Raw genomic sequence first — 71141 nt, forward strand, 5'->3', positions numbered from 1 at the left:
ATCTGACATCAGGGATCATAACATTCAAAAACCAGTAGGAGAACACTTCAACCTCTCTGGCCACTCAGTAAAAGACTTAAGGGTGGCAATTCTGCAACGGAAAAGCTTCAAAAATAGGCTCCAGTGAGAAACTGCTGAGCTTGAATTAATATGCAAACTAGATACCATTAACTTGGGTTTGAATAGAGACTGGGAGTGGCTGGGTCATTACACATATTGAATCTATTTCCTTAAGTTAAGTATTCTCACACCTTCTTGTCAACTGTCTAAATGGGCCATCTTGATTATCACTACAAATGTTTTTTTCTCCTGCTGATAATAGCGCATCTTAATTAATTAGCCTCTTACAGTTTGTATGGCAACTTCCACCTTCTGTGTGTGTGTGTGTATAGTTTCTTACTATATGTTCCCTTCTATTTATCTGATGAAGTGGGCTGTAGCCCATGAAAGCTTACGCTCAAATAAATTTGTTAGTCTCTAAGATGTCACAAGTACTCCTGTTCTTTTTGTGGATACAGACTAACATGGCTACTACTCTGAAGTCTGAAGAATCTTTCTTTTGAGGGAACCCTTTCTATTGCTCCTATATCCAGGAGATATGAGATTTTGTTTAACACCAGCTCACATTCAATGTGGTTGTTCAAGATGGGGGATTGGATAAAGAAGTGATGTGGTGAGGTCGTTAGTTCGAGGGAGTATCTGCGACTCACTCCCTCTCTCACCCACTTGCCTGGAGTGCTTAATTTGTAATGAAAGAGGTTCCAGGGCTCAAGTAATTAGGTACTGGAGCTCAAGCAATTTTTTTTACATTCATAACCGATGCAGCAAGCTCAGAGGTGCCTGGGCTATGAACTGTTAAGCCTCAAGGTGCTGGGGTTTAGCCCTGGTAATACCTAACACAAATTGAGCACTGACTGTCTGTGGTCAATCAAGACCATTTTTTTGAGAAGTGGGAATTTCTGCCTCCTAGATTCAGGTCCTGGTGGACACACATTCACTGTAGGCTCTCAGAGACTTTTGCAACCCTTCCCCAGTTCCAGGGTTTTCCCTAATATACCTGTAATCTTTCCTCTAGTACCTTTCTGAGGAGGACGGATGAAAGGAACATTTTTGGCTGTGGCAAAATTTGTAGTTCCTCCTCAAAGCACTGAGTGGAGTGCGGATGGACTGTTTCGGTTTGGCACCAATTTCTGCCACTTTTTTGCCTAGATTTTTCCCAAAGAGATGAGAGCCTGTTCATTTAGAAGAGAACAAAATTAATTTGGAGTGAGCATCTACCTGCCAGCGGTGAAGCCAGACGTGGTGCCACATGGTGACAATATGTTGGCCCATTGATAAGTGTTGCTGCCCAGCTGTGGCCCGGGTATGGTTCTTTGTGTCTCACTTTATGCAACACCAAGAAGACTGTTATCTACAGCCAGGCATTCAGATATCACAGAATATGCACTGAGGAGAAAGTCCATGATACACGCATTAACACATTGAAAACTGCCTTTATCAAACAAGGACACTCCATCAAAGAAGCAGATCACATCATGGAATGGGCTATCCAAATATCCCAAGAGAACCTGTTTCAATACAGCGGAGGAAAAAGAGCCCTCCGACTGTACACCCTAAACCAGTGGTAGGCAACCTGCGGCCCGCAGGTGGCCCATCAAGGTAATCTGCTGGCGGGCCACGAGACAGCGTTCACAGGCACAGCTGCCCGCAGCTCCAGTGGCTGCGGTTTGCCATTCCCAGCCACTGGGAGCTGCGGAGGCTGCAGGGATGTGCTAAGCCACTTCCCACAGCTCCCATCGGCCAGGAATGGTGAACCACGGCCACTGGGAGCTGCAGGCGGCTGTGCCTGCGAACCGTCAATGTAAACACAGTCTTGCGGCCCGCCAGCAGATTACCCTGATGGGCCACAGGTTGTCCACCAATGCCCTATCCTGACACACCTCGGTGCAGCCCATATGAAGTATCATTAACCAATTACAACCCATACTCAGCGAGGACCAATCTTGGGGAAAAAAAAAAAAACCTTTCCCAACCCCTGTTTTCTTCTGGCCTTCAAACAGCTTCCTACATCACCAAGCTCATCATAATAAGGAAGCTCCTCACAGACACCCAACTCAAAGCAGCACCAGACCCTGCCATAACAAGATGCAAAAGCTGCAGACATATCCCCACTGCTATGATGATCAATACCCCTCACAACACACCTTTCAAGATCCATTGGTCCTACACATGCTGATCAGAACATGTGGTATACCTCATCCAGTGCACTAAATGTCCCAACAACAACTATGTGGCTGAAATGAGACTATCATTACTCTCTCAAATGAACTCCCACAGAAAAATAATAAAAAAAGACAAAAACAACATATCACCCATGGGCGAACACTATTCACAAGTGATCATGCCATATCTGCTCTCTGTCCTCATCCTCAAAGGCAACCTACACAATACCTTCAAAAGACAAGACCGAGAACTTAAATTCTTAACTTTGTTAGAAACTAAAAATCATGGATTCAATGAAGGCGCTGGTTTTATGGATCATTACAACAATTTATAACTGACTAAACCTTTGTTCTATGACTGCAGAAATGTTAACTCCCACTTCATCTTGAATAGTCTCCTACAATGTTATCTCCCATCTGTTCCACCTTGTATTGAACTGTGATACCATAAGTAGCTTTCCCAGATCTGAAGAAAAGCTCTGTGTACATTCAAAAGCTTGTCTCTCACTGACAGAATTTGGTCCAATAAAAGACATTACCTCACCCACCTTGTCTCCTTGAAATAAATACCATTTATGCACCCAGAAACTTTTGAAAATACCACTAGGCACCCTATCCGCATCTTTAAATGCCTAAACGCCTTTAAAAATCTGCCTGTGTGTGCCAACTACCACCCCCTTGCGCATGGGGGTGAGGAGTGGACTGAAGAATGGCAGCTTTGGCTTCACCCTGCACTCCTCCCAGGTCAGTGCTGCTGAGCTGGAGAAGGTGTATTGGAATTTGTTGCTGGTATAGGCAGCAGCGAATTACTACCATCTCCATGCAAGCTGGGGAAGACACGAAACTCAGAGGTTCATGTCTCAGTCACACTGCATTCCAGGAATCCTCCTAGGGTGGGGCACATTACTCACCACTTCTTTCTCAGGACTGTGTTGAAAGAAACAAGCTAGTTCTTAATGATTAAAAGATGTTCCAATACATTTTTAAAAGAACAAATACTTTATCATGTTTCACTTCATCTGTATTTCTCTATTTGTGCATATTTTGAAGGGGAAAAAAATGAGGTGCTGAATTATCCATTCCTAGGAACTACCCCTTAGAAGGGGAAAACTAAGCAACATTTAAACCTCCATAAGTTTCACCTCAAAGAATGAGAGTCACATGATCCTCTCAAAGGGTGAGATATTTAAAGTCTTATGGAAAGGACAGGCCTGTGAGCCACAATCCCCCACTAATCATCAGAATCTGTGTGAAAAGTACAGTGGAAATGTGAAAAACCCTGGTCCATTTCCAGGCAAGCTTTTCCCTTCTTCAATAATTCCTGGCATTCCTCTACCTCCTGACAGCACAGCCACCCAATAAGCTACAATGTCATTTTCTCACTCATTTACGCCTATGCCCTGTCCACCTGTGCCTCATCCACCAAAGGGATTAGAAGTGTGGAGCAAGATTTAATGCTACCTGTTGCAGAATTAACTACAATGCAGTTCTCTATTGGAAATCCACCAGATTTAGACGAAGAGATCATGAACAGCAACTGATCTTTTGATTCGACCCTTTACCACCTTGACTTGTTTCACCCAAACTTATCTTTTGAATCCCCAACTATGGTGTGTGAGCACTTTGACTCCCCATTTCTATGCTCTCCCACTCTACTTCCACCTTGTTTTTCTCCCCTCCATCAGTGTAAAAAGAGAAGAATCTTAGACCTCAACTAAGTAATTGTGATGGTAAATGAGGGGAGGAAGCATGTACCATTGAAACAAGGCTAGCAGGAAATGTATGTTAGGGTTAACGAAAACTGAAATGTGGAGAATGTAAATGCTGCTTTGATAAACTTATCATTGCAAAAACAAGAGGTGGGCAAAAAAGATTTCCACTATGGAAAGAAAACATTTGGCTAGGCAAAATAATAATGAGTACAGAGTGCAAATGCATAAAGGTGATCCAAAAGCACTAAAAGACTAAGCAGTACACCTTAGAGTGGATAAGGTATAGAAAATGGCTTAATCTAAATAGCCAAAATAAATACTGGGTGGATGTTAATGGATATCAGAATCCAAGATAAATTAATACTTAAATATAAGAGAAACATTTCAGTGTTATATATTATATTTGTTCACCATCTAAAAAGGATAGCACCTATTACACGTTAAATAGTGTGATTTACAAGAAAACTACACGTTCAGTTGAAATGACTGGATTCAAAGGCCTCCTAATTATTGTCCTCCCTAGTGTAGCAAGAACCTTGGGGTAATGAACAGATTTTAAAAAGCATTTATTATTCTAGTACCAAGGAATTCCAGTTTCTAGTTCTCTTTAAACTGACAGTTTAATTTCTTATGTTTGCTGATGGTTGTATATACAGTTTATCTGTTGTATTAATTTTTTCACAGCAAGTTAGGCACTTTGCAGCATGGATAGAAAGTCCTTGCTCTGAAGAATTTACAATTTAATTTTAGAACTAACAAGGAATAGGTATTATAAGAAAATGGGGAATTACGCATAAGTGGATCAACTGCACACACTACCGGTCTAGGTTTTTATACGACTCATCACTATTGTAACCGTGTCTAACTAGTCATTTGCTCCTGTAGTTACCACAGTTGTGAATGCAATTGTGCTAATTGTGAGAGCAAATTAGACATGCACCTCACTGAAAGTCTGCATGCAGTTCTGAAAAATATGGCATCAAAATCCTTAAAGATAAACTTCAGGTCTTTCCAGATAGCCTAGACATTAGCCAGAAACATCATAGTAAATTCTATGTCAATAAAATCCATTTTTAAGGATATACAGTTAGCATGAGCTATATCTGGAAAGATGTGAACATTCTGATCATGAAATAAACCACATGTATATCATGTTCTTTGTCTCAGAGAGATACAGCAGTCATAACTACAGCAATAAGACTTTATGCGGGAGGTGAGCTTGTAATACTTGAGAGATGAGGTATATGTGGAAAGTTTTAGTAAAATGCAAGGTATAGTTTCTCAAGTAACTTTCAGAAATGGGAGTTTTTCAATACTATGTTCTTTCTCTTCCACTGTTATGTCCAACATTTCCACTTACAATTCTTTGACAGATTTCAGGCTTTCAGTGTAGAACTGTATAATATTTAATTAGGAGAACACTTAGATACTGTAACAGGTATACCTAAATTTAAAATAAAAATGAAGCGCTTCTTATTTGCAAACGCTGGAATTTCTGATTTTGAAGAGATATCTGGCAAAAATGGGATTTTGCAACTTCTGGAGACATATCATAGCACAGTACTTTAAGAGAAATAGAAAGTTCTTCAAACAAAGTTCATTCACATTTAAAACAAAGCAAATAAAGAATCAAAAACTGTCCCCCATGTGGGTTATCCCTTTGTAGAAAACGGAAAAAACGCAGTGAGTCTGATATCACAGAGATTCCACCTTATTGTTCTATCCAATGTTGTTGTGGGAATTGCCTTCAATCCCACAGAACTGGCACAGAGATTCCACCCAAAATACAGTGTCCTGACATTGCAGGGATCTGGTCTATCCACACAACTTCCAGCCTCCTCACTGAACTCTGCTTACCCCTTGGGTAAGAAAGAAGGCTGCTGTACCATAGGGAAACCCTCATAAGTCAAGGTTGGCATAGTAAGCATTAACTTACAAGGGGATTCCTCGCCCATTTTAAAGGCTGGGGAATGATTTGCAAAAGCATTTAGAGTATGACTTCACTGCATCTGGGAGTAAGTCTACTAGCCCCAGGTCCACAGACTTATGGTAGCAGGGCTCATGCTAGCGCACTAAAAATGGCTATAGACATGATGCTGCTGCTTAGCTTCAGAGCCCATGCTCCAGCCGAAGACATAACATCAAAGCACCATCTACACAGCTATTTTTAGCACGCGAGCAGGACCACTACACCACCAGAAATCTGTGTGCCCAAGCTGGGAGGTTCACTCCCAGATGAAGTATAGACATACCCTATGTGATTTGCAGGGATTTGTAATTATACAGAAACTAGAATAGCTTTCATAATCTATTATACTGTGGGTTTCCTTTAAGGGGAAAATTCAAGCCATTTTTCAGTCCACATAATAGTGGAGTCTAATTGTATAAAGTAGTTAATTGGCATCTTTGTCAAAATAAAGAGCTAGTATAAAGGGTTCTCATTTCCTTTTATCAGAGAATGAAATAAGAAATTGCACTGATGTAAAATCCAAACTCTTAAATGGATAGTTGGTATTACAGAATAACTGGAAATGACTTTCATTGTAAGTACATACTGAAACCATTCTGTTATACACAGTAATCTTCAGCTAAATGGTCTAATGCACATTTCAAACAGCAGGAAAATTTGCTTACCATCTACCTAAGTAGAAGTGCCATTTTTCTCCTCTCGGTTGTCTAACTAAACAATTTCAGAGTGGAGGAAACTACAATCTTTTGGTGATCTTCCAGAGAACACCATCCTAGCCACTATGGATGTTGAAGCTCTCTACACAAACATTCCACACAAAGATGGACTACAAGCCATCAGGAATAGCATCCCCGATACCATTACGGCAAACCTGGCGGCTGAACTTTGTGACTTTGTCTCCAGTCTGAAATAGTTGTGGGTGAGGAAATATTATAATTATATATATACACACATACACACACATATACATATGCATACACACACACACACACGCCAGATCCTACTCCCATTCAAGTCAAGAGACTGCAAAAGGAATTAAAATTTTCAGAAAATAATCCATATAAAACTATGCTACAAAATGATCTACTTCGTTCCAGAGGAAAATCTCATTACTGTACAACTCTTATACAAAATGAATCAATCATGGAGTAATTGTGATGACAGTCTATGTGGGAGCTGTGCCTCTTTGCCGCACTTAACATCCAAGAATGAAATGCACTAGGTGAGAAAAAAAGACAATGAAAAGGATAACTGTGCTTTTCTAAAAGAATCAGAGAAGAAAGATGGACAAAAGTGATGATCAGATTATATAGTCATGCGGTCGCTTGCCTCCTCAGTGCATGATTGTTCTAACATTCAAATCAAGAAATACAGATTTTTCTTTTACATAAGTAACTACATTTATTGTTAGACAGCTACACACAAGTTTTAAAATTTAAGAAAAAAATGTCCTCCATGCCACCAAATAATTGGGTTTAGTGTTATTAATTAAAGAATAAGTTAATTGCTTTTGCCAAATATAAGATGTTTCCTTTTATCAAATGATTTTTTTTAAGTTACACTCCTGTAAAATTCATTATATTTTAAATACAGGATAAAAGGAATGCTCTTTATGGAATTACAGTAAATGACTAGTATAAGTACACATTGCAACCATTTGGTTACACAAAGGAATCTCCAGCTCTTTAATGGACTAATGCATGCCAAAATGTAATGGGGTAATTTGCTCAACACCTACTTAAGAAGATGACTCTAGGGTGCCCGAATCTTCCCTTCTCAGGAGTCTGACAAAGCAATATATTGCAAAACATGAAAGCATCTGAGACACTTTGATAGATACTGTTAAGATGAAGCCAGTGCATAATTGGACTCTGCTAAAAGAAATGCCTCCAACTGCCTCTTGGAAAACATTCCTAAAAATTATTATCAAAACCAACAAACAAAATGGAAGATATCTAGGATTTGTTTTAGCATTCATATTACCCTCTTTTCTGATGATATCCAGAACTTTACTATTTTTAACCTATGGAACCAGAAGAATGTGACCTGTTGAGCTATAAGGCCTGTTCTTGTTTCTGAAATTTGTTATGTTCTTAACATTAAAAATATCTGTACTTGGTCAGCTACAATCATTTTCCAACAAAGCTGTGTGAAGTCCTGAGCTACTAGTATTTAAAACTAATGTTTTTAGCCTCACCAATGTTGAGTCCATTTGAATTTCTGGTGAGTTGAAGGCTCCATTACATTTCAACAGGAGACCATTCATGGGAACTATTTACTGGAGTTTGAATCTATGGCAAATTTCTCTCTCTCTCTGTGTATACATGTATGTGTATATACATACATACACACACAGATAGATACACATTATGCACATGTGCATGCATACACATATACAGGTACCTTTACCCTTGTTTTTCTAATTAAATAGCTTACTAACTGGACTATACTTGATGATGGGGAAACTTCCAAAGATTTAGAGTTCAGGCACAGATAAGCATCTAAGAATTGAATGCTTATCTGAATGATCCTTTAAAAAAAAAAAAACAGCCCCACCACCATAAGTCATGTGACTTTTCCTCACTAGTATCCACGCATTATGATCCCCTTCTATCTAATATCAGGTCTTCTTGAAATGATTGGGTGGCCCTGTGATTTTCTATTCCCCTTTAACATCTGGTCTCAAAAAGCAAGGTCCTCCAAACGTTTTCAGGGTCCACTCATCAATACTGGGCTGCAGCACGCAACTGGTAGGAGTGCTGTCCTGCCATCAGAGAAATGACTGGTAGGTCTGTAAGTCTCCTTGTAGGATTTTTGAGGCCTCTCCCCCTTTTCTCAGTGTTTGGGGACAGTGAGATGCCATCCTTCCTCCTCTCAGGTGATCAAGGACTTTAGAATTAATCACTGCATTTCATGGAACACTTTAAGATGCAAGAGGCCAGGAACAGTAAAACGCTTCTATGATCTCTAGCTCCAGAAAGTGGAGTAAGCAAACTGCCTTCTCTGCAAATATCATGACATGGGGATTTGGCCTTATTCTATGGCCTCAAGAAAACCAAGCTCAATGTGAGGGACAGGTACTTAGCACATGAAAACATTCACAATGCCCTTCTCTCTTCTCATGTTTATCAGCTAAATTTTAATAGTACTGTATTCATCTGAATATCAAATAACTAAGAATATTAAATAGCACTGAGCTGAAGAGGAACTAAAAACTGAACAGTGGAAAATAATAAATAATAAAATCACAGCTATTATTTTACCTTTACTGCATGATGTTAATTATTCTTCACTTAACTTTTCTGGACCTGGAAGAAAATAAAGATCACATCAGTGGTACTCTGAAACCACTCAGAGACAGAGAATCCAAGCATTTATAAAGCACTTATCACCAAGGTATTCAAGGGCCTCTTACAAAGAAATCTGACACAGTGTTGTAGAAGCTGATTGAGGACTCTTGCCAAGGCTTTACCTGGATTAGACAGACAGGAGATCCCTTGGTAATTTGCACACTCTAATCTGTCACCCTTTGTATGATATAGAGGGAAGAGAATTGCATCTTTGGTCTCAGATTCCTAAATGGATGCAAACAACTATTGAAGACTGTGCATAAGTGCTGTTTAGCCACAATTATTATTATTAAATAATGTATTATGTGCTTATTGTTATGCTTTAGGTGATTATGGTGAGCTGAAGCAATGAGCTGAGGATTGATTGAGATTAAATCTGCCCTCTTGATGGAAGATGATGTTCTGCCATGGATGAGGTGGACTACCGCTCTAAGCCAGTACTGAGAATCCTCTTTCTAAGGTACTTGTCTGATGTGTCTTGCTCACATGTTTAGGGTCAAACTAATCACCAGATTAAGGATAGGAAAGGAATTTTACCCCAGATGGGATTGGCAGGAACCCTGGGGGTTTTCTCATTCCTCTGCAGCACGGACTGCCTGCTAGGATAATCTGGGTATATTTCATCTAATCCATTCCCTTCCATTTCAGGAGCCTCAGGCATTGGTGTCAACTCAGCAAATAGTTTAGACTCCTGAGAATTGAAATGCTTTAGTCTAAACCACATTACTGGGCTCAATAGGATAACTGGGTGAAAGTTAATGGCCTGTTATATACTAGAAGTCAGACTAGATGATAGAATGGTTTCTTCTGGCCCTAAATTCTATTAAACTAAATTATTTATCATCAAACTTTGCAACCTTGAGGTTTGATAGATACCCAGTTGTTTCTAGTTGACCAAATAGCAGCAGTGACAAAGCCTGTGTTTTCCACCTCATTTAAGGTAGGGATGTTGATTGCTACTGTTATTCATGCCCTTGTTACTTCGAGTTAATACAGAATTTAACACCCTGTTGGATGAGTGGAGTATCTCGTCTTGAGTCCATGATGCCAGCGCTCTGTTATATTCAATACACTGGGCAAGAACTGAGCAAAAGACTAAGGGACTGATCCAGCAATGAAGGCAACAGCAGAAAACAAAACTGACAATATCCTCCTTCTCTTTACTGTTTCCAAGTCTGAGCTCTCCCTCCTGCTAGTTGCCTCCAACCACCACCATAACCTCTTGACCCTATGCTTTTCCTAACTCCTATTACCTCATTTAAAATATTTCCTTTTTTTCCTAGGAATTCATGAAACCTCTGAATGAATATAGGGACAGATGAGTCACACTGCTACCCCTAAGATCATCAGAGTCACATGGATACACATGACCCCTTCCTGAAGGGTTCACATTATAGCAGAACCAGCAACTCAAATCTAAAAAATAAATAAATAAATAAAAGCAAGGGATCATAAATTTTACCTCAAATTAGAATGTAACAGGTAAAGTTTTTTAAAAAAGCAGCAAGCAACTTGTGCTATAATAGAAAGAAACTCAAGAAATTTCAAAAGTTGCATTAATGGGTGAGACTAATTCCTTTAACTACAGCATTTCATTCCCTTCCAGCTTCTCTTCAAGTACTTTGTGGTTTCTTCTCTATGCTTTTAATTTAGTTTTTACTAACAATCTACTGAACAGTCTCATTCCTGTAGAACTTCTCTTCAACAGCATCATATCCAAATGTGTCACTGCTAACACTAGTCCCTTCTGATCCTGACTGGACCATCAACTTGTCAGTTGGTCAACCTAAGTACTTGGGGTCCCAGTTTCTCTTCTGTCCCTTCAAGAGTTTTTTACAGCAAAACAGATAAAGCTGCTGGTGAATTGAATGCAATTAATTTGCTTTGCAAAAGAATTGCTCTGATTCTTTTTGTAGACCTGATGGCCACATTCTTTAGTCTGGTTAAAATGTGCTTTGCATACTACCACAAGGTTCAGGGTGACAATTTGAGTTTATGTCACTGTTGCAACCCTGGGGCTGGCCAGAGACCACTTCAGCCACTGGTGAAACTTAGAGCAGCCTAAGGCAAGCTACCAGTTGTATCTGGCTGCCTACGGCCCAAAAAGGCTGCTATGGGCAGCTGGGGATCCATGAAGTGCAGAGAAGTTGTATCCATGCTCTCTCTTCCCTGGTTATATGAAACAAACAAACAAAAAACCCACTAAGGGACTAAATTTACAGTCTAAACAAACCTAGACAACTCTTGAAAAAACAAGAGCTAAGAACTGTGACTCAAAGAGAAATAGGAAGTTCTAACTCTTGCCAGACAGTGAGAAGAAAGAGAGAGAGGGGGAGAGAGCTGAGAGCATGATGATGTAGCATGCGCACCACTCCAACAGCACCACTAGCAAAAGTTTCCGACGTGAGTGTACCGAGTACACATACACCTATCGCGGAATGTACAGGTGCAAAATCACTCAAAAGAGAGCCAAATAAACTAGTACCCACATCAGCTTGTATCATACAACGCAGAAGGAGGGAAGTCAACTGAAAGGATATGAATGCACCAAAATTTTAATTGCTGCTTTTCTGATTGGATGGAAAGGATTAAACACATACCAGGCAGGAATGGCACTAAATTGAAAGATTATCTTCCCTTTGTTCAGTACTATAAATGTGTAGAAAACAAAACAGAAAATGAAATGAGAACACTTAGTATTTGCATTTATGATCCAGGGGGCTCAACCCACCTCCCAACTGCAGAGTCCCTCCCATCCCAATGCCCCAAACATCCTTCCCAGTTGCAAATACTCTTTCATCCAAAGACCAGTTTCCCAAAAGGCCTTCCAAACTGCAGTCTTTTCCCAGCCCCCTACCCCATGAACAATGCACCAAACTTACTTCATCACCTGCTTCTGACCTGTATAGTCCTTCCTGCCCTATGCAGAGTCCTCTGATGTCTTTTGCCATGCACATCCTTACTTTAGATTTCCTCCCATTCCACTCACAGTCCCCCAAACCTCCTCCCCAGCTGGCTTCTGGCTGCAAATTTGCTAAGCAATGCCAGAAGCTGGGAATGGGCAACAGGGGATGGATCACTTGATGATTATCTGTTCTGTTCATTCCCTCAGGGGCACCTGGCACTGTCAGAAGACAGGATACTGGGCTAGATGGACCTTTGGTCTGACCCAGTATGCAGGTTCTTATGTTAAGCGTTACCACTCAGCAGTATCTGAGACACTGCATTTATTTCCTGCTGTAAATATGTATGGTAAATGATGGCCTTGTTATGGTGAACTGAGAATGCTCAGCACGTTGCAGAATCAGAACAAGAGAATCCCGCCCTGTAGCACAGCCTGACCTCGAGAGCCACCTGTATCCAACAAACTCACAACATGCTCCAAGACTAAGGCATTTTCTGAATGTGACAAATTGATCTGGCCTTAACTTCTATGGACATTCTCATGAATAACACCACTCTCTACTAATTCCTCTTTTCATTCACCAAGTGGAGATTCTTGGACAAATTCTCACATGGGATAAAGCCATTTTGCACCTCACTGCCAGCACTATCTGATCCCATAGATCCACTCCAACATCATCCCCAGCAAAGGGGGGATCCTCAGGTGGCAGAAAATGAGTGCAGAGGATCTTATGCTGCTCCTCCTTCCTGCTGCCAGTACAGCTGGGGAAAGAAAACAACTAAGCAAGTGATGATTTCCATATCCAACTAACAAATATGTCCTTCCTGTGATTTTTGTTTCCTCACCTCCCCTGCCCTCCTCTTTATTATTCTCATCCACCTGTTTTGTCTTGTCTTTTAGAGTTTAAGCTCTTTGGGGCAGAGCCTGTCATTTACTATATGTTTGTATGGCGCCTAGCACAATAAGTCCCAACCTGGCTAAGGCCTCTAGGCACTTCTGCAATACAAATGTGGAAAAAAGCAGTGTGGTTGGAATGTCCCTGAACCACATCAGTCACTAGCTGTAGTTTTGACTCACTTGGGGGGTACTGGCAGCTGACCTAATTTAGAGCAGCCCATAAAATGCCTTGACTGTGCAAAGAGGGACAGACCTGCACATGGTGGCAGCAGGATCAGGGCAGTCACATGTGGCTTTGTGCAACTTTGCAACTTATCCATTGGCCTTAAGTGATGCACAGGAGGTTGTGCAGACTCTAGGTCCTGGGGTGAATTTCACACAACGAAAGGAAGATACAGCAGATACAACCCACAATTTAATTGAACTCAGCTAATAGTCTGGTCCCATGTAACAATATATGTTCATATTCAATGTTACTTGAACTTTGCAACTCATAATTAACCTTTTTCCCCATACACCACTGCTGTTTAATTATTCAGTGGAAGTGCTGCCCATAATAGCTCTCTGATCTTTAAAACAGAAGAACGCATTATTACTGGTCACTGGGGAAGGACAGAGCAAAGCCAGAGACCTCAACATGAAGCATTTCTTATCTTAAAAAGAAGCTGTAACTCACTTCTGAAGACTCTAACCTGTGGTTCCTGTAGTAAGGGTTAAGATCCTCCTCTTTCTCCAATGTGCTCTGGAGAAAGAGTGCCACAGATATCATACTCCTTTTTGCAAGCTTGTCAGTCAAACTGAAGCCAACCCTTTTCTTTGTCACCCAGCTGGTCTCTGGGCACCTGTGTGATACTCCTTGCAAGTTTCTCTGCAATTCACTTTTCAGTACCATTATGATGGGATCACTGGTATGTAAGGGGTTAAAGCAACCCTGGGGAGGCTGTGCAGGAGGCAGCCCATAAGGAAAAGGCTTGTAGTGCCAGTCAATTAGGGGAAGGTTTATTGTAGGAGCCAATCAGGGCCAGACTGGCCCATCTAAGAAGGGCTTGCTGAGCAAAGCAGAGGAAGTCACTCCCTAGAATTTGAAGGGAGGAGGACTAGCTGCTTAGAGGGCTGGAGCATCATGGACAGAGCAGAGCAGAGCTGGGCCGGGTCAGCAGAGTCCAGACTGCCAGCTGCCAGACTGAGGCCCTGATACAAGGGCAGAGGAGAGGTGCTGGGGCTCTGGGGAAGTGGCCCAGGGAAGGAGACGGCAGAATTGGAGGAGAGGCAGCATGTGGCTGCCAGCTATAGGGTATCTGGGCCCAGGTCTCCCACCGACTTAGCCTCCACTTGCCACTGAGGGGAGTGGTCAGTGTATGGATTGCAGTTTGCCACCAGGACAAGTGGCTAGAACCTGGACTGCAGTTTGCCACTGAGGCAAATAGTTGGACTGAGGATTGTTGGTCCCCTGGAAGGGGGGAAACAGCTGAGTGGGGCACAGCCAGAGGGCTGTGTCCAAAAGAGGACGACGTGATCCGGGAAGCGACATGGATCCTGGAGGTGGAGATAGAAGTGACGATGGGCAAGACACCACCTGAGGAGGGTGCACTGGCAACCCTGAACTAATTCCCAGGACGGCCAATAAGAGGCACCAGGGATTCAGGTGTGAACTAGAGAAAGCTGATAGAACCCAGTAGTAACAAGAAGACAACCATCTTTCATCCTGCTTCTTCTGTACTGGTCTTTACTCCAGGTAGTGGACACAACTAAAACAAAAGGGATCAAGAAAAGTGACTACAGAAATAGCAAGCCAGCAAACAGCTAGAACAATATATGAGTTTGCAATAATCAGGTAACCCTTGCCCATTTGTACATGGCTGACAAAACATTAGGGAAAATAAAATCAATTGGAAAAGTAGTTCAAATGAGCAGTTGTCCCAGTCATCAAATCTGGAGAGAGATTTTATAGATTTAAGGTAAAATTTTCAAAAGCTCCTATGTCCCAATTTCAAAATTATCTACGCTCCCATGTCTCACTAAAAGTCATTGATATTTAGACTCCTAAGTCATGTAGGTGCTTTTAAACATACCCACCTTCAACTTCTGTATCATCTTCTTACAGAATTTATTTTCCTTTAGGGACAAGTGGCGGCATCTTACACATTCATATCAGTGCCCTGAAAAGTGGCACATTTTCTCCTGCTTTACCTCCCACTGCCCTAGAGAAGCGGAAGTAAATGTTCAGATATGCATGAATCTACTTAGGTACCTAAATCTATGTTTTGACACTTCAATAAAAGTAGTCCCATTTTCAGAGGAACTGAGCAATCAAAGTTTCCAATTCAGTCCTTCTGAAAATCAGGCCACTACTATTTTGGCACCTAAAATGGATACAGATGCCTACGTTTAGGCAGCTATGTTTAAAAACCTTGGCCTGAGTGTGCTTCCTCACCAACACTTCCACCCCCTACCAGAAAGGAAAATGAGTGACTGGTATTGGAAATTCTTGCATCTGGTTTTATGTATATATGACTGAATTTTATTTCCTCCCAAAATAAGGGGAGAACAGAAAAAAAGACAAAAGACAATAAAATGAAAGGAATGGGAAGGAAGAGAAACAAAAGGAAGAAAAACGGGCAGGGAGAGCAAAGGAAAGCTACATTTCAGTTTTATCTGCTAGGAATTAATCAAAGATTTTTAAAAGGTTAGATCAAATCATTTCATATTTTCTTGAGGTCCCTCCTCTCTGAAACATTACCTGCTATTTAGCTGCCAGGTGAGCCCAAGTCACTGTGCCAAGTTTTTATCCCTGGAGGCAGCCGTCTCTTCCATTTAAGCAATAAAAGTAATTTGACTACAAGCAAGCTCTAGAGAAAGTTTCCAAGATGATGGGATACTCCCAAAACACAATTCTGGGAAGTAATTTTTGAGGATGTATCCATTATCATATTACTCCTTCTAGCTACTTTTTCCCAAGATACAATTATTTTGGCTAGGTCCCAAAACATGTGAACCAGCATGACTCTGGGCGACCCACATCTCCAGCAGCAATCTGTATTGGCAAGGCCCATGCACTGTAACATCTGTAGGGACCTGTGTGAATGAAAAATAATTTTCTGATGGATCAGCTTTAATCATAGATCAATAATAGAGTTTTTAATGTTTTAAAGGGCACTTTCCCATTGGCTTAAGTTCAAGAATATACACAAATCTTTGCTCCAGGCAATATAAATTACACACAGTCTTTTGGGCTAGGAAGCTGTGATGGGCTATAGCTGGTGTGAGGGACCTGAGGAGCTATCTCCATGTCACCAACAATTGTGGAGTCTCTGTTGCTACCACCAGAACTAAATAGTCAGGAATCAGGGCCTGCAGCAGAGCCAGTCTCTGGACAACCTAACGACTACAGCTGGCCTGTAGCAGGCTGTCTGATTTTCTAAGCCACCTGATTGGTAGAAGAGTCAGCAGATTGTCTCTTAAGCCCAGCAACAGCAGCAGTTCAGTAGCTGCTCAAAGCATTCACCTGTGCCTACTTGTTCCCAGACTCATCTAAGGCCTACTCCTACCCTACTCCTGCATTGTATCCAGCCCAGTTCCTGTGCTGGTCCCAGCCTTGCCCCTGCCTTGCCTCACTCCAGGTAACCCACTTGTGACCCTTGCTCCAATTCCTGACTTCTGTCTTCAGCCCTGGTGCCTGGCTTCTGACTTTGGCTCTGACCCAGGTCTCCAATTCCTGGCTATCAACTCCTGCTCTAAACACTAGGCATGATTCCTGCTCTAACGACCCAACATGACTTCCCATGTGACTGACAGTCCTAGCAGCCCTGACAAACAATAAGGGAACTATAGCTGATACAGTGAGAATGGATTCTACAAAGGCCAATATCTCTCTTACAGAGATAGTGGGAAACCTACAGACCTTACAGGCTCAGGTTGCTGCCCTGCAGGTGAAGAATGCAGTCCTGCAAGCTCAAGCCATGCCATCTTCACCTCCAACCCCGGCTCCTCATAAGCCCAAGTTCTCCCTGCCTGACAAATTCAAGGGCGAGTAGGACAAATTTCATGGGTTCCTAAATCAGTGTCAGCTCCTTTTTCTCCTACACCTACAATCGTATTCCACTGGCCAATCAGCCTGCTTACCAGTGAGGCCATATCTTGAGTTTCTCTGCTCCTGGAAAACTCAAGCCCACCTCAAAGACTTTGAGGACTTTATTAGAGCTAAGGCGGTGCTCTTCAATGACCCAAGTCGTAAGTTTACAGATGAAGCTGCCCTTCAGGTGTTGCAGCAGGGATGCTGGCCAGTTGCTGTATATGCAGCAAAGTTCTGATGCTTGGCAACAGACACCGAGTGGAATGAGGCTGCCCAGCATTATCATTTCCTGCTCACCCTTAATGACAATATTAAAGATGAACTGTCCAGCCTGGAGGCCTTAGTCAACCTATGCCTCAAGATCGATGACCGCTCAACTGAATGCTAACAAGAAAAGAAAGAAAGAAAAAAAAAAAAGGTCCTTCTGGCTCCCTCCCACCCCCTGTCATGAGTCCTTCCCATACAAGTCAATCAGGTCCAGTCCTGTCTCTCTGATGTAGAGAAGAACTGACTTTGGGCATCGGGCCTATGCCTATACTGCGGGGAACCAGAATGTTTTGCATCAAGCCAAGGTTTGAGCTGCACCCAGGTCGGGAAAAGCCAAGCCCCAGCCCCAACAGGGGAATCTGAGCTGGATAGGCACTCTTCTCTTCACCCCGGCAGGCCACTCCAATGCTTGTATGCTGGTATACTTATAATGGCCGATCAATGTTGAACGTATCTCTAACTCTTTCTCTGGCACCCTGCTATGCTCAATATCAACCTAACAGCACTGGTGGACTAGCTTACCTCAGGGAATTTCATGGATCTGTAGTTTGCCTGAGTACACAATATCCCCACCCAACACAAGAACTCCCTTCAGTTAGTGGAGTCCATAGACAGGTTGCTTCTTTTGTCGGGACTGACCACCCACCAGATGCCCCCCTTAGAGTAACTACCCTTTGAAACCACCAAGAAGTCCTCCAGTTTGAGCTAATTCATGCACTGCATTCACCAGTTGTCCTCGGTATCCCCTGGCTCATCACCAGCAGATGCATGGGTTGTGGACAATCAGGCATTGTATGCTTTGACACTCCATCCTGCCGACAGTTATGTTTCTTGAGAGATGACCCAGGACCAGCAACACTTTGAGGCTTATTTGGTTATCCAAAGAATTCAGAGACATGAAGAGAGGATCCAAAGACAACCCTGGCCACCCACACGACCTCCTCAATGGCTCCAAGGATTCCTGTTGACTATCAACACTATACCAACATGTTGGACAAAAAGAGAGCCACACACCCTACTGCCCCATTGCAGTTAAAATGGTCTCATTGACCTCCACCAGGGAGAATAGGTTACCTTTGGGTGCGTTTATTCCCTTTCTGAACCCTAAGTACAGGCTGTGTACACATCTTTAGCAGGGGTCCCAATCTTCATGGTGAAAAAAATTAACTTCCTCCAGCCTCGTGTGCACTACCAAGCTCTGAACAAGATTGCAATCTGAAACTGTGGTACCACTCACCACTTACTAATAAGCTGTTTGAAAGACTCCACTCTGCCAAGGTCTTCATGAAGTCAGACCTCCACAGAGCTTATAACCTGGTGAAGATCCGGAAAGGAGACATACAGAAGACTATCTTCTGTACCGGGTATGGCTTTTTGAGTATTTGGTCATGTTGTTGGGTTGTGCATTTCATAAACAACAACTTTAGGGACATGTTGGACCAATTTCTTGTCATTTACCTGGACAACATCCTCATTTTCTCCAGAAGTCAGGACCTCCACAATAATCATATGTACACTATCCTGGAGAGACTCTGCAAGAACCACCTCTACACAAAAGGTTGAAAAATGAAAGTTCAATAAGGACACTGGAATTCTTGAGGTATATTGTCTTACCCACATAAGGTGATGCAATAGCCAACTGGGCCATGCCCAAAGACATAAGCAGGTGCAGTGATTCCTGGGGTTCCGCTTCCCATACTTTCGATATTTAATGGCACTTTGTTTAAACATGGCAGCAAAACAAAAAAAAGTTGACTCCAAAAACTGTTCATTTAAAGAGGAGAAACAAGAAACCATTAATGGGGAGAGAGTGGATGGATAAGGGGATAATTTGGGTGCTTAATTTGTAAAGATACTGCAGCTGTTAAAAGTGGGAATGTCAAATGTCACTATAAAACAAAGCAAAAAGAAAAGAAGTACTTGTGGCACCTTGGAGACTAACCAATTTATTTGAGCATAAGCTTTCGTGAGCTTATGCTCAAATAAATTGGTTAGTCTCCAAGGTGCCACAAGTACTCCTTTTCTTTTTGCGAATACAGACTAACACGGCTGTTACTCTGAAACCTATAAACAAAGCAGAGATTTTGACCACAAATATCCATTTAGCTCCCATTTAAGATTTGACAAGATTGCTTAATTAAAGGATCCATATTTTTAGAGCACACATTATTTCAAAGTACACTTGTGCTCAGAAAAAGGCAACTGAAATTTTATTGAGGTGTGGGTAATGGCAAAACACAGGAAACCTTTCACTGATGCAGGCACCATTAAGCTGTGTATGGTTACTATAGCTGAAACCCTTTTTGTTGTTGACTCCTTGTCCTTCAGACAACTGCCAGTCTCAAACACAACAGCTACTAGGTGTGCAGAGATGATGGTACAAGATGTTTTCAAGCAGTTGTGTGAGAAACTGAAAATAGGATAATTTTCCATGGTGGTATATGAATCCTGTGATATCAGAAACACAGCTCAGCTAATGCTGAATGTCTTTTTCTTTTTTTTTTGATAGAGAGAAATTTGTGGAGGATTTTCTGTTCCTTATACTGTATCACAATCACAGGACAGGTGAGGGTTTGTTTAATTTTGTTCCAACTGTTTTGTCTAATGAAGGTTTTAATGTGACTCATTGTGTCAATTACAACAGATGGCACTTCTGCCACGATCAGTACTCACTGAGGGCTTGTGAAACGTCTGCAAGATCCTGTCATAAATATAAAGGGAAGGGTAAACACCTTTAAATCCCTCCTGGCCAGAGGAAAAACCCTTTCACCTGTAAAGGGTAAAGAAGCTAAGACAACCTCGCTGGCACCTGACCAAAATGACCAATGAGGAGACAAGATACTTTCAAAGTGGGAGAGGGGGGAAACAAAGGGTTCTCTTTGTCTGTGTGTTGTTTTTGCCAGGACCAGAGCAGGAATGCAAGTCAGAACTCCTGTAAAAAGTCAGTAAGCAATCTAGTTAGATATGCGTTAGATTTTGTTTTGTTTAAATGGCTGATAAAATAAGATGTGCTGAATGGAATGTATATTCCTGTTTTTGCGTCTTTTTGTAACTTAAGGTTTTCCCTAGAGGGATTCTCTATGTTTTGAATCTGATTACCCTGTAAGGTATTTACCATCCTGACTTTACAGAGGTGATTCATTTACTTTTTCTTCAATTAAAATTCTTCTTTTAAGAACCTGATTGCTTTTTCATTGTTCTTAAGATCCAAAGGTTTGGGTCTGTGTTCACCTATGCAAATTGGTGAGGATTTTTATCAAGCCTTCCCCAGGAAAGGGGGTGTAGGGCTTGGGGGGAAAGACGTTTCCAAGTGGGCTCTTTCCCTGTTATTTTCTTTAGATGCTTGGTGGTGGCAGCAATAAAGTCCAGGGACAAAAGGTAAAACACTTTGTACCTTGGGGAAGTTTTAACCTAAGCTGGTAAAAATAAGCTTAGGGGTTTTTTCATGCAGGTCCCCATATCTGTACCCTAGAGTTCAGAGTGGAGAAGGAACCTTGACATGGTGGCAGAGAGGTGGGATTCACTTGAAATCATTTTGAGATTTTTTGAACCAGAAGCACAGATTTTAAAAGGAAATATTCTTTTCCTTTAGGCTGCTGGAAAGCAGGTTTTAAGCTGAAAGCAGTTAGAGGTTTTTTTTTCTCTCTGCTTGGGGGCCAGAGCAGAGACAAAAGGGAATCGTCTTTTGTGAGCTGGAGTTTTCTCTACCTAAAGGCAGGGTAGTTAACTTCCTGCAGAGAAATTCACAAGTCTTCACAGACCTAAAGAGGTGGGTTGTTTTTTTAGCTAAGAGCAAAGAGAGGTTTTTTCTCTCTATTTGCCTGGAGACAGAGGTGTTAGTTTCTAATTTTTTTTTTTTAATGGATTTTTCTGTAGGCTGACAATCACTATCAGAGAACATCGGTATCCGGTTACAGCACAACCTTTTTTTTTTTTTTTTTGATAAGCCAAGTTTTTTGTTTGTTTGGTTTGTTTTATTTCTAACTCCCGGGTGTAAAGTTACTTAAAAACAGAGAGGCAAAGATGACAGAGCCCAAGGCAGAAACAGCCAAAGAGGCTGCCCACAGGAGAGCTATGGAGGCAGCGAAAGAGGCAGAAAAAAACTAAGAGGCTGACCACAAGAGAGCTATAGAGGCAGAAAAACACCAAGACGTTGCTCACAGGAGAGCTATGGAGGCAAGGGAAAAAGAAATGGAGGCAAGGGAAAAAGAGACGAAGCATAAACTGGAGTTGGAGAAGGTAAGGGCTGAGCGGAATCTACTGGATAACCCTAACCATCCTTCCCCAACAATCCACAAAGGGGAGCGACTATGTCCACAGTATGATGAATCCAGTGATATTGCTGAATATTTTCTCACCTTTGAGAGACTGTGCACTCTCCATAAAATTCCTGGAGCTCACAAGATGACCACATTGGTCGCAAAATTGACTGGAAGAGCTCTGGACATATTCAATAAGATGCCTATTGATGAGGCTTCTGACTATAATAGGTTCAAGGATTTGGTTTTAAAGCAATTTCAGATTACTTCTGAAACGTACAGAGTAAAATTTCAACTGCCCCAAGAAGCCCAACAGATTACAGTTCATTGCACCGGAATCACACCAGAGGTCTGCAGGCCCAGATACCTCCCAGATACACTCAGAGCGGAGGGAAACTGTGAGTGTGGGTGGGAAGAAGGTCACCGTGTGGAGGGACACCAGAGCACAAGTGTTGGCTATCCATGCTTCCTTAGTGGACATCAATTTAATCAACCCAGAGATCCAAGTGACAATTCAACCCTTCAAGTCCAACTCTTTCAATTTGCCTACAGCCAAGTTGCCTGTCCAGTACAAGGGCTGGTCAGGAACGTGGATTTTTGCAGTCTATGATGATTATCCCATCCCCATGCGGTGGGGAGAACACTTGGCCAATCATGTGAAGCTAGCCAAGAGGGTGGGAATGGTCACCCGCAGCCAGGCTAAGCAAGCCATCACACCTAGCTCTGTTCCGGAAACTACTACCAGGACCCGATCAGAGGTGATGGACCCGGAACCAAGGCCAATGTCTGCAACAGCAGTAGTGGATGCAGTCCCAGAGACCCAGACAGAGCTAGTCCCACAACAGGAACTGGTGGAACAACCAGCACCAGACCCATTGCCAGCACTGAATCCAGTACTTGCAACCCCAACACCAGAGGGCCTCACCGAACCTGAACCGACAGAAGCCGATAACCCTACACAAGAGACTCAGCCGGAGCCTGAAAATGTAGTGCACCAGCGAAGAGAGGTTCACAGTCAATGGAAACAGCCCCATCCCCTACATTGCTTCCAGAGGGACCAAGTATAGGTCTACAATCCAATGAGGAACTGATGTCTCCAACATCAAGGGAACAGTTCCAGACTGAACAGGAAGCAGATGAATGCCTCCAGAGAGCTTGGAGAGCGGCACGGAGCAACCCACTGCCTCTCAGCTCTTCTAATCGATCCAGGTTTGTTGTAGAAAGAGGACTTTTATACAAGGAAACTCTTTCTGGTGGACACCAGGAAAACTGGCATCCTCAGAGACAGTTGGCAGTTCCAACTAAGTACTGGGTCAAGCTCTTGAGCTTAGCCCACAATCATCCTAGTGGCCATGCTGGGGTGAACAGGACCAAAGACAGTTTGGGGAGGTCATTCCACAGGGAGGGAATGAGCAAGGATGTTTCTACCTATGTCCGGTCTTGTGAGGTATGCCAAAGAGTGGGAAAACCCCAAGACCAGGTCGAAGACACTCTCCAGCCACTCCCCATCGTTAAGGTTCCATTTCAGCGAGTAGCTGTGGATATTCTGGGTCCTTTTCCGAAAAAGACACCCAGAGGAAAGCAGTACATACTGACTTTCATGGATTTTGCCACCCAATGGCCAGAAGCAGTAGCTCTAAGCAACACCAGGGCTAAAAGTGTGTGCCAGGCACTAGCAGACATTTTTGCCAGGGTAGGTTGGCCCTCCGACATCCTCACAGATGCAGGAACTAATTTCCTGGCAGGAATTATGGAAAGCCTTTGGGAAGTTCATGGGGTGACTCACTTGGTTGCCACCCCTTACCATCATCAAACAAATGGCCTGGTGGAGAAATTTAATGGAACTTTGGGGGCCGTGATACATAAATTCGTAAACGAGCACTCCAATGATTGGGACCTAGTATTGCAGCAGTAGCTCTTTGCCTACAGAGCTGTACCACATCCCAGTTTACAGTTTTCACCATTTGAACTTGTATATGGTCACGGGGTTAAGGGGCCATTACAGTTGGTGAAGGGCAATGTGAGGGGTTTACACCTTCTCCAGGAACTAACGTTCTGGACTTTGTAACCAACCTACAAAACACCCTCCGAACCACTTTAGCCTTTGTGAAAGAAAACCTAAAGGATGCTCAAAAAGAGCAAAAAGCCTGGTATGATAAACATGCCAGAGAGCGTTCCTTTGAAGTAGGGGACCAGGTCATGGTCTTAAAGGCGCTCCAGTCCCATAAAATGGAAGCGTCATGGGAAGGGCCATTCACAGTCCAGGAGCACCTGGGAGCTGTTAATTATCTCATAGCATTCCCCACCTCCAAGTGAAAGCCTAAGCTGTACCATATTAATTCTCTAAACCCCTTTTATTCCAGAGAATTAAAGGTTTGTCAGTTTACAGCTCAGAGAGGAGATGACACTGAGTGGCCTGAAGGTGTCTACTACAAAGGGAAAAGTGCTGGTGGCGTGGAAGAGGTGAACCTCTCCATGACCCTTGGGCGTATGCAGCGACAGCAGATCCAGGAGCTGTGCACTAACTACCCCAGGACTGACTGAACAGGCATACCACTCCATTGACACAGGTAATGCTCGCCCAATTAGGGTCCAACCTTACCGGTGTCTCCTCAAGCTAAAACTGCTATAGACCGGGAGTTCCAGGATATGTTACAGATGGGGGTAATCCGCCCCTCTGGCAGTGCATGGGCATCTCCAGTGGTTCTAGTTCCCAAACCAGATGGGGAGATACGTTTTTGCGTGGACTACCGTAAGCTAAATGCTGTAACTCGCCCCGACAACTATCCAATGCCGCGCACAGATGAACTATTAGAGAAACTGGGACGGGCCCAGTTCATCTCTACCTTGGACTTAACCAAGGGGTACTGGCAGGTAACGCTAGATGAATTCGCCAAGGAAAGGTCAGCCTTCACCACCCATGTTGGGCTGTATGAATTTAATGTACTCTCTTTCGGGCTGTGAAATGCACCTGCCACCTTCCAAAGACTTGTAGATGGTCTCCTAGCGGGATTACGAGAATATGCAGTCGCCTACCTTGACGATGTGGCCATATTTTCAGATTCCTGGGCAGAACACCTGGAACATCTACAAAAAGTCTTTGAGTGCATAAGGGAGGCAGGACTAACTGTTAAGGCTAAAAAATGTCAAATAGGCCTAAACAGAGTGACTTACCTTGGACACCAGGTGGGTCAAGGAACTATCAACCCCCTACAGGCCAAAGTGGATGCTATCCAAAAGTGGCCTGTCCCAAAGTCAAAGAAACAGGTTCAATCCTTCTTAGGCTTGGCCGGTTATTACAGATGATTTGTACCGCAATACAGCCAAATCGCTGCCCCACTGACAGACCTAACCAAAAAGAAACAGCCAAATGCCGTTCAGTGGACCGAAGAGTGTCAGAAAGCCTTTAACCAGCTTAAAGCGACACTCATGTCTGACCCTGTGCTAAGTGCCCCAGACTTTGACAAACCGTTCCCAGTAACCACAGATGCGTCCGAGCGTGGTGTGGGAGCAGTTTTAATGCAGGAAGGACCAGATCAAGAATTCCACCCTGTAGTGTTTCTCAGCAAGAAGCTGTCTGAGAGGGAAAGCAACTCGTCAGTCAGTGAAAAAGAATGTTACGCCATTGTCTACGCACTGGAAAAGCTACACCCCTATGTTCGGGGACGGTGTTTCCACCTGCAAACCGACCATGCTGCGCTACAGTGGCTTCATACCACCACGGGAAATAACAAAAAATTTATTCGGTGGAGTTTAGCTCTCCAAGATTTTTATTTCGACATCCAACACATCCCAGGAGCTTCTAACAAAGTGGCTGATGCAGTCTCCCATGAAAGTTTCCCAGAATCAACTGGTTAAAATCGTCTTTGAGATGTGGAAAATATTGTTAGTCTTTATATACTTGGTAGTATATTTAGAGGTGCATGTGTCTTATTAACTCTGTTTTTTCCTAGAGCTCCAGGAAGAAATCCCAGCCTCGACACCCCCAACCCCCCCTCCCAGGTGGGAGGTAAAACTCTGCAGATATTTTCGAGCTCTGGTGCTGCCCTGACCAGGGACAGAGACTTTTGAGTTGTTGGACTTTGGGTGTCTTTGGGTTGCTGGACTCAAGAACCAAAGGGAAAGGACATGCCCCAAATTGCTTGGGGTCACTTTTTTTTGCTCATGGGTTGTGTTATGAATCCTGTTGGTGGTGTTTCCCCAACATAATGCCACATTGTTTCTCTGTGATATTAAAAGGCTTTTGCTACACTCAGACTGTGCTTGCAAGAGGGGAAGTATTGCCTCTTAGAGGCGCCCTGCGGGAGTGGTATATATTTGTCCCAGGTCACTGGGTGGGGGCTCGACCCGGTTTTGCATTGTGTATTGGAATGGAACCCCTAGATACTGAACCCGGCCCTCGTTGCTGCCAACTCTGACGGGCAGAAGGGTTACAAATATATTAAACAGCAAATAGGTATTCAATCTCCACCTCTTAAGAACATAAGAAAGGCCATAGTGGTTCAGATCAATGGTCCATCTAGCCAAATATCCTATCTTCCAACAATGGCCAATGAACAAAACAGGCAATCATCGAGTGATCCATCTCCTGTCATCCATTCCCAGATTCTGGCAAACAGATTAGGGACACTCAGATTCAAGATCAGATTGCAGTATTCAAGGAGTGGACGTACCATGGATTTATATAGATGCATTATGATATTTTCTGTCTTATCTGTCCCTTTCCTAATGGTTCCTAATATTCTGTTAGCTTTTTTGACTGCTGCTGCACATTCAATGGATATTTTCAGAGAACTATCTACAATGGCACCAAGATCTATTTCTTGAGAGATAATTTAGACCCTATAATTTTGTATGAATAGTTGGGATTATGTTTTCCAATGTGCATTACTCTGCATTTATCAACATTGAATTTCACCTGCCATTTTGTTGCTGGGTCACCCTGTTTTGGGAGATCCCTTTGTAACTCTTTGTAGTCTGCTTTGAATTTAACTATTTTGAGTAATTTTGTATCACCTGAAAATTTTGCCACCTCACTGTTTACCCCCTTTTCCAGATCATTTATGAATATATTGCACAGCACTAATCCCAGTACAGACCATTAGGGGACACCACTATTTACCTCTCTCCATTATGACAACTCACCATTTATTCCTACCCTTTGTTTCCTATCTTTTAATCAGTTACTGATCCATGAGAGAACCTTCCATGATTTCCCTTTACAGAAGCCATGTTGAATCTTCCCCAGCAAATCATGTTCATCTATATCCACTGCATAGTTGGGTGTTCATACCCTGCCTGGAAGCCTAAAAGACATATATACGGGAGCCTCGTGAGATATAGTAATAGTACCAATGCCACAATCAGTGACAGAATTTGTCAAGTCCTTATGCTATTAAGAAATAATCCAATCTTGAATATGTTGAATGAGCTTCAGGGAAAAAAAAATCTTGTCTCTGGCTGTAGGATTTCCCAATCTCCACACATTTCAGAAGCCTAAATCAGCCTGTAGCGAGGGGGCGTGGCCTCTCTCAGAAACTGACAAGTGGGAACGCAACATGCCCCCTGCTGGGCCGAAGCAGGAAAGTCACATCTGCCTCACTGGAAGGACAGGACGGGAAGGGGAAGTACAAAAGTCGGGCCCTGTAGTTCAGTTGGGCTAGCATCACCACAGGAGGCAGACGCATCCCGCCTGCTGCAGGAGCCCACAGAGGAGCTGCCAGGGCTGCCTCCTGAGAACTGGCTCGAGTTCCCAGGAGTGCTGGCCAACCAAGGTGCTGAGGTGCTGCTGGGGCTCACCGCCTGAGGACTGGCCAGATCTCCCCTGGCTCCCGCCTGACCGAGACGCCAAGGAGCTCCTGGGGCTGCTTCCTGCAGACTGGCCAGAGCTCCCCGAGATGACGGATGCAGGTACACCTGAGGGGGAATGGGAAGCAGCCCAGGGAAACCAGGCAACCGTCTGGTTGGAAAGTGGTCTGAGACCAGGTCAGCGTGTTGCGGGCGGATCCCCACTGACCCAGTGGCAGACCACTCTGCCTCTGTAAGGGCCCTGGGCTGGGACGTGGAGGAGTTGATGGGCCCTTGTCCCCCACTTCCATCCCACCCCTGGGGTGGCAGTACTCCCCCTCCTTAGGCTAAGAGGCCTGCGTTTGTCTGTCACCCACTAGAGCCAGGACGACAGACAGGGGTGGTGTTCATACCTGACTGAGCCCCTAGTTTGTTTGCTGGGTGCCGGACCCCGGCCGGTGCCCGATGCAGCTTGCTGGGTGCCGGACCCTTGACTGAGCCTGGGGTTCACAGACTGCTGAGTCGCTCTGCCCTGATTACAGGTCAGAGCCTACTAACTATTGGCTGGTGTACTGTTCTGCCTGGCCGGAGGTCGGAACATTAGGTGTAGCTAATTCCTCCTTTCGAGCTCACCTTTGCAGGCACATGACAGCGAGTGGGCATGGCCTCCCTCAGAGACTGACAAGGAGGGATGGCCATGCAGCTTACACAGCCATGTATGTATGAAGTGTTAGTGTTTCTATGCAGAGATGGAGATGATTTATGAAGAACTGGGTCTAGTTTTGCTAAAATCTCCAACTATAATAATAGGATTATGGCCATGTTATTTATATTTGAGCTTCAGAGCTCAAGCAACCTACATCTACCTTGGCCACAGAGCTGTATAACAATATTGCCAGCAGTGAACTATTACTACTGCTCATTGGAGTAAGATGTGTTTTACTGTTTTCTGATTGACAGCTCTCTAATTATTCCCATATTGCTGTGAGGCAGAATGCTATAGCATGGAGTAGTACAGATGCTCTTCCCACTTCACTTCTGAAAATGGAAATTAGGCTCTGCAATCACTTAGGCACTTTTGAAAATGTTACCCTCTGTGGATAGAAGATTGCATTACTTTTATCTTGCTTGTTGACTCTTTGCTTAATTAGGTTATGCGAGCAAAAACCCATAACAATATGTGCATTGTGTGCTATTGGTTCATGCCTCAGAGGCACAGTGAGTTAAGAGCTTTCAATTTTAGCTTTTATAAGAACAATACCTCAAAATGCCTTTAGTTTTACATAACCAGTATTGACAAAGGGGGGGGGTACGTATAATATTTTGTGTTACACATGTTTTAACTAGTTTTACTATGCTTTCTGGTTTATCTTTATCTCTTGTAGTGTTTGTTTTCTTTTTCTTTTTGTTTTTTAAGTGCCTGGAAAGCCAAAATTGATGTTGCAAGGACAGCTGGACATAGGTAGAAAAGCTGCATATACCCTCTTTTCCCTCAACAGTCCCTCCTCTGTGCTGACAGCTTAGGTTGCCTTTACATTTTTGCTTTGTATGCCTGTTTTACAGGAGACGGAGATAGAACACTGGTATCAACTGGTTCCATGGCAACTAGAGTTTGGCAGTTGGGCTCTGACTGTTAGTTCTTAGAATGCCAGACCCTTGCTGCCCATCCATCTGTGGGGAATGGAATCAGATTGGAGGGAGGGGACAGCAAGAGGGAACTGCCAGGGAATAGAGCTTCAAGAAAGGAACCTGTTATCTCCTTTTCAAGAAAGCAGATTTGCTACTCTTTTTGGTAGACTTAATGGAGAAAAAGAAACAAGAAAAGAATGTAGAATTAACAAATATGCAGGTTAGGAATATGTGCTGAATTCACCATTGGCATAAGTGGACCTAAGTTCCTATTAACTTCAGTAGGAGTTGGATCTGCTTACACCAGGACTGAACTTTGTCCAATAAATATAGGAAAACAGGATACACAGAAAGAAAAGGAGTACTTGTGGCACCTTAGAGACTAACCAATTTATTTGAGCATAAGCTTTCGTGAGCTACAGCTCACTTCATCGGAATGCATCCGATGAAGTGAGCTGTAGCTCACGAAAGCTTATGCTCAAATAATGGTTAGTCTCTAAGGTGCCACAAGTACTCCTTTTCTTTTTGCGAATATAGACTAACACGACTGCTACTCTGAAACCTGTCAGGATACACAGAGTGGGTCTTGTGCATTTTCACCTCTCAAACACAGGTACCGTCAAGAGGCTATATGGGAAAAGGAAACAATGGCTTTAAAGAAACAAACAAACAACAGAATAATTTACAAAGTGGTTTGTTGTAAATAAAAGAAAGCCATGTGGTTTTTGGAGACATTCTGTACAGTGTAGACCAAGGCTAAAACCGAGGGTTATCTGGAAGTAGCAGTTCTTCACACCATTGTCCAGCAGCTTTATGATCCTGTATCAGAACATTAATATCACCCTACAGGCTGTAATCAACTCCAGGATAAGTACTTGTGAAAAATTTCGATATAGCATTTGTCACAAAGTTCAGTGTGAGGTAGTGGGACCCAGCAAGCTGTGACTTAGTTCTCCATACCATAAATGTGGGACTGCTTGGCTGTCCCTTCGTTGGAGAGTCTGACTTTTGGTGGTGGTGGGTAATAACTAGAAAATGGCATGAAAAAATGCAATCATTGTTTGACAACGCTGCAAATGTTATTGTAATTGTAATAGAGTGTGCTCTTTAGTTTGAAACATCATATTCCTATCTGGTCATTGCTGCTGGAAAATAAACCTATTAGCTTTCTAGTATTTGCAATGATTAAAATGGATTTTCTTACATAGGAACTTTGACTTTTGTAAAAAAAGATAAGTTATTTAATCTGGGAGGGGGCATTTGGGGGTTTTTTTGGTTATTTTTGGATAATTGGTCTTGCTCTAGTTACCACACAGTGATATCGGAGATGCTGCATTGTTTCAAATGCTTTCTTAACTGTTGGTAGATGTTGTTATTATTGGTAACCTCCATAGCTATAGCACTTGGAAGAAAATTATTCATTTCCTGTGTACTGTTATGCTGCATCTCTTCAGGGCATCTTGCAAAGCCTAAATATTCATCCAGGGTTTCTTTGTGGGTCTGAGCAGAGTGGAGAGGGTGTCTATTTTTGTGGAGTTGTGGGTGTTCTTGAGCAGTGTGTTTTCCTCAATTGTTTTGTAGTATGTACTTTAGCTATTGATGTGGCATGTGCTTAGCATGTTAAGTACACTGCACAAAATGTATAGGTCTACTAATGAGTAAGTGTGAACAGTAAATAATGCTGTTCAATTTGGTTACTTTGTTTCCATGTTAAGATCACTGGATAATTCTAGGTGTAATGTATTTTACATTTTAGAAGTATCCAGGTACTTTTAAGTTAGATGTGTAAGACTTCCTTTCTTTTCCCTTTCTGTTACTTCTCAAGGTTGTAAGAGTTACAAGTACCATGGAGGCTATGCCTTTAATCCTAGCAGGGAGCTCTTTGCAGCACGTATCAGTAAAGATACTAGAGAACGTAACTGACAGATTTAAAGAAAAATAATGTTTAGTCCTCCTTGGCTGGATGGACTGTGGCTGAGATGCAAGGCCTCTAGGGTATGTTGAGAGTTTAAAGGAAGAAAAATATATTCCGAGGAGCTCATAAATGTGGTTGATCATTCCTAGATCTCTGGAAAATTAGTCTGATCACCCACAACTCCATTTCATCTATAATATATACCTAAATCCTACCAGTTACATGTAATCTAAAAATAAAACCCTGTAGCTTATCAATTAGGAATATAGTGCAATTTCCCCCCAATTTTTGTCTAAGGCTGACTGCTACAAAACGGGGAACACTTATAAAACAATTGGAAAGCTAAATGAGATGGTTTGTCTTTGATAGCTTACTTTTTTGATAGTCACTTATCTTGATACTTCTTTTTAGTTATTTCCACTACTAGCAGTAAAATCTACTGCAGGAGGAAAAGGATGAAAAGATGGCTGACTTTTCACTACTGTGTTCTAACCACTTCTGCCAGTTCACGCGTGAATCTCTGGCTGCTATTGAGAAGCGGATTGCTGCCTACAAGAATTTCGAAGACCACCAACCTAAAGAGAAACCTCGTCCCCAACTTGACCTGCAGGTTTTCCAAAAGCTGCCTACTCTCTATGGCAATCCTCCTCAGGAGCTTGTTGGGAAACCACTGGAGGATCTTGACCCTTATTACAATGATCACAAGGTTAGAGACAGCTTATGCCGAGGAATCTGATTTCATCCCTCCTTGATCATTTGTCAGTAGGGAGCTTTTTCTGGTTTAGGAGTCAGAGAGATAAATTTGGCAGTGCTTTCTTTGAATGATTATATTAAGACAGTTGTATTCAATCAAGTTATAATAAAAAAGACATCATACTTTGATCACTAAGTGATCATGTAATAAAACCTTAGTTTTAAACTCTACTAATCATAGAGAGTGAAATTCATCAGCATGAGGCATGTGCACCATTTACAACAGGGGTGGGCAAACTTTTTAGCCCGAGGGCCATATCGAGATATGGAAATTGTATGGCGGGCCATGAATGCTCACAAAATTGGGGGCATGGGTGCATGAGGGGATGAGGGTTCCGGCTGGGGATGCGGGCTCTGGGATGGAGCCAGAAACAAGGATTTGAGGGTGCGGGAGAGGGCTCCAGGCTGGGGTGGAGTGTTGGGGTGCGGGGGAGCATGAGGGCTCTGGCTGGGGGTGGGGGCAGGGGGATGAGGGGTTTGGGGTGCAGGAGGGTGTTCCAGGCTGGAACCGAGGGGTTCAGAGAGTGGGAGGGGCAATCAGGGCAGGGGTTTGGCGTACAGGGGTGTGTGTAAGGGCTCCAGCTAGGGGTGTGAGTTCTGGGGTGGGGCCGGGGATGAGCGGTTTGGGGTGCAGAAGGGTGCTCTGGGCTGGGACCAAGGGGTTCAGAGGGTGGGAGGGGGTTCAGGGTTGGGTCGGGGATTGAGGGTGGGGGGAGACTCAGGGGTGCAGGCTCCAGGCGGCACTTACCTCAAGCAGCTCCTGGAAGCATGTCCCCCCTCCGGCTTCTATGCGGAGGCACAGCCAGGTGGCTCTGCACACTGCCCTGTCCGCAGGTGCCATTCCTGGCCAATGGGAGCTGTGGAGGGTGGTGCTTGTCGATGGGGCAGTGCGCAGAGCTGCCTGGCTGCGCCTCTGCATACTATGTAGGAGCCAGAGGGTAGTCAGGCAGGCTGCTTCCTGGGAGCGATGTGGAGCAGGGCAAACTCCCGACCCCACTCCCTGGCTGGAACTGAGGGCTGGATTAAAAGGTCTGATGGGCCGGATATGGCCACCCCTGATTTACATCCTGCTTAAGCCCTCCAAATAGCGTTTAAGTGGGATTTAGGAGGTATATGTTAGCCCTCTACACAAGGATGAATGTCACCCACACTGAATATAACATAGGACAGAGAATATAAAAATCTATTGCTGCATGATGAGTGAAAACAGAGTTATTGGATTTTATCTAAAGTATCTTCAAGCTTATTAGACCTATATGTGGGCTGAATCAAAGCCACTCCATTACATGCAGCTTCTCTCTCTATAGGCTGTTAATAATTAGAACCACTTAATACAGTCTGTTTTCCTATGTTACACATTGTAATAAGAAAATACTGCCCTTAAGTATACATTTTTTTTCAAAACCACCAGTTCTTCCAAGTACAAAATGATTTCTAGAATATATTTTAGCTTTTAAAACATGAACCCAGCTCTCTCAGACCCCAGGCTATTGGCTAGGGTGCGTTCCCTAACCCCCAGACTATTGGATATACTAGGATGGCTTGCTCTAATTCTCTTTGTTTAAATAATTAAATATCATTGGCACCGAGACTTGTGTCCATGTCTCATGCATTCCAGATGGGTGCCATGACCACTGGGCAATAAAGTCAGTCTACCTTTAGCCCAGATACTATTTAATTATTTCTACAAAGTGGAACAGCTCCATCAGGAGTGAGTGAGCAAGGGAGACAGGCTGACTGTAGATGCATTGTTAGGACATTCTACTCAAAGCTAGAGAGGAGGAGGGGGAAATTCCACCCTGGACCTGAGACACTTTCCTAATTAAAGTTTTGTTGAAACAACTCTTTGCATGGGAAAAGTTTCAGGTTTGACAAATCCACATTTTTCAATGAAAAATTGTTTTGTTGAAAAATTCCTGAACAGCTCTGGTCAATATTAGTGAATGCTGAGTCAGTACTTCAGCAAATAAAGGCCCTGATCCTTTAAAAAGGGACATGAATAGTGTTCTCCAGAGTACACAGTATTGTTTACTGAAACTTTAAAAATGTGTGGTTAAAATATATAATGAATCAAAAAAGGTAACAAACAAGAATTACAAGGAATCTTTCAATATAGACAAACAAAAAGCAAGTCAACCATCAATCTTTCCCCCAAATTAATTGCAATTCTGCCAACAATACAACCTTCAATGTCCACAGTTCACTTTCTGGAGAAGTTTCATTAATTAAGATTATCTCTGTTTTTTTTCATTTATGGTACTGAACAAAAGGAAAACAATCTTCCGATTTACTGCCACACGTACCTTGTGTATACTTAGCCCTTTTCAGCCGATCAGAAGAGCAGTGATTAAAATTTTGGTACATTCATATCCTTTCAGGTGGCTTCATTTATTCTAGTTTTTTTTTTTATAATGGGTATGAGATAATATGGGTGTAATACTGAGTGTGTCCTATTTAGAACATATCCTGGATCTAGCATGTTTCTAAAAGCAATAGTGCACCTGTTTCAGATAATTGTGAATTATTTTAGAAATGACTGTTACTAGTATATGAAACAGGAAGTGTACAGGGATTGACCTACAGGGAGGAAGGATGGAAACCAAGTAATAGAGGGCCTAATTCTGATCTCACTTATACCTGTGATTAATGCCATTAAAGTCAATGGGCTTGGTTCACTGTGGCGTTTCACCAGTTTTACATGGCAAAGTTATGCTGAAGTAAAACTGGAGTATCATAGTGGTGAATCAGACCCAAGGGCTTGATCCAGCCACTGTGGAGATCTAAGTACTACCAGTCATGCAGAGCCCTGCAAGGGTGTCCTGCATATCTTGCAGAGCTGTGTGTGATCTTAAGCTCACTCTTGCTGCAGTAAACAGGCCTCAGTGAAGAGGTGGTGCACATGGCTCAGCAACAGTGCAGAGAGGGTGATTCTGTTGAGGATCACCTCTCTAGCATGCTGAGTTGGGGGTCACATGGGCTGGCCAGCCTAGTTCAGACATCCCCTTCTCCAGCAGGTCTGCCTGTGCTCAGGTCCATGGTGCAGCTGATGGGCCTCTTGAGGTCCCTGTCTGTGAGGTTGGCTCCTACAAGTGCAGCAAGTAGGAGTAGCAGAATATTGGAGGTAGGGGAGGGAGGGAATCTTTTATACACCCCCACTGCTTCCTGGATATGGGTCAGCAGTGTGCCCTTGTTGCCAAGAAGGCCAACAGCATATTGGGCTGTATTAGTAGGAGCATTGCCAGCAGATCAAGGGAAGTGATTATTCCCCCTCTATTCAGCACTGGTGAGGCCACTCCAGGAGTATTGTGTCCAGTTTTGGTCGCCTCACTACAGAAGGGAGGTGGACAAATGGGAAAGAGTCCAGCAGAGGGCATCGAAAATGATTAGGGGGCTGGGGCACATGATTTACAAGAAGAGGCTGAAGGAACTGGGGTTATTTAATCTGCAGAAGAGAAGAGTAAGGGGGGATTTGATAGCAGCCTTCAACTACTTGAAGGGGGGGTTCCAAAGAGGATGGAGCTAGGCTGTTCTCAGTGGTGGCAGATGACAGAACAAGAAGCAGTGGTCTCAAGTTACAGTGGGGGAGGTCTAGGTTGGATATTAGGAAACACAATTTCACTAGGAGGGTGGTGAAGCACTGGAATGGGTTATTTAGGGAGGTGGTGGAATCTCCATCCTTAGAGGTTTTTAAGGCTCAGCTTGACATAGTCCTGGCTGGGATGATTTAGTTGGTGTTGGTCCTGCTTTGAGCAGGAGGTTGGACTAGATGACCTCCTTAGGTCTCTTCCAACCCTAATATTTTATGATTCTATGATGTGCATATGTGCATGGTGCATAGCACCATGCCCCATCTGCCCCCTGCACACTCCTCCATATTGGGTGTACGTGGATCACATCTGCTATGTGGTAACTCTATGTGCCTAACTCTCTCAGTTCCAAGTGGGGATCCACACCAACAGGGTCACTGAGTAGTGCTCAGCGCTGTTGCAGATCCCAGGTGTGCGGTAGTGCAAACCCTTTGCACCATCACCATGGTCAAGCCCATAGTTACTCTAGTGTTAAAATCAGTGTCAGTGTTATCAGAAGCAGTCCTCTGCATTTTGTACCTGGCTTTTTCTTTGTTACCTCGGACAAGTTACTTAATCTTCGTTTCTTCATCTGTAAAAAGGGCATAATACAATACCTACCTCAGAGTTTCATGAGGAATTCATTGTTATTTCCATTACTTGTACAGCAGTATTGCCCAAGGGCCCCAGCTAGATGTAGTACAAACACAAAGTCACAGTTTCTGCCCTCAAGAGTTATAATATAATTTTAAGACAAGACTCCACGAATGAGTGTAACAAATTGTAAAAAGGAAGGAAAAGGGTAGAAGAAGAGTAGTGCCAAGCAGTGACATTTCCCACATATCTTCTTGAACAAACTATTCTTGGGTGAGAAACAATGATTTTGTGGCTCAAGCGTTGAAGTGGGACATTGACATCTGGGTTCAATTCCCACCTATCAACTATCTTTGTCACCCTGGACAAGTCACTTAGGCCCAGAGACGCAAAGCTGTTTAGGCTCCTAATTTCTACTGAAGCCTTAATAGCATTGTGGATCTGGGCCTTTATCTTCCTATATGTAAGGGGAGGATAAAAACAGATCTCTTGTCCCACTCTTCGTTGTTCTTATTTATTTAGACTGAGTTCTTTTGGGGTAGGGACTGTCTCTTATTCAGTTTTACATATAATGCCTATTGCAATGGAGTCCCAATTTAGTTGCTTGGGTTCATTGTGATCTGACGTCAATATGAATAACATACAAATAGAATTGTTAATTATGTCCAAAATTTTGAAACCAGACGTTAAATCTACAATGGCTTAAACATTTTTTGTATTAGTGGAGTGTTTCGATTACACTGTAATGTTCTTTACCTTAACTCCTGTTACTTACATTGTTCATTATTTTTATTATGTGCACTATTTTAATCAATTGTGTCTTCATGGCTATATTTGAGACTCCTAGGAAGTCTAAGTCATCCGCACCTCCTCCATGGAACAAGTATGTCGAGTAAGTATTTCTGTAGGAATTTATTTTTCCTAATTCTCTAGTTCTAATTAATTATTTAATTGGCCTAATCTTGTAGTTCTCACACAAGATAACATGTTGGAGTCATTAGGAATTTTGCTTGTGTTAGAACTTTAGGATTACTGCTTTGTGAATATAAGGCCATCTTCTGCTTTCATTTGCTATTATAAATCCAGAGTAAGTCTTTGGAGTCGCTTTGGATTTTCAGTGGGGTGAATGAAAGCAGAATCAGCCATTTAGTGCCAAAAAAGTGCTAAGTTCTTTTCATTATCTTTTGTCCACATTTAATTGTTCTAAATCCTAAAGTCCTCCCTTAATTTTTACACATTTTTTTACTGAGGCAAGTCTCCAATCAATGTCATTGTTGACTAAGAGAAAGGATAAGGTCTTGAAATCCTTACTGAATTCATTTCTGTAATGTTGATTTGTACACAATTTGCTTTAATAAAATGGTCTGTCAGATGCTTCTTGCCTGTGGAACTTTGTTAATAAGAGGCCTTTTCTTCAGCATTGGCCAGATCTCGCAATTTTATCACAAATATCAAAATATTTAATGTTTTTTCTTAAAGCTTCAACTCCTGATGTCATGTGAAAACCTGAGAATCTCAAACTTCATTTAAAAAAAAAAAAGTGTAAACTTCTATCCCTCCCAGTGTCAAAGTTTGAAAACATGAACCCTAACAACCCCAACATCCACAGCAAAAAAACCACAAAAAACCTATTACTTTAAACATTTGTTTTAAGACACTCACATGACTTGTTGGGACCTGACTCATGATTTTCAAACACGCTGTGTTGGCAATACTGAGTACTCCAATGAGCTCTGTGCAGGAACGCATGTTTTCAGGGGCCTGGGATAAAATCTGAAACTGAGCCCCCCCATCCTTCCAAACAAATTCCACTGAGGTGAGGCTGTAGGAAACGGAGGGTTGGAGCGTGAGCCTGCCCTGCACTCACCCTGCAGCAGTGTCTCCTCTCCCTCTGGGCATTGCAATCTGGCATGCAGAGTCAGAATGCCACTCACTCAAGTTTGCAGCACCAGTCAGTTTGGGTACTCTCTCAAACAGAGGGCCTGTGTCAAACTACCCCCTTTGCCCCTATTTGGGCAGCCCTGGCTCTATGGGGTTGGATCCGTGTGCCTACATGAATCTCATTAACGTCAGTACATCTCCCTGTGGGTGCAGGGTTCTGCCCTTGTGCAGCATGATGCAGATCTCTTGATCTAAATTAATAACTTCAGTCTACCTGGTCATCCACTTTGCTAACTATAATATCTGAATAGAACTGTATGATTGTAATATATATCCCCATTTGAAAACCAGTGTACATCAAGAAGTTTCTCTGCAAGGGGGGAGGGTCAGAATTTAGACAAAGTAATAGATGCTATGGAAATTCAAACACCTTTCCCACCCCCACCCTCAGTAAAAAGGGCTACATTGCAGTCAAATAATTTCTGAACATATTTCCTGAATACCAAATGCCTTTAAAATTCTCTGAGGAGATCTCGAACTTGCTGAAATGATAAGTGCACTCAGAAAAGCCAGCAGAGCTTTTACTGCTAGTTTCCATTTTAAAGAAAATGCTGCCTTTAAAATTAAAGTCCTGTAAAGCTGTATTTCTGTGACCTTTTTTTCAACATTCTTTACAGAAAGTGCTACCAGATACACAAGTGAACAACATACAATGCACTGAGCAGCCACTTTGACATTTTGAACCAGTGAAGAGATGGATTATTGTCAAAAAATTTAAAAGTGGACAGTGATTTGGGGTGGCTCAATTTAGGGATGCCCAACCTGAGTCACTTTAAAATTTTAGCAAACAAAAAATTGTCCCATGTAAGCAAGTATACTGCAGACACAGATGTTGATAGCCACATGCAGACTGCTGGCAGCTAATATCTTAAGTTGCCTGCAGGAGTTAAGTCCTGATCCAATACCCATTGAAATCAATGGGAGCCTTTCTATTAACTTCATTTGGGGGCACTAGGTCAGGTTCTTGGGCAAAGAGACAGCTCAAAGTGAGTAAACTGCATGTGCCACATACCCTCCTCCATTAATTGCTAATGTTCTCACATTTCTTGGGCACTTCACTCCCCAGGTACACTTTCATGGCCATTTACACTTTTGAAGTATTGATAAAAATATTGGCAAGAGGATTGTGTCTGAATTAATTCACCTTCCTTTGAGATCCATGGAACTGATTGGATTTCAGTGTCATTGTTATGGCGTAAGTAAACATATATATTTTAAAGAGCTATCATGAAAGGTAAAAATTATTTTTGCTTGTGTTTATTTTCTCTAGAACTTTTCACTAAGGTTTTGTATCGTCCCCTTAAGACACAATAACATTGTAAGGAGTGATAACTGTATCTAGTGCTCTTGTATTCTCTTTGTTGTATCATATACTGGATATCAACAGCATGCCAGTCCCACAAAAAGAGGCTAAGGGGATTGTACAGAGGATAAAGATAGCAACATAGATGATACATTCAGTGCCATCAAGTAGCCATCAGCAGCCCCTTTTTTATGAAAGAGGAAAAGGGTCTGACCTGACAGGAAGTGAGATGTAATATCTATACTGTCATGAAGTATCTGTGTGCCACATATATGCAGACATCATGGTAGTCAGTGGATTAAATCTGGGATCGGCATCACCAAAAACAGTGTGAGCTTGAACTTTCTATAATTAGAAAGCAATAAAACCAAATTAATTAAGCCACTGTATTACAGGCTCCTCCTTTTACACAAGCTTGTCAAGAAGGTCTGCAATCCACAGGAGTTCAAGACCTATGGGCTGTCAAATTTGGGATGTCAAATTTTTCTGTCACTTTCTTTTAAAGTATAAGTAACAAGGGGGAGGCGGAACTTATTACTCCATGGTTTGATTACTCCCAACTTGCCTGAGTGATGAGAGTTCCAAAGAAACTGGGCCTTTCAGTCCCTTGTATCTTCGTTTCCTTTTATCACAATAAGGCAATGAACAGACAATACTATCATCCATAGTGTTTCCAATTATTTCACTGTAGATAGTATGAAGTGTACTCCATACCAACAGTGGCAAGAGCTACTCCCTGCAGAGTTCCTCTGAGCTGTCTGCACAGACAGCTTCTCATTCACTGTGCTCCCAGTGACAACACACTGACTGCAGCCCAGTCAACAGAGATGAGAGGAGGAACTTCCTACCACACACAGAGACAGCCACAGGACTTTTTTAGTTCCATTAAATCCATTGGTCCCTTTTACTAATTCCCAGGACACTACTGACAACCATTCTAAGGGAAGGGTCACCAGCCAAGGCCGTGGATCATGCCACAGTTTCCCCTTTTGGCTATGTAACTCAGTCCTGAGTCAGACTTCACCTTCAGTAACCCATTGTTCAAGGAAGGACTTTAATGGTGATTAATGAATAAATTAAAATAAAGAATTCTAGGCTTCAGTTTTCCTCCTCCTCAGGGGATGATCCTTCTCACCGTCTCTGTCATAAATATAAAGGGAAGGGTAAACCCCTTTGAAATCCCTCCTGGCCAGGGGAAAGCTCCTCTCACCTGTAAAGGGTTAAGAAGCTAAAGGTAACCTCGCTGGCACCTGACCAAAATGACCAATGAGGAGACAAGATACTTTCAAAAGCTGGGAGGAGGGAGAGAAACAAAGAGTCTGTGGGTCTGTCTTTATGCTGCCTTTGCCGGGGATAGACCAGGAATGGAGTCTTAGAACTTTTAGTAAGTAATCTAGCTAGGTATGTGTTAGATTATGATTTCTTTAAATGGCTGAGAAAAGAATTGTGCTGAATAGAATAACTATTTCTGTCTGTGTATCTTTTTTGTAACTTAAGGTTTTGCCTAGAGGGGTTCTCTATGTTTTTGAATCTAATTACCCTGTAAGATATCTACCATCCTGATTTTACAGGGGGGATTTCTTTATTTCTATTTACTTCTATTTTTATTAAAAGTCTTCTTGTAAGAAAACTGAATGCTTTTTCATTGTTCTCAGATCCAAGGGTTTGGGTCTGTGGTCACCTATGCAAATTGGTGAGGCTTTTTATCCAACATTTCCCAGGAAAGGAGGGGTGCAAGTGTTGGGAGGATTGTTCATTGTTCTTAAGATCCAAGGGTCTGGGTCTGTAGTCACCTAGGCAAATTGGTGAGGCTTTTTACCAAACCTTGTCCAGGAAGTGGGGTGCAAGGTTTTGGGAAGTATTTTGGGGGGAAAGACGCATCCAAACAGCTCTTCCCCAGTAACCAGTATTAGTTTGGTGGTGGTAGCGGCCAATCCAAGGACAACGGGTGGAATATTTTGTACCTTGGGGAAGTTTTGACCTAAGCTGGTAAAGATAAGCTTAGGAGGTTTTTCATGCAGGTCCCCACATCTGTACCCTAGAGTTCAGAGTGGGGGAGGAACCTTGACAGTCTCTCATCAGTAATTTGTCATCAGCCCCTTTTGCATTCCAGACTCTGCTGCTCCACCCCACATCCACTCTGGAGTTCAGTCTCTTCTTCTGCTATTTCTCGATGGAGAGCTAATGTCTTAGATACTTCCTCTTCAGGATGTCTCTGTCAGCACACTCTTTAGCTTCCTGCTTCCTTCCCAGGCTCAAACTGTAAACCTCTCTGGTCCAGAGGTGGATACCAACTCTCCTCCTGGACCTTGCTGATTGACTAGCTCCCCACTGTCTCCCTTCTCCAGTGATTCTGACTGTTCTCTTCAGGCTCTTACTGTCTAAGCTGCCATTCAGGGCTTGTCCCTACAGCAGCCTATTGCATGCCTATTGCATGTCCAGCCTGTAACAGTCATAGAGCTTCGCTAGAGAGAGCTTCCTCTTTATACTGTTCTAGCAGTCTCTGCCAGTGAAGAAGTGACTCATTCTAAAGTCTCCAACTCTACCTCCCACTTGGTTGAAAGAACAACAGGTATGTGGGCGAGTAGGTGAACACGCTCATGTGTGTGTGTCAGAGAGAGAGGTGATAAACAGAGGTAGCAACAGGTAAGGCTGAGAAAAAAGAGCTAAAGGCAGTAACTGAGAGGTACTAGGGACTGTGTGTGTGTGTGAGAGAGAGAGAGAGAGCGAGAGAGAGAGAAGTGGAGGTGTCAGATTGTTTTGTGGCTTGGACTGTTTGATCTGTACTCTGGGAATAGAGACTATTACAGGGTGGAATTGATTCATTTTCTTATAGTGAGGAGAACTGATGGATTTTTTTTCCAGGGAGGAACCGTGATGTAAGAGGAATTGATAGATTTATTGTAGCCTAGGGAGGAGGCAAACTTTGAAGTATTACTTGGGAATTTGATCAAAAGTAATTATTTTCTCCTTCCTCTGGCCAAAATATTTTTAATAAATATTTGTAATAATTAATGTGTTGCTGTTTTTGGCTAAATTTAGAAGCTCATGGTATTGTGGGATGTTGGAAGCATTCATAATCAAGCACTAATTTATAAGTATGTGCTATTTGAGTAATCAAGAAATGGATCCTTGATACATAATACTCAGGATGAGCCCTTGACATTGGGTTTGTAAATGCTCAAGATATTATATGCTCAGAAGGGTTAGAAATTAAGAAAAGTTGTATAAAATATTTCCACTGTCATTCAATTTAATAGCATATTTTGTCATGTCTTGATTTTATAGATATGCAGGGGAGTTTAGTGATCTAGGCAATGTTTCGATACTTCGTACATTCAGGGTTCTGAGAGCTTTAAAAACTATTTCAATACTCCCAGATAAGAAGCCCAGATTTTTGAATATTTTCTGTCAACTACAAGTGATTCTCTCCTCCAACCATTTCATTGGTTTTGTAGGTCTTGTTACGAATTGCACCTGGTAGGACACGCACACTAGTGCTGCGAATTACACCTGGTAGGACACGCACACTAGTGCTGCGAATTACACCTGGTAGGACACGCACACCAGTGCTGCGAATTATACCTGATAGGACACGCACACCAGTGCTGCGAATTATACCTGATAGGTCACGCATAGTTTGAATTTAGGCTGAGGCACAGAAACAAAGTCCACAACTGCAGAGTTTTCAAAAGACACTAAGTTTATTACGCTCGAGCGTGTGCCCCCCTGCTAGCTAGGAGGGGACCCTGAATGCAGATTATACAAAGGTTATATATTTTTTAGCAAAGCATGTTGCCCTTGTGCATTGGAAATCTTAGCTAATAAACAAACCCTTGTTTTATTTACCATTTATTTTTGCTTGGTGCATTTTTTGTGTTATACCAGTATGTTAATTACACAGCATGGTTTTAAAGCCATGCATTAGTAACTTTTATTATTAGGATGGGAGGCCTTACATTAAGGCCAAGAGACAGGGAGTTAGAGACTGACAAAAACCAGATACTGGGAGTCAAGGCAGGCTGGAGACAAGGAGGAGGATTTTCACAGGGATTCAATATCTAAGGATTACTCCTCCTGGTGTATGATGTGCTGGCATTTAAACAATGGTGGGCCCCAAACCAAAATGGAGTCACATGTGCTAACTTTTCCTTAACAGTCTTTTGTCTTTTTTTTATCTGAGTGACTTTGTGTTACAGAAACAACTGAATTTGTGGATGTGGTGGTGTCTCAGGATTGTTGGCCCAGTCAGAATAATTTAAGCACTGGAAACAATCTGCCATTTTAGTTATTTTGATTGTTCATGTCTTTAAGCATTTTGCTTGATTTTTATAATATCTGTTATACAGAAGGCTGTTCTAATTGTTCTTGTTGATCATTGTTTTGACTGTGCAATGTCCTTAATGACTCAGCAGACTTCTGCTTTATAATTAATATTTATTATTATTAGGTCAAATCCTATTCAGTTTTTACTCATTCCTTAATCAGGCAAATCAATTAGGTGTTTGCTGGTAATCAGGAGCTTCTAACAAAGTGGCTGATGCACTCTCCCATGAAAGTTTCCCTGAATCAACTGGTTAAAATCGTCCTTGAGATGTGGAAAATATTGTTAGTCTTTATATACTTGGTAGTATATTTAGAGGTGCACGTGTCTTATTAACTCTGTTTTCTCCTAGAGCTCCAGGAAGAAATCACAGCCAGCGTTTCACCCTATTTGTGATTTGGGGGGCATGTCATAAATATAAAGGGAAGGGTAAACACCTTTAAATCCCTCCTGGCCAGAGGAAAGACCCTTTCACCTGTAAAGGGTTAAGAAGCTAAGACAACCTCGCTGGCACCTGACCAAAATGACCAATGAGGAGACAAGATACTTTCAAAGCTGGAGGGGGGTGAAACAAAGGGTTCTCTCTGTCTGTGTGTTGTTTTTGCCGGGACCAGAGCAGGAATGCAAGTCAGAACTCCTGTAAAAAGTCAGTAAGCAATCTAGTTAGATATGCGTTAGATTCTGTTTTGTTTAAATGGCTGATAAAATAAGTTGTGCTGAATGGAATGTATATTCCTGTTTTTGCGTCTTTTTGTAACTTAAGGTTTTGCCTAGAGGGATTCTCTATGTTTTGAATCTGATTACCCTGTAAGGTATTTACCATCCTGATTTTACAGAGTCTATTCATTTACTTTTTCTTCAATTAAAATTCTTCTTTTAAGAACCTGATTGCTTTTTCATTGTTCTTGAGATCCAAAGGTTTGGGTCTGTGTTCACCTATGCAAATTGGTGAGGATTTTTATCAAGCCTTCCCCAGGAAAGGGGGTATAGGGCTTGGGGGGCTTCTGGGGGGAAAGACATTTCCAAGTCGGCTCCTTCCCCGTTATATTTGTTAGATGCTTGGTGGTGGCAGCATTAAAGTCCAGGGACAAAAGGTAAAATAGTTTGTATCTTGGGGAAGTTTTAACCTAAACTGGTAAAAATAAGCTTAGGGGGTTTTCATGCAGGTCCCCATATCTGTACCCTAGAGTTCAGAGTGGGGAAGGAACCTTGACAGATCCGAACTCCAATTTGATTTCCTAACACTGTGTAATCCATCAAACTACACTTTGCGCATAGCTTAGATAGGAGTATGCTAATGTCATGTCAATGGTGATTAAACTTGTCAGCTTTCTTCAGTCTAAGTCAGCACTACAACACAGGCAGTTCAAAAGCTTTCTTTCAGAAATATCTGCCGATTACAATGACCTGTTGGTTCATGACATCTGATCTCTGAGCAGAGGGGAAGTACTAAGAAGGCTGTGGGAAATTCAAATTCATGTGGAAGAAGATCTATGCAATATCCCAGAGAAAATGGCAGAAGAGCTACACTCATTTTTGAGGGATGCCGCAAGCATGATCATCCTGGCCTTCCTTGTTGATTTGACAAGGCCACTTAAATTGTTCCAACTTAAAGCTACAGGGGCAAAATCACAATGAAATGGATCTCCACAGCACTGTCGCTTCATTTCAAAACAAACTGTCTCTCTTCAAAAGAGATCTGAAAACTGGGGAGATGCTTCATTTCCCAATGCTGCTAAATTGCCAGGACATTGCAGATGTAAATCAGATGGCACCATCTCTGGACAGGCTTCTTCAAAGCTCCCAGCAGAGGTTCCAAGAATTTAAGTTTCAGAGTAACAGCCGTGTTAGTCTGTATTCGCAAAAAGAAAAGGAGTACTTGTGGCACCTTAGAGACTAACCAATTTTCACGAAAATTTCTCACGAAAGCTCATGCTCAAATAAATTGGTTAGTCTCTAAGGTGCCACAAGTACTCCTTTTCTTTTTAAGAATTTAAGTGTTAACATCTCCCTGTTTGTAAGGAACCCATTCATGGTACAAGCAAATGGCACTTGGTGTGATCAAGCAAAAGCATCCTTTGCAGATGTCAAAAAAGCAAAACTACAAATGGAGCTTACTGATTTACAAGCGGATGAGATGCTTAAGGTGCGGCACACTCAAACTACATCTGAAATTTTCTGGACAACCCTTCTGCTGAACTCCAAGTATCCACATTTGACGAAGATGGCATTTAACATTTTGACTGTTTGGCTCAACATACCTGTGAGTCAGCATTCTCAACAACAAACAACATTAAATCATATAATCACTCTGTTCTGACTGATAATAATCTGTGCAATTGCCTCCATCTTGCCTTGTCAGAACTCACTACAACCTTAAAGGCCCTTGTCCAGAAGAGGACCTGTCACTTTTCCCACTGATGACAAGTATTATAATTATACACTATTCATGCGTATTTTATTTTAAATTTGTATTGCCACATAAAATTACATTTTCAGTAGTGACACTGTAGTTTAACAGGTATCTCATAGTAATTATTCATGATTCTTTTACTTAATATGTGTGTGTTTGTCAAATTTATTGTAGGCATATGTATATGGATAAACATTCAAAACTTTCAAGCCTTTTGTGGCTTATTTAATATTAGTTTGAAAGAAAATAACACTTAATACACATGAACTCTCCATCTTGGGTTGAATCACATCTTTCTAATAACAATCTAAGTTAATACTCTTGTAAACACATAACACTTTCAAAACTTAAAACAGTAGTCAGAAAATGTTTTAATGCTAATATTTGCATCTATTTGACATTTTATCTATGTACTTTTTTAAAGTCTCAGTCTCCTTTCTTGGAGGTTATTTCTGGGTTATACAGTGGTTTGATTTTATTTTTCATTTAATGTACTAAAACTGTAAGTAATAGGTATATTACTAATGCACAGCATCGTATGTGTTTGTTGAACAGGGGCACTCTCGATGTGAAAAATGTTTCTCTGGGGCCTGGACCTTGACTATACCTTGACCAAGAATAATTGACTATCCCTGATTTATAGTCATGGACAATGCTTTGAACTACATCATAAGTACAGTACTATCTCAACATGCAGAGCCCCGCAACCAATTCCACCCCTGTGCCTTTTATTCTCAGAAGTGAAGCTTGGCAGAAACAAATTACAATATTTGGGACAAGGAGCTTTTGAGCTAAGGTGGCTTTTGCAGAGTGGCAGCACTTACTATAAAGAGCTTAGTTCCCTGTCTAAGGCTTGATAGACCACAAGAACCTGTAGTACTGGTGAACTTCTAAATATCTTAACCAACAACAGATCCACTCCTCTCTCTTCTTCATTCGCTTTTACGTTGTTGTAACCTATGATCCAGGGGCAAGAAATGGAAAGACTGATATCCTATCCTGCGAAGATGAATATCTTAAAACTGGCAATTAGCACTCTGCCACTGAGCTCAAGGCATCCAACTTTGTCAATGGGACAATCAACAGCAGCCTGATATCCTCCATCTGCTCCCTGATGACCCATTTGCAACCCAAATCTGCACATCCTAAAGGATACAGGTACCTGACCTCCAAGTTCTAACTACAGAATTGCCTCCTCTTCTGCAAGGTTTGAATTCTAAAGTATAGACAATATATTCATGTAATATTTAAGAAAAGTTTTGTAAATGAGTTCCAATACTTCATGGATTAGGGACCCAATCTTGTGGGGTTCCAGGGGCTTCTGTATAGATTCAGGTTAATCTTTCTAACTACCCAATAGGACTCAGTGCTCAGTCTAGAAGATGCCATCAGAGATGCTTAGGTTTGCAGTTCTCAAACTGCATTTGTCTCTCCAGAAAGAATATAACATGTTTGTTAACAGCAAAAATGTTTTTAAATCAATAATATATAGAGGTGAGAAATAACAGACAACCCTATTGTCCCTAGAGTCAATCCCTTATCTCTTTCTAGATGTGCGAAGTTTCAAAAAGTTCAATGAATAGAAGATTGTTGGGGGAAGAATACATTTGGACAAGGAGAAGTCTGGAGATAAATGTGAGAAGGGAGGGACAGGCAGTAGAAACAAAAGTGAAACTGTTTGAGCAGCATATTCCAGAAGTCTTGAGGTCTTTCTGAGTGTAGCCTTCATTGATTTGAGATCTACCATACCATTCTCTCACTAGAAGAGAGAGCCTATAATGGCAGCAGGCCATAAAAGAGACCTAGTTTGGGAATATTTTAATGAAGTTCCTCTACCTGTGGGTAAGACAGCCATGCGTACAAAATGCAAACAATGCAACAAAGAAATGCAAGGCCTGGTTGCCCAAATAAAACATCATCATGAGAAGCGTTCCTTCTCAGGAGGAAGCTCCTTTGAAGACGATGAAAGGAACATGTCTGAACATGCAGGATCTTCAGGTTGGTAAACTTTTTTATTTCATACTTCTTTCTTAAGGACTGCCTGTCTTCCTTCTGGACTATTTTTGAAATCTCACGTTTGAGTAAAACATCTCGTTGTTACTCTATAGCAGTGGTTCTATACCACTGCTCTATAGTACTATCATTTTAGATGCAGTTGTGATAAAAAATAAATGGCTGAAATAGGCAGATCTTCCTTTTACCATTTCACCTTTAAAGTAGTACTGAGTGTCAGTGAATGCAATGAATAATACTAAATGAGCAGTATTGTAATAATAATTAAATAACTCCATTAACTTATTTTATTAAGAAGAATGCATACGCAACATACAGAAATCTGAAGACTATCCACCTTCATGATCACCATCATTTTCTATAGTTTGTTATCTGCCAATGATAGTGTTTCAGTCACATCATGTATGTCACATAGCCACAGTACATCACCTGTAGCAAAAAGAGGATCTTGTGATAAGAACCAGCAGATTACAAAAAGAGGTAATTGATGAAAAAATTGCCCCATTTGTTTATGCAACAAACTCCCCTTTCTGTATGATTGAGAACCCTCACTTCATTAACATGGTTCAGTCATTAAGACCAGGATACAGTCCACCCAACAGAGCAGAAGTCGCAGGCAAATTGCTGGATAAAGTATATGAAAGAGAAATTGAGCAGTGTTTAAATCAAGCCTTTGATACTAGTGATTTAAATCAAATCCACCCTGACTGAATCCTTGACTCTCAGTGAGTTAGAGGATGGCTCCAGCACCTGGTGGACTGGGAATGCTCTGATCTGGACAAGCAGTCTTGGAAACCAACAGAGAACATCCACACACTAGACCTATTATGAGAGTTCCATTGGAAGTATCCCAAGAAGTTGGGCTCCAAGGCCACAAGGAGGCACCCTTGAGAGGGGAGTATTGTTAGGAAGCAGGGCCTGCAGCAGATCCAGTGTATAAGCAGGGCCTCTGGCAGAACCAATCTCTGGGTAATCTAATGAACACAGCTGGCCTGTAGTAGGCTGCCTGATTGGCTAAGCCACCTGATTGGTTGGAATAATCAGCATACTGGCTCTTAAGTGCAGGAGCAATTCAGCGGCTGCTCAAAGCATTTAATCATGGCAGCAATAGCACCTGTGCCTGCCTCTTCTTCGTCTCGTCTTGTTCCAGTCCTGCCTCTGCCTTAAACCCAGCCTTGTTCCTCCCTTGCCTCACTCCAGGTAAACCAGTTCTGACTTTGTCTGTGACTCTTGGCTCTAGCGTCTGGGGTCTGATTTCCGAATCTCAAAGCTTGCTCTAATCACTGGGCCTGACCACCCATATCCTGGTCACTGGCACAAACAGGATCTTCAAGAGATGCTTCAGTTGCAAGTAATCCCATGCAACCGGACTAAGTAGGCTGTGTTGTTATTGGAGTGCTTGGAATGGCAGATCCTCTGAAATCAATTGACACCTAAATTATCCCCTTATCCATCCACTTTCTCCCCATTAATGGTTTCTTGTTGATTTTCAACAATGGGTTGCCCTAAAATCCAGCATGAATGATGAGAAGGAATGCGATTTAAATTTTCTAACCAAACTGGCCCACATTTTTCTGGCAGCCAAAATTAAAGAGGACATTTTACAATCAAAACAATAATAAAGTGAATCCAATATTCCTGCGAGTGGAAGGGAATGGACCAGCTCCGATTATATCAGTAGCCAAGGAGGAATCTGTTCTAGTATGCCCTTTCCTTTGACTTCATTTATCCCCAGGCTAGATGAAGAGATTCTAGAGGACCAGGATGACAGAGGGAACATAACATACAGTATAGTCAGGTAGCAAATTCCACCCCTCCATTTCCTGGCCCCATTTTCTTTGAAGAAGCCTTCAAATACCAGACACAATTAAACATCTTGAACTCATGGGCTTGACGAGATGCAAAGAGAGTGAGGCAAATAAAGCACTGAATCTAAGTGGGCTGGTTTCTCCTGAATTGCACCATATATAGTCATTCTACACCCACTTCACAGATTTGCAAGTGCTGCCAAATCAAAATGGCTCACTCATGTACACAGCTAGGGACTCTTACACTCGCATTGCAGAAATTACTACACAAGGAGCCTAATTCTCCTGTTGTGAAAGTCAGTAACTCTGTTGAAATTACACTTGTAGAAGACTGACATCCGAGGAGAATCAAGCCTATAGTGCAATACATTGAAGAATCAGGGCTGGTGGCCCCATTCTGATATGGATGCAAACTATGCTCAGAGGAGGAAGGGAAATCACTGTATGCCACATCTGTGGATCCTGGAGCAGAAGGAGTTCTTTTGCTCACCCCACATGTTTTCAAGATGTGCCACAATAATGCAAGGGATTCTGCAGAACCCTGAATCAGCCCTTCTACACCACCATTGCATTTTCCAGGCAGAGCTAAGCTTGCTATTCATATATGCATAGTGCCGCCTTCTATAGCTGTACACTTTAAAATGTAGTAGGAGAATGTGTGGAAAATCTACTGTGGAGGTGCATGAAGAAATGTTCAAGGGGTCTTATCTTGGTCACATCAAAATCAGTTTTCACCAGAACACTCAAGGACACTCCAAAATGAGCACTATTTCCTTGCCTTACTGAAATTTAGACATTCTAGCCATTAACTGTTACAAAAATCTATTATAAAAGGTACTCTGAAGTTCTGGACTTTTCTTATACTCAAAAATGGCTGAACCAGTTTTGTTTAAACTTCCTTTAAAAATAAAAATCAGTTTGAAACAACGATCAAACCTGGAAAATTTCAATCCAAAACGTGTACATTTCAGAAAGTTATAACAGACTAAAACCGTGATATTAGAATGGAAACTTATGCAATTTTAATTACAACAGTTGCTGCTACGGCCTTTATAATCCCTTATCAAGACAAACATTTACTCCCATTTTCATAGTGGGAAAAATTCAATGTTTTTCCTTCTTACAGTACCTTAAGTCAAACCTGATACATTTAAATGTATATATTTAATATAGTTATTCTTCAAATTCAGATATATTAGAGAAACAGACAAGATGATTTAATGGATCTTTTCCATGCCCCCTGTTTGCTAATCTATGAAATATTTTATCGGAAGAGTTACCCAACACCAGAATTTCATTTTAGGAATCAAATTGGTTGTCTCCAGATACTACTTCAATATCAGGATGAAATCCTCGGAATTCATTTCCTTTTAACTCAGAGTTTTCCAAAGACTTTATCTTATCAATAAACTGATGATAATTTCAGAATGCAGTCATTCGGTTACAGTAGATGCCAACAAAACTCATTAAACTGGATTTACAATCAGATACAGTGGAAACAGATTGGTTGGAAGCTGACAAACGGTATGTGGATCAGTAATTCAGAGGTTTCATTTTAGAAATACTACAGAGGCTGCTGCTTTTTCCTGACAAATATAATTTAGTTGAGTTTTTCCTTCGCTTATATCTGTTTTGCTTCTGGTTCACACAAAAGGTATACAAACACGTCTGGTTTTAGGAAAGAAGTGTCACATTACCACATATGTGATGTCAGAACAACCTGTAGGAATACCTAGTGAAACATGCAACAAAAGGAACTGAGTCTCATAGCTGTTTACGTGACCGTTTCAACATGGCCAATCACATCAATGATGCATGTTTCCTAAACTATCCTCTTAAGATAACAATTTTAGTAATTTCAATGACATTTTATTGGAATTTCAGAAAACCCAAATATAGAATGATAGAAATATGGGGCTAGAAGGGACCGCGAGAAGTTATTCCCAGCCCCCATGCTCAGGCAGAATCAAATAAACCTAGATCATCCCTGAGAGGTGTTTGTCCTATTCTGTTCTTTAAAACTTCCGATAACGGGGATTCCACAAGCTTCCTTAGGAACTTATTCCCATGTTTAACTATCCTTATAGTTTGTTTTTCATAATATAGCTCTCCCTTACTATAGATTAAGCTGATTACTTTTTTTTTCCTACCTTCAGTGGACACAGAGAACAATTAATCACCATCCTCTGTATGACAGCCCTTAACATATTTGAAGACTTATAAGGTCCCCCATCCCTCATCTTCTTTTCTCGGGATTACACATCCCCATTTTTTTATCCTTTCCTCATAGGTCAGTTTTTCTAAATTTTTTATAATTTTTGTTGCTCTCCTCTGGACCCTCTCCAATTTGTCTACATCTTTCTTAAAGTGTGGTGCCCAATACTGGACACAGTACTCTAGCTGAGGCCTCACCACTGAAGAGCAGAGTGGGACAATTACCTCCCATGTCTGACACATGACATTCCTGTTAATATATCTGTAGTGAGACAGAGTTGCCTCCCCCAAGCCAAAGCAGGAGGGATCACTCTCAGCACCCGAGGCAGCAGAACCAGGCAAGGCCCGCTCCTTCAGAAGTTGAGAGGCAGGACAGGAAGTATAAAAAGCAGGGCCTCCAGCTAAAGTGGGCCAGAGCTGCTGGAGGAGAGAGATGATTCCCACCTCCTGCTGGAGCAGGAGCCCAAAGAGGACCTCTGCAGCACTGAGGACTCACCAGACCTGCCAGTGCTGCTAGCCGACCAGGATGCCAAGGAGCTACTGGGACCGCTGCTTGCAGTTTATCCCGGGGAGATGGAGGATGACCCCGAGATACAGGTACATCACAAGGGAAGTGTAGGAAGTACCCCACAGACCCCAGACAGTAGTTTGGTTGTGTTGTTGCCTGAACCCCCGTCAGCATGTTTCAGTCGGATCCCCGCTGACACAGTGGCCATTGTTAGGGCCCTGGAATGGGACCAGGTGGAGTAGGGTGTGTCTGGGTTCCCCATACTCCCTGCTGCCAGCCCCACTACTGGGGTGATAGCCTCCGCACATTAGGCCAAAAGGCCTGCGTTTGCCTGCCGTCTGCCTGAGCTGACAGGTGATAGACTGTTGGTTAGCTCTACCCTGCCTAAGGGCCTGAGCCCTAAGACTGTTTGTTTGCCCCGACCTGCCTGGGGCCCAAGCCCCTAGGCTGGATGGTGCCCGCTCTGCCCTGTTTGAGGGCCAGGCCTCCTAGATCGCAGAACTTGATTCGCTAACTTTCACCCTGCAATAGGGCTGCCCCCATAGTGGCATATGGGTGTAGTTGAAATCCCACATTATCCAGTTTATTTTTATAGCCTCTTTAATTTCCCTGAGCATTTCACAGTCACCATCACCATCCTGGTCAGGTGGTCAGTAATACATCCCTGCTGCTATATTCTTATTATTAGAGCATGGAATTACTATCCATAGTGATTCTATGGTACAGTTTAGTTCACTTAAGATTTTTACTTCATTTGATTCTATGCTTTCTTTCACATATAGTGCCACTCCCTCACCAGCACAACCTGTTCCATCCTTACGATATATTTTGTACCCTGGTATTACTGTGTCCCATTGATTATCCTCATTCCACCAAGTTTCTGTGATGCCTATTAATCAATATCCTCTTTTAATACAAGGCACTCTGATTCACCCATCTTATTATTTAGACTTCTAGCATTTGTATATAAGCACTTCAAAAACTTGTCACTTTTTAGCTGTCTGCCATTACATGATGTAAATGAATGGGACTCTTTTTGGAATTGACTGTTTCTCATCAGGTCCTACCCATATTTTATCATGTTCCATCCTCTCCTCCTTACTAGGACATAGAGAATCTCCATTAACAGATCCTCCCCTAAGGGATGCCTCTGTCCGAACCACATGCTCCTCCACACCTGCCGGCTTTCCCCCAGCCCTTACCTTAAAAACTGATCTCTGACCTTTTTAATTTTAAGTGCCAACAATCTGGTTCCATTTTGGTTTAAGTGAAGCCCATCCTCCCTGAATAGGCTCCCCCTTTACCAAAAGTTTCCTCACTTCCTAATAAATCTAAACCCCTCCTCCCAACACCATCATCTCATCCACACATTGAGATCCTGCAGTTCTGCCTGTCTAACTGGCCCTGCATGTGGAACTGGAAGCACTTCAGAGAATGCTACCATGGAGGTCCTGGGATTTCAATCTCTTACCTAGCAGCCTAAATTTGGCCTCCAGGACCTCTCTCCTATCCTTCCCTATGTCACTGGTATCTACATGTACCACAACCATTGGCTCCTCCCCAGCACTACACTTAAGTCTATCTAGATGTCTCGAGAAATCCACAACCTTCACACCAGGCAGGCAAGTCCCCATCAGTTCTCCCGGTCATTGCAAACCCAGCTATCTACGTTTCTAATGATCCAATCCCCCATAACTATTACCTGTCTCTTCCTAATAACTGGAGTTCCCTCCCCCAGAGAGGTATCCTCAGTGCAAGAGGATACCATGACATCATCTTGAAGGAGGGGCCCCAACTACCCCCATATGCCACTATGGGATGGTTTCCCTCTGCTCCAGTTGGATGTTTTCCTTCCATAAGACTTTCATCCTCCTCAACAGCACAGAGGCTGTCAGATCGAGGGTGGGACTGTTCTACTGTGTCCTGGAAAGTCTCATCTACGTACCTCTCTGTCTCCCTTAGCTCCTCCAGTTCAGCCACTCTAGTCTCCAAAGCCTGTACGTGGTCTCTGAGGGCCAGGAGCTCTTTGCACCAAATGCACACATACACGAACTGCCCACAGGGCAAGTAATCATACATGCTGCATTGGGGAAAATAAACTGGATAGCCCTGCTCTGTTACTGAACTTCTACCTGCATTCCTTTTTACTCCTGCAGCTCGTTCCTTTATTGATGTTGTGTTTTTATTAGGGGGTGTTTTGGGCTTTATGTTTAAAGAATCTTAAGTGTATCTAGCCCCCACTCACACTCCCGCACCAAACTCCCTCGCAAAACTCCTGTTAGCTGCTCCTGTTCGCTAGCAGCCGCTCCGGTTCGCAAATCTGGCATCCACTGGAACAAGCAAAAACATGTGAAATGTATTGTGAAAGGTGAATGATTATTTTACTAAACAGAACAATACTTCTGTACCAACAAGGGAATTTAAAAGTTCAGAGGAGAAGTGGAAGGGAAATAAAGATTACATTTACCGGTTCTACTTATGGATATTTTCCGGTCAATACACATGCATGCAGTTACTTCCATATTCATACGAATGGAAATTACATGTATGCATCAATGGGAGATTAGACCTTTCAAAGTGAAATACTGCTTAAGGGAAAGAAAGAAAAATCATTAAGATACTTACAGTCCATTCCACATCCTTGTATTAGCAAAATATTACATGCACCAGATCTTACAGGCAACCCTACAAGCCAACTGAGCAGTATTAGAGCAGAGCATTTGATTCTCAAAATCAGCACTTCACTCTAGAGCTGGGAATGTAGCAGCAGCAATATGCTTAGCCCAGTAGTCCCCAAACTTTTGAGGATTGCAACCCCCCCCTTTCCGCTCTTCACCTCCCCACACCTCATCCCCTAGAGCAGGGGCCAGGAGCGGGGCTGCGGCTCAGGGGGCAGGGGAGACTTGGACAGGGGTAACGGGGCCACAGCAGGGGGTGAGTCTGGGACCAGAACAGAGCCATGGCTAGGGGTCAAGGCTGGGGATGAGGGCAGGGCCCAGAGTGGAGCCACAGCCAAGCCACAGTGGGGGCTGGCAACCGGGCCCCCAGATGGATGCAGAGGCACACCAAGGCTGGGGACAGGGCCAGGCGTGGAGACAGGAGCCAGGCCAGAGCACAGCTGGGGGCGTGGCAGGGCTAGGTGGTGCTCCCCCTCTCCCCCTATGGGGGCTGGCCTGGCCCGCTGTGCCCCCCAAATGTTCCTCTGTGCTCCCTAGGGGATGTGCCCCACAGTTTGGGGACCTCTGGCTTTGCCAGTGGGAGGCAGAGAAAGCCTCTGCGTCATTCTATAGCAATCACTGCACTAATATGGGAAGTAGTCGCGCCCAGCTATCTTCTGCCAGAAGGACAAGACAATCCCTGTAACATGAGAACCATAGCAGGGATGGGAACTGGGTGAAGAGACAAATATGAGGAGCTTTGAGACTCTAAGAGGGAAGACTTCCATTTGAGGAGAGGGAGAGGACATTGTTATCTTAAACTTACAAAGTATTTTAAAGCCCCACTTATATGCCCTACACTGCACCTTTTACAAGGTCCTCATAAACACTCTCATTGCCAATGTCAGTGAAAGTAATATACATTTGGTTCATAAAGCTGCCTTACCCTGAGCACCCTGATCCATTAAAACCATCATAATTATCCTGTTATAGTAAGGCAAGTATTTTAGAGAGGCTGTAGTGAGATTTTATAATTGTGCATTATGTAACCACCTGTAAAGTGTCAGGGATCATACTCTCGAAATGCCCTAGTCCTTCACTACTGGCCACACGGAGGCTTGTTTGCACAACAGGTTAGTGTGTGGCAATCTAGGGTGTAAATCTACAGTGCCTAGTGTGCGCACTGTCTGTGTTGACCCAGCTGTTATGCACCCAAAGTTCCCTAACTCACTTTGAGCTACTGCTATTCAAGAACACTATGCAGACTTGATTGCATGATAGTTTGTGTTTTATTTGAAACTCTCAAGAATTATTTTAAACAGGTTCATAGTTTATAGGAATTTATTCCTCACTGTGATTGAAGTTCTCATGTATAGAAAGCCAGCACAGCAATTATTCTGAGGATTTCAAAAGTGCATAGGATTTGTGCTCACACTCTTAATAGGGATGAATTTCACCCTGTGAAAGTAGCAAGAAATTATCCTTTTCTAGTTTCAGAGTAACAGCCGTGTTAGTCTGTATTCGCAAAAAGAAAAGGAGTACTTGTGGCACCTTAGAGACTAACCAATTTATTTGAGCATGAGCTTTCGTGAGCTACAGCTGTAGCTCACGAAAGCTCATGCTCAAATAAATTGGTCAGTCTCTAAGGTGCCACAAGTACTCCTTTTCTAGTTGTGTTTTATTTTTCAGGTTACAGTGAACCACTTCAGGACTTGATTCTGCAAGCCCTGAAGTAAATAGGGTTTGACACATGGAATGCTTGTAGGATTACATCCCCAGGCTGCATGTTAACAGACTGTAAAAATGCTGATATACCGAAACACCAGGACTCAAAATATCAGACATTTAGCTGGATAACAAGAATATTCAGTTACAATAATAGAGAATTTTTTAAAAAAAAGTGTTTTGAAGGATTATAAACTTTTTCTTCAGGACATAAGATAAACCTCTAACAGGTTTGGAAAGAAACTTCCCCTGGGGGCAAGTTACGCCATAACTTCCTACTGCAGGTGGGAGTGTTAAATCTTCCTCTGAAGCATCTGAAACTAGCAGGATGGGGAACTAAATGAACCCCCTAAATGGGCGATCCAGTCTGCCACTTCCAATAATCTTCAGGAATACTCAGCTCTTCTGAACATTAGACACTGGGGTGTTTAAGATTAGCTACCTAAAGGTAGGTGCCTAATATTAAGTATGCGAGTTTGAATGTGTATAACTATTTTTAAAATGTACCATATTCACATGGAGTTAAATTACAAAGTTAAAGCACATGCTATAGATAATTTTCAAGTTATAACCTGGATTTAGAGTATTATTAGAACTATACGATTTTGACAATCTTTAGAAGACTTCTATATGTGATAGTAGCACAGTCTGGTATGGCTGTAGCATGTCAGCATTTACAATGAAAACTCCTTTTGGAAGTGTTTATTAGGGAACCAGAAAAATTCAATTTGAGCTACGAACTGATGTGTATATATTTCAGCAGAGAAACAATGTTTTGTTATTATATTTTTACAAATTATAATAATGTTTTTAAAGTCAGACGAGTTTTAGATTATGTATGGGAACAAAAGCAAATGAAGGGCAACTTAAGGGGGTAAATCTTACCAGACAATCTCTAAGTTTGTCAATTCAAACAAAAGTCTTGGTGCTATTTTATTATTTGCTGCATGGCATTTCAAATTTTACAAGATTCTGCAGGATTAACTTAGTTTTTGTCAAACAGATTTGAGATAAAAAAGACTATTGCCTTTATTTTCCCATCACAATCAGGATAATATTCTTTCACCGTTAAAGTTTAGGGACCCTCTGATAACAATGAGATTTTTGCACATCAGAGTGGATATAAATCAACGATTTTTAAAAAAAAAAATTAAAAATCGGATTTTTTTATTTAAATCGGATTTTTTTAATAAAATGCTTTTTGAGGGAAAAAAACCTATCTAAAGATAGTTTTAATTAAGATACATTATAGCTCAAAGATATCTCATCATGGAATAGGGATTATAAATTCTAAAGTATGAGACAATATATTCAAGTAATGTTTAAGAAAAGTTTTGCAAATGAGTTCCAATACTTCATGGATTAGGGACCCAATCTTATGGGATTCCAGGGGCTTCTGTATAGATTATTTAGGTTAATCTTTCTATCTACCTAATGGGACTCAATGCTCAGTCTAGAAGATACCATCAGAGATGCTTAGGTTTGCAGTTCTCAAACTGTGCACTTGTGTCTCCAGAGATAACATGCTTGTTAACAGCAAAAATGTTTTAAAATAAATAAATAAATATACAGAGGTGAGAAATAACAGACCTCAACCCTACTGTCCCTCTGCAAATTTGTATACACAGAGTCAATCCCTTACCTCTCTCTACAAGTGCAAAGTTTCAAAAAGTTCAACGATAGAAGATTATTGGGGGCGGAATAGATCTGGACTGGGAGAAGAAGTCTGGAGATAAATGTGAGAAGGGAAGGACAGGCAGTAGAAACAAAAGTGAAACTGTTCGAGCAGCATATTCCAGAAGGCTTAAGGTCTTTCTGAGCGTAGCCTTCATTGATTTGAGATCTACTATACCATTCTCTCACTAGAAGGGAAAGCCAATAATGGCAGCAGGCCGTAAAAGAAACCCAATTTGGGAATAAGAACCATTCAAGAAATATATGTTTGCTGATGATGTTTTAAAGAAAAATCACACCAGTGAACTTGTGGAAATCACTTAAACACATGGATTCAGAGACTGTTGAAGTGATAATCTCACTTTAATAACAGTAGCTTCTTCTGCAGGTGTAGAAAGAATATTTTCTTCCTTTGGACTAATTCATTCCAAATTGAGAACTCGTTTGGAACCTGAAAAAGCAGGAAAACTTGTTTTTCTTTTCCAGATTATGAACAAACAGGAAAAAGAAGGTGAAGATGACTGAGTTAGCTGCAGAAGCCAATATTTTAAGTTTCTCATGTTGAGCTGGCTGACAGTCGATTTAATTTTTTTTAATATTTCATTTAACTATTTTAGTTAAAAACAATTTTAACAAAAACAAACCTGATTTTAAAAAACTTGAATGTTTAAATTCAAAAATTAATATGCTTGTTTTGTTAAAATTATATATTTGCAGTTGAAGAAAAAAATCCAAAATAAATAACATTGTTTTAGTTAAATAAAACAATGTAAATGTCTGTCTGATGATGTTCCCCTCCTAATACAGCATGGCAAGGAAATCCTCCAAATATTAATGATAACCTGTTGAATTGGCCATAGTTCACCATCCAATGACTTCATAATTATCTGCTTCAGTTGCCTTTGGTAAATGAAATAACAAAACATATATTCATATATCATTCTGATATAGCTGTAAAACTAATCTGAAAAGTTTTCAAAATAAATCATTTTTAAAAGGTATAGTATCTTCTAAAAATGAAACCTATATCTATCTCTGAGTTGTGAAGAATATGTATTAAGGTTATAACAACCAACAAGAATGCAATTTTATGTAGAAATCCATGATTAAATCAAGTCTTCCTGACTAACGATTTAAATCAATTTGATTTAAATCAAATCCACCTTGCTGCACATGGAAGATTTGCAAAATAACTACTTCTAAATATTGGCCCAAATTAAGGCCTTCCTAAGGTAGAGGTGTTAAGAAAGGAGGCAACACAACACAGATATTTACTCCTAATTAAAGAGCCACAATTTGAAAAAGGAAGTTTTCTGGCCAAAAAGCATAGCACTAAGTGTGAAGCTATGCGAAGCACAGACTTCCAGCAAGATACTCAGTTTTCCCTTCTGTAAAATAGGGATGATAATACTTCCCTATTTTACAGGGTTGTTTTATGTGTTAAATCAGTGGGACTATTCATGGAGAAAAATACTTCGCGTGAAAAAGGGAGGCAGAATCTGACCCCTATGTTTGCAAAGTGCTTCAAGATCTTCAGATTTCAGGTGCTACAGAAATGCAAAGTTTTATTATTGTTTGCCTAAAAGTAGATATCAAGAACCAGAATAAAACCACACACCACGGCCTGGATCCCCCAATGAGGTACGAGTTTGGTGTCATGTTTGTATATGACTATTGTTAGCATTAACTTTGATCGGTCATCTACAAAATATTATGTAAACTCACTTCTTAAAGCTGAAACCTTTTGGCCACTAAATCTAAATATATCACAACATGTATAACAGGCCAACATTAAAATTACTTCATGGTTGGGCTGCTTCCCAAAAGAAAACTGTTTCCCCCAAAACAGCCTGCATTTCTGAAGGTCTTTCTCCTACGCTTGCCATCTGTTAAGGCTCTGCAGATAGAGACCATTCACAATGAGACAGACAACTCCTCCATCTCATCCTGAATCAGGTCCTCCCAGCTTTCCTGGAGCCAGCATCTCTTGGCAGCAATGTGCCCCCAAAGCAGCAGCAGCACCAGCACCTTCAAACGCCTAACTCAACAGCCCGGCGCGAAGGCGGCCACGGGCAGCGGGCGCAGGGGGGAGAGGGCGGGCAGCGGGGGGCTCTGGGGCGGTCCCGGTGTCGCCCAACTCTCCTGTCGGAACCATTCACCAGCAGTGGAAGCGGGGCCCCAGCGCGGGAAGGGTCGCCCCCCCCCCCCCGTGACAGCTCTCTCCTTCTCGGCCCCATCCAGAACAGGGCTCATTCTCCCCTCACCACGAACAACCCAAGGAGAGACACTTACTGGCTTTATTCACTATTTCCTGCTAAACCCAGCGTCCCAGCATTGTATCCACAGAGCCTGACTCCCAGCTCGGGAACTCCCCGGGGGCGGAAACTCCAGCTCATTGCGGCGGCTCTGTCCCCCAGCAGCGCTTCCTCCCCATCCTGGACGGCGCCCGCGCCACAGGCGGCGTGATTTGTTCGCGCCCCGCCTGCATGTGTGGGGACGCGCAGCTCCCGGCCCGTCCAGCCCAGGGGAGGCGTTAGCAGGCGCCGCCCCGCGCCCGCGCCCGCGCCCGCGCCCGCCCCAGCCCCAGCCCCAGCCCCACGCTCTCTGCCCGCTACCTGCCAGCGCCGGACTCTCCGAGCGCGTCTCCCAGCGCGAGCGCTGCCGGGCAGCGCCCCCTGCTGGCAACTGGCCGCTTCTCAATGGGTAAAATAGGAGAGGCCTGCCGGTGAAGGTTTTGCACTTAAGCCTAGTGATGAGCAGCCAGAAGCTCAAGAACCGGTTCCTTCACTTGCTCCGGGTCTTCGGTGGTACTTCGGTGGCATGTCCTTCAGTCCCTCCGGGTCTGTATGCTGACGAAGGCTCGGAGTGCCGCCCGGTCAGTAAAAAGTCACATGGGAGCCTCCCCAGCCGAGAGCTCAGGCGGGGCGGACAGGACGGTCCCGCGGGCCACATCCTGTCCATCCCGCCTGAGCTTCCCCACCCCTTTAACAACCAGTTCTAAACCAGCTTCAAAATTTAACAACCAGTTCGCGCGGACCGGCTCCAGCTCACCACTGCTTACACCCACCCCAGCTGTGGGCTAATCTTCCCTAGCTTTTCCTTGCAGTCTGCAATCAATCTGGTGCCCTGTATCAGAGCACTGAATTGCACTGCTGTAAATGTTAAATTCATCTACCTGTGAAAGCCAAGCGATGTGGTGGTACAATACCTGCAGGAGAATATGGGGAGCAAGAAGAGGAACAATCTTTAATTCATTTTTCATTAAAGTCTGGGGAATTCCTCCAATCCCCCCAATGCTATTTTTATTTATTTAGTGTAATGAAATTAATTCTTTTGTTCAGACTGACCAAAATAGGTAGGAAATACAAAAGTTCAAATATTTACTTACTTGTAAATAGACAAGACCAATAAAAGGTCACAGAGAATTGAAGTGATTTGCCCAAGGCTACAAAGCAGGGAATAGAACCCTAGTCTCCTGCCTCCCAAGCCAAATGGCCCTATCCAATAAAACATCCTCCTTACGTGTTTCATACACTTTTTCTATAAAAATGTACATGCTACTTGAGTAGTTTTTAAAAATTTTCTTCCCTTTTGTACATCATGTCAGCACATGGAGAATGTTCCATCATGAAAGAGAACTGAAGGCAGTTACTGAGACTGTAAACCTTACGTAGATTGTCAGTTCTCTAGGGCAGCAGTGTTTGTACAGTGCCTAGCACCAGGGGGTCCTGGTCCATAACTACAGCTCATATGTGCTACTGTAATACCAATAATACATAATAAAAGATGACACATTAACTGAAACAAACGGACAGATCAGATAGATAAAACACAACAGACAAAGGAGATATTTTCTGCCACTCCAAAAACTTTCTGTTTAAGAGACACATTCTGTGGCAAGTTTTGAACACATGTTAAAAAGGCTCAAAACAATCAGCTGAAACAAGCAAAATGTGTGTGTTGGGGTGGGTGGGAGTGCGGTGAGTACCAACCAACTATTGGATCAATTGCTACCTCCCCTTTGCCCCACATCTTCTTCTCCAGAAATGGGCCTCTGTTTTTGTCCTAAGCAATCATAGCTATTCTAGAAGGATTAGTGGAAAGCAGTGCAGGTCCAAACATTCCAATTATTTATGTAGAAAAAATAGTTGTGTGTAAATTTTCCGTTATTTTTGTTGTTTTCCCCCCCCCAAGGAAAAACTGAATCCACAAGTGAAAAATGTTCACTTTTTGAAAAATATTCTTGGTTAAAAAAAAAAAATCCAGGGGAGATTGAGAATGGTTTCGGTAAAAATGGGCTTTGGTTTCTAGCTTTTTAATGGAAAACTGGAAAATATCTTCAAAAATGAAATTATCCTGAAATTATTCAAACATTTTCTTAAAAATTAATTTAATAAAAAACGTCAGAGCTTTCTCTCTCTCTCTATCTCTCTCTCACACACACAGACAAATTCATGTTGAAAATGAATCATCAGCTATTCAGTGAAGCACAATATAGATCTTATTTTTTATTGTGTAGGCCTAACACAAAGGTTTTACATGAAGTTTGCTATCACCTTGAAATATAAACTATTTAAGAACCTTCTTAATATTAAGTCTGATGCAATATTTATTTCTTTATAATTCTGAGTTTAGCCAATATCCCCCTCCCTCTAGTGGCTAAAGAGAATAATGCTACTTCTGACCACAATTACCTTTAAAATAATTTCCACTTCCACCTTAACTGAATTGGCTTATTAGCACTGACACCACCGCCCCCCCACACACACACACACACCCCTTCGGTAAGGCTTTTCATGTGCTAGAATATATATTCTGCTTACTGTATTTTTCACTCCATGCATCTGATGAAGTGGGTTTTAGCCTACAAAAGCTTATGACCACATAAATGTGTTAGTCTAAAGTGCCACGAGAACTCCTTGTTTTTCTTTAAAATAAAGGTGAACTGCAAGGAGTGGTCATGTTTCTTTGAGCCAGAGAAGATCCTGGAGGTAAAAAATAATAGCCAGGAGGGGGGAAATTATGAAAAACTTTAAATTGAGCTTCTTTCTTCTTCTTTCTTTGAGTTGGAAGTAAAACCCAACCTCAGGAAGGGTCAATTTAGACACAAATGCAATCCTGCAAAGATTTATGCATATGTTTAACTTAAATTTCAGTATGTTAGTAAGTCTTTGCAGGATCAGGGCATAACTCTGGATCTGTGCACAGTATTGTAGCTGGCAGAAGGACTTAGTCTTTTCACATGGTTTAGAAGCAAAAGCAGAAGATTCAAAGCTTGCTATCCCTAATATTTCTACAGAAAACTACTAAGCCAAAAATAAATATTTTTAAGATCAAACATAATACAGGCGCAGTACAGGGCACAAGCAAAAATACTTTTCATTGTGTGTTCAGTTCACCTTTAAACAGGACATTACATTAAAAAGTATGTTTTTTTTAAAGTTTCCTTTCATCATGAGCAATACTTTATATTTTAAAATTGTTCCAGTGGTTTATTACTTCATGTTTCAAATTTACATCTTATTTCCAGACTTAATTTGTCTAGTTTCAACTTCCAGCCATTGGATCATGTTATAACAATTCCTAGCTTTGTCAAAGACTATGTGTGATTTTGAGCAAGTCACTTAATATCTCAGTTCCTCATCTGTAGTATGGGGGTGTCATGACCCCAGGTTTTCTACGCTCTGGACTCCGTTAACTTTTGCCACCACCAAGCTTCGCACTTGCAAATATTATATTGTGTCACCTCTCACTCTGCTCCCTCATTCCAAGGACTCGGTCTCCAGGAGCGAGGTGCTCATGGATAAGTATGGTAGGTGGTCTTCAATGGCCACTGGAGGAAAACCCAGTCACCACAGATCCATTCCAGAGTTGTTTAATGAACTCTTACTTTATCAATTACAAGTAAACCCATGAACAAACTCAGTTACCCTTCAACAGCTACATTCTCAAGCACAGGCAAGTCTTATTACCAGAACCCAGTTCAGACTTCCATCTCAGAAGCTGCTGGATCTGACATCCTCTGAACTTGGGCTCAGTACCACTTTCCCAGTAGCCTGAGCCCATACAATCCCCAATGGACTAGTCTCTGATGTCTAGTGAATCCATTCTTGGCAACCTTCATTGAGATCCTGGATAGACTCACCTCCAGCTGGCAAGCCTCAGCTCTTCCTTCCCAAGAGTCCTCACCCAACTGCTGGAATTTGAACACACATTCCATGATGTCTCCTAGAAACCAAATGGGCCATTACAGAGTTCTCAGATGATAAATCTCTGTCACATGTTCAACCACAAGTTTAATTTCCCAAATCCCCCTACATAAAATAACATTAACTTAACATATTACCTAACACTTGCCACAAAGGACAATAGGATTTCCCTACTTCACAAGGGTTTGGAGGGGATAAATTCATTGTCTGGGCAGTATGCAGATATGAAAGGACCCTAGAAAACTCCATAAATTGTACAGTCATGTCTGGTTATCCTACATCCTGACATACTCAAATATCTCCACCTTAGATTCCTTCATAATTTGCTGTTTTGTCATTCAAATATGGTTTCAGCCCCTGACCCAAGGTTTGAAAATGGCTAGTGATGCTTCTTTACATTTCAAGGACCTAATACAAAGTCAGTATAAAGGCAACACTGAAATAAATGTCCCCATCTTGCTTGATTCTTCATTGTTAGATCACTCTTCCCAACAGCACCAGAACAAGAACAGAGGGAGATAGAAAGTTGGACTGGCCTGTGAAAGAGCAACAAAACAAAATATAGTGTTGATTTCTATCAGAAAGTGACAGAGTTTGTTTTGATAATGTTTAACAGCTTAATTGTGAGCAGAACTGTGCTGGTGTAAAAAGTACAGAGTAATTTTTAGTGTTGAGCATATGTTTTTTAGAAAAGGAAAGTAATTATGTTTGTGGAAACAAAAAATACAGCAATCAAAGCTAAAAATAACTGGTTTGAGTTAGCACAAAAAAAACCTTACACAGGGGTAAAAATATTAAAAATAAAAAAACTAATACATACATAAAAAACCCCAAAGTTTGAAATGTCATCCTAGACAAAGAGAAAAGGAGTACTTGTGGCACCTTAGAGACTAACAAATTTATTTGAGCATAAGCTACAGTTCACTTCATCGAAAGCTTATGCTCAAATAAATTTGTTAGTCTCTAAGGTGTCACAAGTACTTTTCTTTTTGCGAATACAGACAAACATGGCTGCTACTCTGAAACCTGTCATTCTAGATAAAGGGAAGCTGAATCTGTGAATTGTCTGGTGCTGGAGGTGACCGTGTGGTGTTGTCCGGGTAAGCTTCTCACTTATGAGTAACTAATCATTATTTACTAGTGTTTTGCCTTTATTAAGATTTGTGAGACCCATCTGCTGAGTGTTGAATCTGAATCCAACAGTGCCCAGGTCTCCTGACTCCCTGTCCTGTTCCTGATAACAGGGTTTTAAAAGTAGTCAGAATTTTCTAGTGAGTCAATGACTCAGTTACATAAAACCTGGCAGGAGACAGTAATTGGATAGACCTCAGGTACTCAGTAACTTTGATTGTGGACTTGGGCCACATTAAAAACAATCCTTTTCTACCCTGCGGCCTTTAAAATCTTGGATAAAATACTGAAAAGCACCTAAGTGACTGAGGAGCTTAAGTCCCATTTTCAAGGTGATTTAGGAGTTTAAATCCCATTGACTTGTCTATCTCCCCAGTAAGCCCTGAACCAAATCAATAAAAAGTACATTATATAATCACATATCATTTGGCTGTACTGTTTAATACCTACTTCACATTGTTATTTAATTAACCAAAAACATTAAACATATACTATAAATCCTTAGATTCTATGTTATTGAGTTGAAAGTGTTTGTTTCACTTCGTTATATTAATCCCAAACCACTATTGTTTGGCTGCCATACAGTTCTACTTTCATGCCACGAGTTGTCAATGGTCTCAGGTTATAAATTATGTCGTATCTCCTATTTGCCTTGTAATCATAGTCAAATGTATTTGAGTCAAATTTAAAGCAAGGTTGAATGTATTTCTAAAAGACATGCTCTGTCTGGTTCAGCTACAAGTAAAAGGGTACTTAAGGATCTATCTGTAGCAATCTCAGAACCCTAAGCAATTATCTTCAGGAACTTCTGGTGTACAGGTGAGGTCCCAGAGGACTGGAGAAGAGCAAACATAGTACGTGTCTTAAACAAGGGAGACAAAAAGGACCCAGAGAACTCTAGGCCAATCAGCCTAACTGCAGGGAAAGTATGGTCAAGGAGTCTGATGTGCTGCAGAGTGAAGGTGTAGAACTCCTGGGACTGGGAAAATATAAAACTCCTCTGCATTTAGCTAATGTTCATTGGGAGTAGGAAGATTTTGAGGGCCCCTTAAAAGTAGGGGAGTTGGACTGTATTGCAGTGGAAATGGTGGTGGGAAATGATATTTTGAACATGTCCAAAGTAGTAAATATTGTAACCAATAGAAAAAGGAATATTGTTCTGTAATCCGAGAAGGAAATGGTAAAGCAAAAGAAACTGCTGTGGGGGGATGGGAGTGCTACCATAAAAACAGAATTAGGGTATCCACAGATTATCTCACCTATTGCCCCCTCCCAGGTTTACCAAGTGTTTCCTCAAAAGAGCCCATTATTTAACCAATCTGTTCTCCTAAGGTATGGGTCTCCTGGATGGCTACGGAAATACCTGGAAAACACAGACAGAGCCTTCCGAAAAATGATTGACACAAAACAATAGTCTTTCCAAAACAAGGCACCTTTTTATTGGTTCAAATAACAATCCCTAATACAATAATAACCTAAAACACAAATCCCTTGCAAGTTAAAGAGCACTCTAAACCGCAATAACATACTTTTGTGCTTCTAAGGAGCTGCACCCTGCTTCAGATGGCCAATCTTCCACAGGACACTGACAGCAGCTTTTAAATGTTTCTTAACTTTTACATATATACATTCCTTTTACAGTTAATAGACATTCACACATCTTCATTAACACAAACACACACACATGCACACTAACACTGCACTATACCATGCTATGATTATGACTGACAGGCTTACTCTGTCTACTGGCCTCACTGCCTTCTGCTCAGGTCTCTACCTTTTCTCCCTCTGTGTCCCAGCCTGTGTGTCTGCATTCCAGTGGCAGGGCAGGACTCCCTCTGCTGCTGTCCTTCTGCTGCTTTTTTATTGTCAGCTCCTAACCCAGGGCGGGCAAACTTTTTGGCCTGAGGGCTGCATCGGGTTTCGGAAATTATACAGAGGGCCGGTTAGGGGAGGGGGACGTAGCCCGGCCTCCACCCCCTATCCACTCCCCCTCACCTCCTGCTTCTTGCCCCCTGACGGCCCCCCCCAGGACCCCTGCCTCATCGAACCACCCGTTCTCTTTGTCCCCTGACCACCCCCAGAACCCCTGTCCCGACTGCCCCCCCGCCGTCCCATCCAACCCTCCCCCTCCTTCCTGACTGCCCCCCCCGGACCCGTGCTCCATCCAACAACCCCTTCTCCCTGTCCCCTGACTGCCCCCGGAACCCCTGCCCCTCACTGCCCCATCCAATCCCCCCCTCCTTCCTGACTGCCCCCCCAGGACCCCTGCCCCTGTTCAACCCCCCTGTTCCCCGCCCTCTGACCGCCCGGACCCCTACCCACCCCACCACCCCTGACCATCCCCCCCGAACTCCCCTGTCCTCTATCCAACCCACCCTGCTCCCTGCCCCCTTACCGCCCAGCACAGAGCACCGGGTCAGGCCAGGCTCTGCAGCTGCGCTGCCCCAGGAGCTCACAGCCCCGCCGCGCCACCTGGAGCATTGCGTCGCCGGCGCAGTTAGCTGAGGCTGCGGGCGAGGGGGAACAGCGGGGGAGGGGCCAAGGGCTGGCCTCCCGGGCCAGGGGCTCAGGAGCCAGGCAGGAGTGTCCCGCGGGCCGTAGTTTGCCCACCTCTGTCCTAACCCCTTGGCTGCCCACTGACACACAAACTTACACTGTCCTGTCAGAACTTTCTAGACCCTTCTGCTAATATCTTCCTGTCAGATCTTTCTTGGAAGCATGCCAACTGCCCACATGCCAAACATTCCAATCATTCCAAACTGTCAGTTCTATTTTTAGCCTGCAACCCTTTTTACCTCAGAGTTATGATTTGTTGACCTTTCCCCTACTTTGGTTTTCCTGCCAATTTTATTTTTAGTGCTATGTGACCTGCAGCTTCTAATGGTGGAGTGACTCTTGCCTATTTAAAATGGAAGCCAGGGATACAAAATAGTCCATCAATGGCTATTAGCCAGGATGGGCAGGGATGGTGTCCCTAGCCTCTGTTTGCCAGAAGCTGGGAATGAGCGACAGGGGATGGATCACTTGATGATTATCTGTTCTGTTCATTCCCTCAGGGGCACCTGGCACTGGCCACTGCCGGAAGACAGGATAGTGGGCTAGATGGACCCTTGGTCTGACCCAGTAGGGCCATTCTTATATAAAATTTGGGGAATTTCTCTGGTATCAGGAAGACTCTTCCAGCTCCAGCTCAGCAGAAGGAAGCAGTGTGCTTTCAGGTGTGGGAGGAGTTGATACGAACTCTTATGTAGCAGAGAAAATTAGCATGCCTTTGGGTCTTCGGAGGAATTAACTCCTGTAGCTGAAGCAACTGTCAGCTACTAGCATTTTGCAGATGAGCATAGGGAAGACCCTATGCTAGAAAGCATAAGGGGACACATCCTAGACTGGAGGGAACCTCAGTGAGGGGGAATAGGGGAAGATTTTTTTGAAGAGGGAGGAATGTTGTACAGGAAAGCGCCAGTGGATAAAGATAAAAATGTTGGGAAACCTTCCAAGCAACTAGTTGTGCCTGCCCAGCATTAAGGGGACTCAATGTTGCTAGCCCATGACTACCTTTTTGCTGGTCAGTCAGAGGCACAGAGCACCTACGCTAGGTTAAAAGGGAATTTTTACTGGCCAGGGATACAGAATAATGTAAAAGACTATTGCAGATCTTGTGACTTATGCCAGAAGAGAAAGAGAACTGCGGGACCCCCAAAAGTTCCTCTATACCACTTGCCTGTGATAAAAGAGGCATTTTTAAGGTCACATTAGACATTGTGGGCCCTAAGCCACATCCTACCCAAAGAAGGAAGCCATATCTTGGTCATAGTGGATTTTGCCACTAGCTATCCAGAGGCAATGGCTCTGTCAAACATAGAAGCCAGTGTGCTTTAGCGTTCACCCAGGCTAGTAAGGGATTCAGTCAATACCTGCTTTACAACTCTGGGTGCCTTAAATGCTATCCTGTTGCAGCTCTCAGCCTTGACACCAACAGCTAGCACACAAACAAGAAGGTCTCACTGGCTTCCACTGCCCAATTACGCTTTGCAGTGGGACCTCAACAACACTTCCAGCCCCCAATCTCCTCAAAACCATTTTCTCTGCAGTGCTCAGCCCGTCTCACTGTAGCAGTCACAACGCTTATCAAGTTCACTTCTCCTTTAAAGAGGCAGTACACAGCACCAGCCTGTTAGTTTGGCTGAGGATTTTACTCTTCAGTTTGAAATGCTGCACCAAGATGGCAGTGTAATAAAACAAAATTAAGGTTATTAACAAAGAACAGATATTTAAGTGATGCCAAGTAGAAGGTCTTAAGATAGAAATGGTTACAAACAAAAGTAAAAATACTCTCCTAAGATTAAAACCTAATTTAAGAAACTAGAGCCTTATGTTCAAAGTAGATTTCTCACCACAGTTGTTTTTCTGGTGTGGCTGGCCAGTTCTTAGCCAGAATCCAACAAAGAGCTCAAAACACTTGGTTTCTTTGTCTTTTCGCAGGAAGGATTCCAGAATGTCTTTTTCTCTTTGAGCATTTTATTTTCCTTTTCAAAGTCAGAATTACTCTCCAGGTCCCCCAGGGAGCTGACACCTTGTTAATTTTTGTAATCTCCTCCCCTGTCATGATAATTAAGTAGTTATCTTCCCACTCGGTAGGATGGTTTTGTTTACCTTTTATGTAAATGTACTTTCATTGTCTCTCTGTTCGATTTACACTGGAGACACATTCAAGGAGGCTTGACTACATTCCTTTGTCTAGGGCAGGGTGACTTAAGCCATACCTGCCAAACACATTTTAACATCATATTTCCAGCACATTTATAATTTTTCATATGTCACCCATATGTATACCATACAATAATATTAATGACCAGCGTGTTACCAGATCACATATGATAGCTTACATGACACCTTTTAGATACAGATTATGACAACAGTGAGTTGGCGTACACGGAACTGGTCAGGCCATCTGAGACTTACTGCTACATACCAGGGAGCCCTTTGCCTGTTGGCATTGGGATCCTCTAGAGTCACAGCAACATTCTCAGATGATATAAATCAACATAGCATCACTGAAATCAATGCATATTTACTCTACCAGCTGATGAGCTGGCTGCATATGTACAGTCAGGATATAACTCAATACCGTAGATTGGTTAATATACATACAGATCCTAGTTTGAAAAGTTTTAAGTAAAATTCACTGATAAAAATATAATTTCCAATCTGAGGAATATGCCTGAGGTAGTGTCCTTTAGCTGGAACCAAATGCCCTATTAGGGTATATCTACACTACGAAATTAGGTCAAATTTATAGAAGTCGTTTTTTTAGAAATCGG

The 71141-nt window shown here is 42.4% G+C and overlaps 1 protein-coding gene across 1 annotated transcript; it reads left to right on the forward strand.

Moving 5' to 3' along the window:
- The first annotated feature begins 31447 nt into the window (after nt 1-31447).
- On the forward strand, nt 31448-38977 carry LOC144260772 (sodium channel protein type 5 subunit alpha-like). The gene is made up of 4 exons (XM_077809506.1): nt 31448-31690; nt 33985-34103; nt 36673-36789; nt 38905-38977. The coding sequence occupies exons 1-4, from the start codon at nt 31448-31450 to the stop codon at nt 38975-38977; spliced, it is 552 nt and encodes a 183-aa protein (XP_077665632.1).
- The last annotated feature ends 32164 nt before the right edge of the window (nt 38978-71141 follow it).

Source organism: Eretmochelys imbricata, chromosome 2, assembly GCF_965152235.1.
Source record: "Eretmochelys imbricata isolate rEreImb1 chromosome 2, rEreImb1.hap1, whole genome shotgun sequence".
Classification (NCBI taxonomy): domain Eukaryota; kingdom Metazoa; phylum Chordata; order Testudines; family Cheloniidae; genus Eretmochelys; species Eretmochelys imbricata.

Coding starts and splice junctions, on each gene's coding strand:
- LOC144260772 (XM_077809506.1), top strand. CDS start 31,448: ATGGCTGACTTTTCACTACTGTGTTCTAACCACTTCTGCCAGTTCACG. Junction 31,691..33,984: donor CTTATTACAATGATCACAAG/GTTAGAGACAGC, acceptor CTCTGTTTTTTT/TCATTTATGGTACTGAACAA. Junction 36,790..38,904: donor CCATGGAACAAGTATGTCGA/GTAAGTATTTCT, acceptor TTCACTCCCCAG/GTACACTTTCATGGCCATTT.